Source organism: Momordica charantia (assembly GCF_013281855.1).
Source record: "Momordica charantia cultivar OHB3-1 chromosome 11 unlocalized genomic scaffold, Mcharantia_2.0 BLBB01000011.1, whole genome shotgun sequence".
NCBI lineage: Eukaryota > Viridiplantae > Streptophyta > Magnoliopsida > Cucurbitales > Cucurbitaceae > Momordica > Momordica charantia.
The window spans coordinates 10589420-10661508 of record NW_028275159.1 but is presented as its reverse complement, the minus strand read 5'-3'; the positions used below and the strand labels follow the sequence as shown (position 1 = coordinate 10661508).

Below are 72089 nucleotides of genomic sequence, written 5' to 3'. Positions count from 1 at the left end.
AACTGCTTCTACTCACTTGGTAAAATAATCTATGGCTACCAAAATAAATCGGTGTCCATTTGATGCTTTAGGTTCGATAGGACCTATTACATCCTTGTCCCACATAGAAAAGGGCCAAGGGGCTGTCAAAGTATATGCAAATGAGAAGTAGGAGCATATACCTTGTCCGAATAAATTTGACATTTTTGTGACATTTCTTTGCATATTTGATAACAATCTGTCTCCATAGTCAACCAGTAATAGCCGACTCTTAAAATTTGTCTAACCATCATATGTCAATTTGCATGAGTTCCACATACTTCTTCATGGATTTCCTCCATAATCTTGTTGACCTCTCTTCCTTCGACGTATCTTAAGAAAACCATGTCGTAGTTTCTCTAGTACAATATTTCTCCATTTAAGAAAAACTTCATTACCAGCTTGTAGAGGGTGTGCTTATCATTTGTTGAAGCACTGAGTGGATATTCTTTGCTCTTGACGTACTGCTTGATGTCATGAAACCAACAGTTGTCTTCAGGTTGTTCCTCAATGAATTTTACCTTCAACATATTATATTTTACATATTTTAATTTTAATAAATAAAATAGGTTCATAATATAAAATAATATATTTATTAAAACTTTTTATTTTTTTTAATATAACTTTACAAGTTTGAAATTCAAAATTTGAGAAGACCCATAAAAAGGTTGTTTTCAAAATAGTTTTTAGAAATCAAAACTATGCTAAATTGAATAAAAACAAAATCCAAATTGCCAACCAAACAAATCTCAAAAAAAAAAAAAAAACACAAATCTAATTAGGGCAACCGATGCAAGTTCTCTCTCTCACTTCCCCGACATCCCTTTCTCTCCCACTCTCAATCTCCTAAACCCACTTTTCTCTCCGATCTCTTCCAAGCAGTGGCGATAGCTCCTCCGGCTCCCTCTGCAGCAGCCTGACCCACCAAGGCGGCGGGTCCTCCACGATATGGCCGATGACAGTTTCGGCGGCGCCTCACTTCTATCAGGTCCCGACGGCCAGAAGCGCCGAGTGACCTACTTCTACGAGCCCATAATCGGCGATTACTACTACGGCCAAGGCCATCCGATGAAGCCCCACCGTATCCGCATGGCCCACAATCTCATCGTTCATTACGGCCTCCATCGCCGGATGGAGATCAACCGGCCCTACCCTGCCGCTACGGAGGATATCCGGAGATTCCACTCCGATGACTACGTCGATTTCCTCGCCTCCGTATCCCCCGAAACGCTCTCCGATCACTCCTTCTCTCGCCATCTCAAGCGCTTTAATGTTGGCGAGGACTGCCCTGTTTTTGATGGCTTATTCGGCTTCTGCCAGGCGTCTGCTGGAGGCTCCATTGGTGCTGCCGTCAAGCTCAATCGCGGCGATGCTGATATTGCTATTAATTGGGCTGGTGGTCTTCATCATGCTAAGAAGTCTGAGGCCTCTGGTTTCTGTTATGTCAATGATATTGTCTTGGGTATTCTTGAGCTGCTGAAGTATCACAGGGTAATGTTCTTACAGATTGAAGAATAATTGTGTTTTATTCTTATGTTTTGGTTTTGACCCACTGTGCTGCTGGATATTTTGTTCTTTGATCTATTAAATATTCTTGTTTATTTTTGAAATTGTTTTGTTTTTGTTTTGTTGAACTTCGAGTATCATTGATTATTTAGCAATTTGGATCTTAACGTGAATAGCCTGGCTGAAAATTTCTGCTTGAAGCAGAGGTGTTCTCTGGATTACACATTCATAATATCTTTATTCTTTGATTATTTTTGTGCTGTTATTAGGACTATTTTTCCTCCTTCATAATCAAAGCCACCTTTCTTAAGCCGGAAGGGGCGTCCTAGTTGGGGTTTAGGCTCTTTTGGTCATACTGACTTAGAGGTCTCAAGTTCGAACTTCTAGTGAGCTCCATACCAAAAACCCTTAAAGCAGGTTTGAGCTTTGGGGGGCACGGGTACCCTTGGGTATAGGGGAGCAAAAGCTCCGACTCCCGGTTATCCAAAATTTCTAAATCTTTCTTGTTTTCCCCTGCCTTTAGATTAGTTTCTTGAATTTCTTTTATCATTTTGGGTTCTCTGAATTTCGATTTTCCCCTATTAAAGCTTTAGCAATGCTCTACGTTCTAAGCTGCTAATTATCATTGTGCAGCGTGTATTATACATTGACATTGACGTCCATCATGGTGATGGGGTGGAAGAGGCATTTTACACCACTGACAGAGTAATGACGGTCTCCTTTCATAAATTTGGGGATTTCTTTCCAGGGACTGGGCACATTAAGGATGTTGGAGTAGGGACTGGTAAAAATTATGCCCTTAATGTCCCCTTAAATGATGGAATGGATGATGACAGTTTTCGTGGTCTGTTTAGGCCTCTCATTCAAAAAGTTATGGAGGTGTATCAGCCAGAAGCGGTAGTACTCCAATGTGGAGCCGATTCCTTATCTGGGGATAGGTTGGGATGCTTCAACTTATCTGTAAAGGGCCATGCGGATTGCCTTCGTTTCTTGAGATCGTTTAACGTTCCTTTAATGGTATTGGGTGGAGGAGGATATACAATCCGCAATGTCGCCCGCTGTTGGTGTTATGAGGTGTCCATCTCTCTTTCTTTGTGTCCATGTGCCTTTAATTTATCTCCTTCTAGAATTAATTTATGATACGTTCTCTTAACAGACAGCAGTTGCTGTGGGAGTTGAACCGGACAACAAATTGCCTTACAATGAGTATTTCGAGTATTTCGGACCTGATTATACACTTCACATAGAACCATCCAACATGGAGAATCTTAACTCACCTAAAGATATGGAAAAGATAAGGTAACTTGTGATTGTGTGTTGCTCATTTCATGACGTACTTCGTTTGATTGAACACTGTGAACTTAGTTTCTTTTGCGGTTTGGCTTCTTCAGTGTCATTCTTCTTTCATTCTGGTAACAGAAAGAGTGTGAATAATGGAAAACTCATATCTATGGAATAGATAATTTCTTGCTCATTCTTCAAATGCTAAATACTTGTTGGGTTTGTAAGAACTTTTATGCTTTTATGTCATCTGACTGAAAAATCTAATATAGACAAGTTGCCTCCTCTATCTCTTCTAGGAACACCCTGGTGGAGCAACTCTCTAGACTCCCACATGCACCAAGTGTTCCTTTCCAGATGACTCCCTCATCAGAAGTTCCAGAAGAGGTTACGAAGCACCTGCACAATAATTTTACTAAATCGCATAATTTTCTGTTTCTCTGTGGTGTTTTCTTGTTCTGAGATGGTAATGCTTTGGTTGTAAGGTGGAAGAGGACATTGAACGGAGACCGAAACGCCGCATTTGGAATGGTGAAGATTATGATTCTGATTCCGAAGAAAATAGAAAGCGACCTAACATCAGTGATGGATCTGGTGTAAACGATCTAACGAGGTAAAGGCTTAAGCTCTTGTACTTTTTTCTTGACATCCCAAGCAAGATTCTTGATGGGACTAGTGCATATCTCGATTCTGGATATTAAACTTCAAAGGTATTGTGATATCTTGAGCATCTCACCGAGGCATCTACTCAAAAGAACTTGGTGCATTATAATAACGGAATGTCAGTACATGTGATGCAGGGACGTAGTAGACGGTATGGATGAAGATAAAAACATGGACCATCAACCTTGTTGACACATCAAAACTGTGCGTCGAGTACACAGCGTTGAAGTCTAACCAATTTCGATGAGGCAAGACACCTTAGATCAAGCCTTAGTTTTCGAAGACTGGGTTTCATCTTTTGAGTATGCATTGGAGCATACTGATCGATCTTCTGTAACAAGGCTATTTTATCAACATGAAAAGGTAAACAATTATACACAAAGGAATACACTGATCAGGAATCGACTTCATTTACGTTAGCGACCTGTGCATCGATATTTCAATGGAGCCCCATAGATTCGTTTAACATACTTTTCTTAAAAGTATGCGAAAATCACATCACGTTACATTTTTAACTACCACCCTTAAATGTGTGGTTGCTAAGTTTGATGCAACAAAGTAGTAAGAGTCCAATAAGTTTTCCCTTTTCTTTCTACCTTTTTCAAGAAATATTTTGAACATTGTAAGCTCACACAGTAGAAGTATGGCCATTTGCTGGTCCTTGCAAAGCCAATGGATTGCATTTGTTGCTCAAGAAACTCGTGATTCTGTCCTCAATTTGCATCTCATTTTCCCAACAATCGTCTTTAGAAAAAGAAGCTGAGTTAAATTGTGAAACCCAACCCACTTGATTGTTTATGATCCAACTTTTCATGTCCTCGCGTCAGAGCTTTCCAAGAGTTGTTTAACTCCTTTTACAAACAAAGGAACTGTATATTTTGTTCACCAAAACCCCTCTTGCTTGTGACCGTTTTTGCGAAATTAGAATTGTTTGGCTGTATTCTTAGCCAAAATTGTTAACTCGTGAATCGTAATTAAAATTTAATGTATCGTATATCGTAGCTTTGCGATTTCTTTCTCCAGCAACCAAATGTAATCTCTCTCTCCCCAGCCATTTATTTAACTGATTAGGTTGGTATTGGTTACCTTACAAATTTACATAGATGTGTAATGAAGGTCCAAGAAAAGATCTAGCATGGAAGTATGCTCGATTGGCAAATCTACACTTATTTGTAGTTTTTGTTCAAAAGTGACAAAAGGATGAGTATATAGGGTGAAACAACATCTTGTTCGTGGATATAGAAATGCAATTGCATGCGAAAAGTGTTCGGATCGTGTGAAGGAAGAAGTTAAAAGAACATAAGTCTAAGAAAAAGGTGATAAAAGAAAAAAGAACTCTTATACTCGAGATTGATGGTGAAGATTTTGGTATGGAGGATGAAGATGAGGATATTTGGTTATAAGTGATTCAAGTATGAGATTTTCTTCAAACTCAAAAGACCAAGTTTATAATCAATTAAATCCTGGACTGAAGGTCCAATGGATGCATATTTTACTCATAATCCACAAACATTTATTTATAATCGGAAGAATGAGAAAGAAAAACAAATAACAATTATGAATGAAGCCTACCAAAAGGAAATGAAGGAGCCCACACTACAAAGAATTGTCCGATGGATTTATTGATACTGAAATATCTCTAAATGTTTGTAATTATGAAAGTTTTGTTCCTATGGTTGAAGCAATAGGATATTCGCGCCTGGTTTGAAACCACAATCTTATCATTAGCTAAGAGTGTCATTGTTGAAAAAGTAATTAGCGCCAACACACGAATGAACAATCATAAGGAAGAGTGGGCCAAAGTTGGGTGCACTATCATGATTGATGGATAGACAGGTAGAAGAGATAGGATATTAATTAACCTCTTAGTTAATAGCAAAAGACGCCATGTTTATTGAGTCTATTGATGTTTCTTCTTATGTGAAGAGTGGAAAGAAAATGTTTGAACTGCTCGATGATTTTGTAGAGTACATTGGAGAAGTCAATGTTGCACATGTTGTCACTGATAGTACCTCAGCAAATGTAGTGTTGGGTAAGAATGAAAATTCTTTGATTCTCTTCAAATTAGTCTTATCTTAAATACCTCTAAATGTTTGTAATTATGAAAGTTTTGTTCCTCGGGTTGAAGCAATAGGATAATTCGCGCCTGGTTTGAAACCACAATCTTATCATTAGCTAAGAGTGTCATTGTTGAAAAAGTAGTTAGCACCAACACAAGAATAAACAATCATAAGGAAGAGTGGGCCAAAGTTAGGTGCACTATCATGATTGATAGATAGACTGATAGAAGAGATAAGATATTAATTAACTTCTTAGTTAATAGCAAAAGACTCTACGTTTATTGAGTCTATTGATGTTTCTTCTCATGTGAAGAGTAGAAAGAAAATGTTTGAACTGCTCGATGATTTTTTGGATTACATTGGAAAAGTCAATGTTGCACATGTTGTCACTTATAGTACCCAAACAAATGTAGTGTTGGGTAAGAATGAAAATTCTTTGATTCTCTTCAAATTAGTCTTATCTTAAAACTTTCAGGTTGCCTAATATGTTATCTCCTTATTTTATTTTATTTTGTTACGGGAGAAGTTAGTTAGACAAGTTAAGACTTACTTTGCCACAATTTGCATAACATTATCAAGAATATAAACGTCAAAAGAATAACTTGAGGAAGATTTTTACTTCATATATTAATGGAAGAATAGCAAATGGAGCAATGAGCAATAAGACAAGTGAGTTCTTCAAACAATATTGATGATGACTTTTTGGAATACAGTTGTGTTTGCTCTTAAATTCTCGGGCTCTTTAGTTTAAGTTCTCAAGTTGGTAGATGATGAGAGGAAGCCTCCTATGTGATATATTTATGAGGTCATAGTAGAGCAAAAGAGGCCGTACCTAAATCTTTTAATGAAAATGAAGAAAAATATAATGATACCTTTTAAATAATTTATTAGAGATGAAATCTTCCGTTGTATCCTCCTTTGCATGCAGCAAGATATTATTTAAAAACCATAACTATTTTATTTAAATCTTAACATTATGGTAGATTATGAAATTGTTAATGGGATGTATCCATATGTAACAAGAATCGTTTCTTCTCCAGAAATACAAGATAAGATACTTCAAGAACTTACCAAGTACAAGAACGCCGAAAGAATATTCAGACAACCCATGACTGTTAGACAAAAAAATAAAAGATCTCAGAGTAAGATTTAATAATATTAAGTGAGTTATTTTGTTTGGTTGGAAGTGATTAACATAGTTTAGTTCAATTCAATAGTATAATATTGGTGGAATGATTTTGGAGTTTCAACTCCAAACTTGTGAAAGTTTGCTGTAGCCTGTAAGAGTTTTAGGTCTTACTTGTAGTGTCTCGGGATCTGAACGAAATTGGAGTGTTTTTTAATAAGATAATTCTTTATGACACTTAAAAATAAGTTTTTAACTTCTTGGTTTAAATTGTTGTAGAACTTTTTCTTTTATATTTTGCAGCTTCATAGAAAAAAAAAGAATAGGCTTGCACAACATCGTCTTAATGACTTAGTCTTCATAAAGTATAATAGAGAATTGAAACATCGATATAATATGCGAAACACAGTCGATCACATCTCTTTAAAGGATCTCGATGATAGTAATGATTGGGTGATTGAGAAAATGGATAATGATTCAGAAGAAGACAATGATCTTGTGTTTGAGATGATTCTTTAACATGGGGTGGTGTTTCGAGAGATGCTGAAATGGAAGAACCTACCTATTATTCTACAGCAAGTACGTCAAGATCTAGGGCTAGAGCTTCATGCTCATCGTCATCCACACTGTCCACACCCAGCAATTGATTGATGATGAAGATGATACCAAGAAAGAAGACGCAGATGCTTGCAAGTCGAATGATAGGAGAGAATAAACCTAATGAAAACTTACAAGTGACGACGAGATTGGTCTTTAGATTTTTATTTGAAATTATCATACTATGTTAAGATTATTTTCATGTTTTTTTTGGAGCATTGACTCTTTCTATTTAAGGAAAAACTTCTTATTCTAGCCTTTGTTGATATCACCTATCACATTAAATTACATTTCGCTCCTCTTCCTCAATCTCAAAAAATCATTTTTCACTTCCCGGTTTCTTTTTTCAATTTTTTTTTCTATTCTCTAAAAAAAACTTAGTTTAAGATGGATTTTGCCTAAATGTAATTTTGACTCTATTGAACACGTAGTTAGTGCAAAAGCGAGCATGTACTCAACATGTAAAGATATGGATTCAACATATTTAGTTCTTAACAGAGTAAATAATTGTGTTCAGCATACTACGTTGGATTTTTAATATGGGAAGAAAAGTGGAAAACCGTCGAGTATACAAATTTAAGATCTGAAAATTAAATTCATGATTAAGAATTTGAAACTTATTTTATGTTTTGTAACAAATTCTTTATTTAATTTATAAGTCGTTTTTGTTTCAATTTTGTGTTATGTAACTTTATTTTGTTAAAGTTACGTATTATGAAAGTTGAAGTTATATTTCAAATGAAGATTTTTTCTTCATTTTGTTAAGCTGAAGTTAATTAACGTGTGAGGAGTTTCATGTTCGTACAATTATATATAGTTGTTGTTTTGTTCCTTTAATATATCCAAGCATACTACAATTGGGTATTCTCCTACTCCACAAAATTATCTCTCTCTTTTGTCTTGTTGTTCTTGGTTGTGTTGAGAGCAAAAATTCTAAAAGTTCTTCCAGATCCGAGTAGTTTGTTGTTCTATCGAAGTTAGGTAAAACTGAAAATTAAACTATAATAAATTTTTATATGATATTAGTTTGTTTAATATAAATACTAAAAATTCTTGTAAAATTAATACTAACAATTACGGTTTTATATATACTTAATTTGATATTAGTTTGTCTAAAATAAAATATGATTAAATTATCCATGCAGACATAGAAACATATAATAAACTTGAAATAGGTTGAAAATCCACAGTAGTAAGTAGGGGTGCAAGCGGGTCGGTTCGGCTCGGTTTTAGAGCTAAATCAAAACCGAATCGATAATAAATAATATATTATTTAGGAACCGAACCGAACCAACAAATGAATAAAAACCGAACTTAACCGAACTGCCAAATCGTCGGTTGTCGATTCGGTTTGGCGGTTTAATCGATTAGCATGAAGTTAAGTCGCCGTCTAAGTTTATCGATGGAGAAGTTCACAGCGGCTGCAGATTGGTGTTAGGGTTTGTGGTGTTTTGTGGGTAGCAAATCTAACGTGACCACATATCTACCGCCATTTGAAGGTTGAATCACTGCAAGTCATCGTCCCCTGACACCATGTGGCATGCCGTCTTGTTCTAATGTGTGAGTGCATCGTTGGTGCAAGATGAAGGTTTAGAGAACAAGAGAGAGGAGAATAAAACTGAGAAGGAGCGATGGTGATGAGAGAGAGATCAGGAGTGATGCTGGCCGCAACAATAAGGGAAGAGAAAAAGAAGGTATCGAGAGTTGAGAGGATTTGAGAGAAAGGGTTGAAGGAAAAAAATGAACCAAATTGGAAAAGTTAGAAAATATAAATGAAAAAAAACACAAAATAAAAGTGTGAAAACTTTGATCCACACGTAACCTTGGAGAGTGGCTTACCTCGAATATTGGTAACATGGTTTGTGATAAAAAAGATCCAATATTGAAAATGGGGATTTACAAAACAATAAAATTAAATAAAATAATACTAGTCTACTCTTTAAGGTGGGTTACAACTAGGTGTATTGAAAATGGGCTTTGAGATATGCAAACATTAGTGAAAAAAATTTTAAATATAAAATAATATAGGGGCAAGTGCAGGAATGACCAAATTTAATAACTCGTTTAAAAAATGTCCAAACCTATCTGATATTGCAATAATGACTAAATGAATTTTTTTTTAAATACTGAAAAAATGTTTAGACAAATATACCATTGTAACAGATTAGGTATATATGCATAATTTTAGGGATTTAAGATTTTTACGAATAACAAAAACATGAGGGAATCAACGATATCTAATAAAAAATAAATCAGATTAAAATAATTATCTTAATTCTAATTTAAAATTACTAATAAAGTAAATTTAAAAAGAATTGATAAGATTGTGTTGGATAAATCTTGAAATTTACCCATCTTTAATATAAGATTTACAAAATAAGAGAGTAAATATTATTAGGGGGAATAAGCTTATTTGTTTTAAAAAAATCAAGAGAGTAAATATTATTAAAATTAATAAGATTGGGTTGGGGTAGATTTTGAAATTTACCCATATTTAATATAAGATTTACAAAATAAGAGAGTAAATATTATTAGGGAGGAGTATTTTAATTGGTTTTTTAAAAAATTAGGGTTTTCAAAAAAATCACATGAGAGAACTCAAAAAGAAAAAAAAAACACCTTTCCTAATTGTTTTCACGCCCAGAAGACAGCCACAGCCGCAGAACAGTCTTGGCGAAATCCTTAAGCCCACGACGCCGCAGAAGATAGTCACCGACGACACCGAGAATTTCCATCACGTTGTCGCTCCCCCCCCCCCCCCCCCCCCCCGTTTTTATCTCGCCGCTGCTCCCATCCAACCGCAGAAGATAGCAACCGACGACGCCGATAATTTCCATCACGCTGCTGCTCCCATCCCCCGTCATTTCCATCCCGCCACAGCTCCCATCCAGCGGCCGCTCCCATCACGTCGTCGCCAATACTGTTCCTCTAGTGTGTGAGGAAGGTAAAATCTTTGTTCTTATTTTGCCTATAAAGCTTACTTTAAAAAGATATATTTTGTCTTCCTAAATTTCAGGTGTATTTTTTAAATATATAAATGTGGGGCCTACACATGAGCGTGTTGTTAATAACCAAAATTGAGAATTATATGTGTTTAATTCCAACAAACTTTCTATATAGTTAAAGTTAAAGGTGGAATAACTCGACGATCTGAGTGAACGATTAAATGTTGGTGGAATAGCAGGGCGTCGAAGAAAAACCTCCACAATCACCTTAGACAGTGAAGAAGAGGTATAAATACAACAGTTTATATATGAGTTATTTGTTTTTTTAAAAATCATTTCATAGATGTCTTTATTTTTATATATACAATTGAATCATCAAGGACTCAAGTAGAGACTCCAATAAATAAGGGAAAGAAAGGTAAGAAATTGAATGCGACCAGCAAAAAGAGAGATGTAGGAAACTTGGATAAGAACTGAAGAGATGTTGCTGTTGAATAGTAATATTTTAAAATTAGATTCACTAAGTTAATTCTAATTTTATGTTTAAGGGAAAGGGAAAAGGTATCAAGATAGTTGAAGAAGAACAGGTTGGTAATGAGGTAGTTATTGGGATGTACATGTACTTACCATAGCTGTACAGAAGTCAATAGATATATTGACGTTTTAATTTGGTTTATGAATTGATATATACATCTATTTACTTTCATATTTTGCTAATTGCTGAATTATTAGTACATACATACATAGACGTTTTAATTTATTGGGATATACATTTACTAGTTTATTTATTTATGATACTTTAGTTGTACAAGATGTATACACTTACGTACTTGGTTGTTTCTTGAATTGATATATACATCTATCAACTTTCATGTTTTGTTAATTGTTGAATTATTAGTACATACATATATGGACGTTTTAATTTTGATGATTGAGTTGCGATATGTACGTAACGTACGTGTATTGTATTCTAATATTGGTTTATCATCAATTGGTATATACATTTACTGATCTTATAATTTTGATAATTTTTCTAATATAAGGATGATACAAAAACTGATGAAGAAAATGAAAGGATGAATAATGAATGTACCGATGAAGATAAGGTAAATAACTTAACTTCTAAAAATGTTTCAGAGACAGAATCTGATGAGGATGCGCGTCCAAAGAAGGCTACAAATTTAAGAAGAAAGGTAGAACATAAAAAGGTAAAGAATCCCTTGTTAAAGAAATTGTTGTATCTATTTTTTCCATTCCACGTACTACCATATAAAATTGTGATTACTACATTCACCATTGTTACAAAGAAATAAGGAGCTAAAAGAAGAAGATATAGTAGAATGCCAGAAGGATGAGATGAAGACCGTGGAACACTGTAATACGTTTAAATTAAGTGAAATTACTAATAAAAGAATTAAAATAACGAAGATAAAATCCCTTAAAGGTAGGAAACAAGTTTTGAATTGAATAGCAAGTTTGTTGGATTGTTAAATAGGTTTAAAACGTAGGAAGGATATTATGGGAAAAACACTTAAAAATGTAAAAGGGGGCCAAATTTAGCCATTTACTTAAATTTCCCAATAATATATATTAAATATTTCAGTTCGGTTTGACTTTCAAATCGGTTTTTGATATTCTAATAGAAACTGAACCGACTATTCGTTTTTAAAAATGAAGCCAACCGAACCGAATCGATCCGCCAGATAGCTTAAAATCGTAAAATTTGGTTTTCTTGCACACCCGTAGTAATAAGTGCTCCAGGTGCATCTAAGTAAGAATTACTGATTATGTTCCTTAATTAACTACCATCTTGAAATGTTAAGTTGATTATGAATATTTCTATTAATAATTAAGCCTTAATGTGATTTTCTCACCCGGAACTAAAGGGTCAAGCCCTATTTCTAGATCTATTCTCAAAAAAGAAAAGCCCTATTTCTAGATTCCTTATAGAATTCTTTATTTTTAAAGTTTTCTATTCTTTCATATTTTAAATATAAAATCATTTTTCACTCTTAATTTGAAGATTTTAATTTAAAAACTCAATCAAAATGAAGAATGGAAATGCAAAAATTACCTGTAAAAGCAAACTTGTCGAAAAACAGGTTAAGTTTTCATCATAGGGCCAGGATAAGAGTATTAATCAACTTACAATGGAATTTGTAAAAGCAAACTTGTTGAAAACTAATCTGGAATTCATTTTCTTAAAACAAATGGAATTTAATAGTAGCTAATTAACAAGGACTATTTGGAATCCACTTAAATTTTATCCTCGCTCTTTGCTCTTTAGAGTTAAATTTAGGAGAGTTATCACTCGTTCAAACTTTAAGCTCACAATAATGTGTTGCTCACAAAGATCCTTATATGAGAAGAAGAATATGAACGGAGATAAAAAGAATACTTGTTGCCTTTTGTATTAATGAAAAAGTAAAGTTGTAGAATTAAAGAAGAGGAAGAACTTGTTGGAGTTAAGCCAACCATTTAAATACTCCATATTTCAACAGTAAATCTATTATTAAACTTCCCTAATCTACTATTTAACTCTCCTAATTTATTATTCAACCCCTTACTTTATTTTATTTTAGCTATTTATCTTTTTTCAAATGAATCTTACATCAAATCATATATCTTTTCTCTTGTCTCTTCCCACCCTGGCCATATAATCTCAAATTTGGTATGCCCTGCAATTTTTTTGGTGTGTTCTCTACCACTTCTCTCTCTTATGTATATTTTTTTGGACTATCCTTCCTTACTCTCATATCTTCTTTTTTTTTTTTTCTAATTTCCAATGATTCAACTTTTTTTTTATTACAATTTAATTGTTTTTGTTTTACCTACCTCCATATTCACAATTTTAAATATTGAAGTTTTCTAAATTGTAATGCAAATATATTTTCTAATTCATAGATATATATAATTTTTAGTTTTTATAGATTATATGAATTATAATTCAATTTCATGTTTACGTAGGGTTTTTTTTTTTTTTAAGATATGTATATGTAGTTATGTTTTGTTATTAAAAAAATTTAAAATGCCAAACTTAAATAATTAAATTTAAACCATTTATAATATCAAATTAATTAAGTAATTAGCTTACTTTTTTAGTAAAAATTATTATTATTATTATTATTATTATTATTATTATTATTATTATTATTATTATTCTCTCTTGTACATGTTTAAATAATTAGAGTCTGTAACAATATATATTTTAAATGAGTAACCTTAAAATAAAAATAATTGTTTATTTTGAATTTGTACAAATAAGGATACTTAATTACAAGAAAACAAGTATTAAAACAAAATAATATATATATATTTTTAAATTAGTCATATTCAGTAACAAAATAAATTGTACTGGATTTTGAACTCAACAAATAAAATCTATATTAAAAAATGTTTAAGTTTTATAGAAATATGATATATATTTATTTTGAATTTAGTTAATTAAAAAAAATCTAAATATGTATTGTTTTATTTTTAATACAATGAATTTAAAAGAGTTAGAAAATGTATTTTATTTTCAAGATAACCAAATTAATAACAAAATGTCATCTAAGCATTTGTTAGTGGACCTCATTGAAGGAAAAATCTTGCTTTCATGTTGAGATGACACGCAGTTACATCATAATTCGTCAAAGCTCAACAAAAATGTGTGTTTCATTATGTTTGGGGATGAAAAATCCTATTGTCACGTGGAGGACGGAGATTCGTCGCTGACAGAAGATTCAAAGGAACAATCTTGTGGAGCTCAATCTCGGAACCTTCCGAGATGGAAGTCTTGTCATTTCTTATTAAGGAGTTAACCTGTCATTTCCAGGAAAGTGTCCGAGTTCGATCAGCTCCCGACACGTTCGAACTCTGATCCGACCGAGGTAACTGCCTGTCGCAACCCTTGTCGGAACCTAAACCTATAAATAGAGGGCCTCATTTCACCATCAGGTATCGAATTTCTCCTCGAACTTAATATTGAATCCGAACTGCTTACCGACTCAAGCGTCGAAGATTTTGCCTTCTTGTGCAGGTCTTCCCTTAGCGTTTCGAGTCGGAGCAAGGACCGGGTTCGAGCTAGATTGACGTAGTGCGATTTCTTGCGATTTTCCTAGGTTGTAGGTGCTCTAAGAGCAGTCCTCAGTTTTCATTAAAAACCATAAAGTTTGTTAAGTATTTGAGTCAAATGGCTAATATATACTAATATATACTAATATATATGAATATAAACTATGATTAAACAATTATGCATGATTTGGACCTAAAATACAACCTTTAAATGCAATTTTAACTTGAATAAAGCTTGACCTAACTTGAATCGACCATTTTTTACCCTTCTTTCCAAGGATAATTAATAACCATCATGGTTTTGATTTTAGTTTTACCGAAAAAGCCTCACTCCGATTGAGATAATTTTTCTAATCTATATACCATGGATCACTCTCTTCTCTAACTAATGTGGACTTTGTTTGTATAGCTTGCAACCCCCAACAAGTTAAAAATATTTATTCAAATCAATATATTGAAATTAATTATATATATAACTTGTTAGAGACGATTTCTCATCCGACACATGTCGTCATTCTATAGATCATAAATAATGAGTCATTACATTAACTCACTTAGAAGAACAAACTGACAGCTCGGCCTAAAGGTTGAGCCAAACTATTTGAGATTCGTTCAGAAGGTCTTCCTAAAGGTCGAGTTGACCTACACTTCATACTTGATGAACCTTCTCAAAGGATGAGTCAAACCTTGAGAGCATCTGCAAACATAAACTTCAAATTGAATCTAAGACAACACCACATGATTCTCGGAGCTGTCAGAGAGTCGTTATAGCACTCTTGGAGGCCATGTTGGAAGGTCACCTCTATAGATAGACCGCGCCTTACTTTATAGGTACATGAAACTATTCTCTCTCGAGTAATAGATCGTAAGTACTAACTTAAGCATCAGAGCTTCACTCCTCGATCATAAAAGTTCGAGCTTTGCAGTCATTTGTCATTTTCTTTATCAAACATTTGGCACGGTCTGTAAATCGACAATTCTTTAAGTCATTTCCCTACTTAAGTTATGACTCGAGCATGCTCCCAACAATCACGCACCCCAACTCATTAGGGAGAGAATACTATTTGTCCCTCATACTCCCAAATAGCTAGTACCTCGACGGTCATCCTGCTACTGCAAATGGTCAGAATACCGCTAAAGACTACTTTTCCATTGGTTCAAGATCAAGCCAATACAAATCCTTTTCGGTTTCAAGATTAAATCATTCTTACAATCTTAAGGTGCACCCAAATCTTAATACAAAATCTCAAATAAATTGATAAAAGAAAGTTATAAAATTAAAGCAACTAAAAAGAACTCTCACAAAATTAGATTTACAAGTTTAAAAACAATTTAATAACCCTCAACGAATTTTACTTGGAGAATTGTGAGCTTTGGAGAGATTTGTCAATAGAATTTTGTGAGAAGATTTTTTCAACAATGGAGATGGGTGAATTGGAGGAATGGTGGCTGAAAAAAATGGAAGAGACTTTGAGGTTGTTTTAGATTAGGATTAAATATGGGTCATTGGATGTAAGAAATTTAATCTAATGGTAGAAATTTCGTGGAGAGAAATTTAATCTAATCGTAGAAATTTAGTGGGGAGATAACGACTTAAAAATTGGTTTAGAAAATGAATAATTAAAAGGAAAATTGTGGTGGGTAGCAAAAATGTATTTCAAAATATGTCACCTGTTTTTTTTTTATTTTCAAATATATCACAAATTTTCACTTATATCAGATATTTGTATCAGTAGTATATTAGATGTACATCACATACATATTGCAGTATATCAGACACTCATATGAATAGTATATGAGATAGATGTATATAGTTTGGATAAGGTTGTCATTTTAAAATTGGACCTTCATTTTTTTAAATGCTATATTAAAAAAAAAGTAAATGTTGTTGTTATTGTGTTAGTAAATACTTTTGTCATATTTACAACTGTCCATATTTAAAAGCTATAACGTCTGAAATACAAAAGCCCACGTCAATTAAATACGTGTCTACCATGTCATCTAATTATGTGACCGTAATGCTACTTCAAATGGCAAGACATTAAAGCTGAGTGTTGATATGTGCTATGTAAGATGTCATGTCATCAATTATTTGACCATTAAATATAAAATATTATCTGCAATGTCATCATGACACTCATATATTATTCTCGAAGTGGTTGATTGATCTACATCAGTGCTACCCACCGTTAGATTTGCTTTCTAATCATCTTCTTTTGGCCATAATTTCTTGGCTTGACATCTCATTTTGATTCAAAATGGGTTGAAGTTGTATTTCAAAGATCTACATACTTTAAAATATTAAAACTATAGGTAAACAACGTCTCAAAACATTTAATATGCTTGACGCATACAAATAATAATATCAAAACAATTCATTCAATCACTAATTAATACTTCAATCGCGAACATGAATTTAGCTTATCATTAATTGGCACCTCTCTCCTATCAAGGACCATGAGTTCTGATGTACTAAAAAAATTAATAGATAAATAAAATTAAATACTTCAATCTATACCCATCATTAATAATAAGTATATTACACTATATATTTTTATTAAAAAAGTTCTCGTACTTTTGTTTATTTTAGTCCATTTACTTTCAAAATGTTTATTATGGTTCTTATACTTTTAAAATTAGATGATTTTGATCCTTTCAATTTTTATCTCATTTCTTTCCATTATAATTGTAACATGACACTTCTTCCCTCCTTAAATTTCTTGAAATGTAGCAACACATTTGTATTAAATGGTACCCACTGTGTATAAAATTTCGCAAACAAAGATCAAATTAGTCATTCACATAAGATCAAACCGATCATTTGAAAAACTAAAATAAATAAAAGTTGAAAATATACTGATTAATATAGACAAAAATAAAAAATATAAAGATCAAAATAGTATTTAAATCCGACTCTTATCCTACTAGCAGGGGAGTGTTCCCAACTTCAATTCTTCTGTTTACAAGACAAATTAATAAATCTTATCCAACCTAAAACCTATTAGATTTGGCTCAAACTGTGCATCTCAATTATTTGAAAGATGAGATATCAAAATCAATATTCAAATTTCAAACCAATAAATGTATTTTGACAGGTCCCACAAAATTAGTGGTCTACTGATCGGCTGCCCAAACTGCCCGGGAATCTCTATAAATTAAAACCCCAGAGCACCGACAACAGACATTGACTGACCTGTTCATAAATTTAATTATTTTATTTTAAATAATAAATAAAATTGCAAAACCACTAACTGTGGGCCCCCCGACCGCCCACTCACCAATAATGTTCGGACGGTTCGTCAAAAATTCATTTATTTATTTATTATTATTATTTTTACCCTCGACACACTCCAAAATAAACATAATAATATTAATACATTAAATTCCTTTCCTAATTTTTTTTTAGTATAAATTTTGGTTGGGAAATAATTCATGATTCGGCATCTTTAAGAGTCAGAAGTTGAACCAATGCACTCACTTGAAGAAGTCTTCTAAGTTAGAAGAGGTCATTCCTATTCAACAGGTTGGGAAAGAGTCGGACAAAAACTCTAGTCTTCGACTTCCAACTATATTTATTTCTTTTTGTTAACGACATGCCAAAGCTAGAAGTGAGTGTTATGAGCAAATTAAAACAAAGACTAAGAACGATCAAGCTTGAATATTAAGCAGTCACTCGAGAATTAGTGGTCGAGACCTAGGAAGCATATTTAGCTCATGGATCGACTTGGTTGAGCACAAAAGTCGACCAGCTTGTAGTAGGTTAGCTTGACCAACAAGGTTGTCTAGCTAAATGCTGGTCGGCTTGGCCAACAAGCTAAGGCCGACTAGCTCAGCCAACCCTAAAGCTAACCAGCTTAGTGCTAAAATCCAAACAGACCGCTCGGTCAACCACATGGTTGATCGGCTGGTCGGTTGGTCAACTCGGCCAAGTGTGGTTGGCCGATTCGACCAATTTTGCTTGGACAATGTTGATGCGTGGATTTCAGTCCTCCGGTTCTCCTCCTCGCACCCACCAAATTTGTTGATCCGGGACTAGTACCTGCAAAACCAAATCGAGCTAAACCGGTGTGACTCTAGTCACACGGGCTCCGATGCTTAAGTTAGTAAGAGAACAAGGTAAATGTAGTCACTTCTTCGCCTCCACCTACCTCTAAGGTCGGATCGCTACTTATAGCGTGGAGTTGTTCCAGAACTTTCCATAGCTAACCCTAATTCACCGTTGCAGGGCCTGGGTGGAATCGTCGATCGAAGATGGGGGATCGCTGGCTGGGCCGTGGGCCGAGCCCCGGGTCTGGACCGAGGCCCGGGTCGGGACCGAGCCCCGGGTCGGGACCGAGCCCTCTCGGCCCGGTTAGTTCTCCGCCAGTCGCTTTCCTCGCTCTTTGCCCCGGCAATAGGTCGTTCTTTGGGCTGGCCCGTTACGTCACGGGCCGGTCTCCCCCAATCAATGATCTCAGACTTCAACTCCTTGTCCCGTTTCGGGTCGTTTTTGTTCTCCATAACAATGGCCCCCACTCTCAAAACAGAAGACGAATAATTGTGTAAAGATCTTTGTTTTGAGAGTACTTGTCGCTTGTCGTTATCACAAGACCGTTGTATATAAATGGCTAAAAATGAGAAGGTTGCTAACGCACAGGGCTTCTACCAAAAGCTTTTGATCTAATTCTGGATTTTAGTGCTTGGTTCTTGCCACTGGTTTTGTGCCTTGAACTTGTCGATGCTATTCATGAATTGGAAGTTTTTTCCAATTTTCGTTGACCATAATCAAGTCTCCTGAGCCTGGTTTTATTCTCATCTGAGTTTAAACCATTTACTTTTGGCCTTGGGATCTAACTTTAACAGAACTAATGTCGATACCTTTGGGTTTCTAACCTATTTGGCTTCTGCCCATGTTTTATACCTCAGGGTTTACTCTCGGGTTTCTAACCCACTTGGCTTTTGCCAATGGCTTTTATACCCTGAGTTTAGTCGACACTCTTAGGTTTCTAACATATTTGGCTTCTGCCGGTTTTTTACCCCAAGTTAAATCAACACCCTTGGGTTTTTAACCTATTTTGGCTTTTGCCATATGATTTTCTACCCGTGGGTTTCGTTGATCGGTTAGGCTTGCCTGTTTTCTGTTTTAACCTTGCTGGGCCTGTACGCATGCCTTTTTCAGCACCTCGGGATTCTTTTCCCTGGTTTCACTGATTGACTTTTAGCTTATCGGCCTGCTTCTAGGTCCGTCCCAATTTTGAGTCTCTTGATTGGTCGTAGATATGTAGATATTCAAGTCGTAGATATGTAGGTATTCATATTTTTGCCGATTAAGGCTGCAAACATCCGATTCAACATTCGTCGGTAGGTTGCACCTGCATTCTTCAATCCGAACGGCATCACGGTGTAACAATACAAGCCTCGACTCGTGACAAAAGAGGTTTTCTCCTGATCCGGTACATGCATCTTGATTTGATTATATCCAGAGTAGGCATCCATGAAACTCAATCTTTCATGTCCCACAGTGGCATCAACCAGTTGATCTATTCGAGGCAAAGGAAAAGAATCATTTGGACAGACTTATTTAGGTCCGTGAAGTTGATGCACATTCTCCATTTGTCTTTTGGCTTCCTTACCAGCACTACGCTGGATATCCACCGGGGATAATGTACTTCCCGAATGAAACCTGTTTTCAGTAGCTCATTCACCTGTTTAGCTACAATCTCGTTCCTTTCTTGGTTGAACGCGCGACGCTTCTGTTTCACTGGCTTACAGCTCTCGTCGACGTTGAGTCGATGTACCATAACTCCTCGATCGATTCCCGGCATGTTCTCTAGTGGCCATGCGAACACACCGGCGTTGCTTCTGAGGAAGTTTATAAGGCTTTCTCTTTCCTCAATCCCCAACTTGGTTCCGATGTTGACCCGTCGTTCTTCGGTTATTAGAGGGACATATTCTACCTCCTCAGCCGGTTTTCCCCTGTCAAGGTTGGGCGAATTAAGTCGATGACCAGGGCTCGGCCTTGCCTCTCCCGAGAAGTTTGTCGCTTTATTTAGGCCCGTCGTTGGTTTTTAACTCGTTGGTCATAGCCGAAGGTTTTACACCCGCTGTTGTTTTTGGCCTTTTACTCCATCTCATGTTTTAACCGTGCTAGGTCAATCGACCCGCTTCTGGTTTGGCCGTGTTGAGATTGTTTAATTGTTCTTTCCAAACGCGTCGATTAAAGTAGATCCATGCCTCGTCGCACGTGCTTATTGACCAAAATAAGCTATCTCATAAAACCGCCGATTAATGTAGATTGTGCCCGTTTGCACTTGGTCGACGTCGAACAGTGGTCGGACCCGAGCAGTGGTCGGTCCCGAGCCCTACCCGGCCTGCTCGGCTATAGCTGGTTTTATTGTCGCCGTGTAGAGTTGGATTTACCAAGCTTACGTCGTTGAGTAGCCGTGGTCGGTACCTATTGCCCCCTACTCTCAAGTGTATTGTTGATATCTTTTGAGAGTACGCTTGTAGACGAGGAAAAATGTTTTATCAAAGTCGTCGGTATCTCGTTTTGGATTTAAGAGATATAGTTGACAGAGAACCAAACAAGTGGACACTTTATTGAATAAAAGAAATAATAATTAGAAATCTTGCTAAAAGTAGAGAAACAAAAACAACCACATTTGAAGGAAGAAAGGAAAGGTCAACAGCCCCCCTTAGTAGAAGTCCTGTCGTTGCCCTTCATTGGGTATAGTAGCATTCCCGCAACACTCGTTGTTCCCCTTTAATCTCTCCCTCTTTTGGTCGGTTCGCTTTCTGTCTGGCTCTCTTTTTGAGTAAAAGAACTTACCAGCGCTCATGTACCTCTGAGCTCGGCTGAGCGCCTTCGAGAAGGTACTCGGTGTTTTCTTTCCGAACGAAAATGATAAATGCTCATCCCTGACGCCGGACATGAAGGCCAGCAGAGATACAGCGTCTGTAAGGCCTTCTACCTGCAGCTTCTCCTCGTTGAACCGAGCTACATAGTCGTGTAGACTCTCTGCCGTCCTCTGTTTAATAGTTAAAAGATAAGCCACAGGTCGGCTCCGACACCGTCCCCCTACAAATTGGGTCACGAATGCTTTGGCCAAGCTCTTGAAACTCGAGATTGACCCTCATTTTAATTGTCGAAACCATATTCTGGCCGACCCGTTTAAAGTAGTCGAGAATACCCGGCACCTGATCGCTTCCGACACTCCGTAGATATCCATCCATTCCCGATAAGCATCTAGATGGTATACTGGGTCGGTCGTCCCGTCGAATTGTTTCACCGTGGGTAGCTTGAATTTTGGAGGGACCTTCTCTCTCATGATCTCCTCCGTGAATGGTGAGTCGGCTTGATCCAGTAGTTCTTCGAGGTCGAATCCCTTCTTTTTTTGGTTATGTCGCTTCTCCAAGGACTCTGGTCGATCTGCCGGTTTGCCTTTGTCGAGACTTGTCGGCTCAGAGTTTCTGTCATCATGGTCGCTCTTGCCCACATTTGGTGTCGGGGGTTTATGTTGCTTTTTCATCTTTTGGGAGTCAAAAATCCGGGTTCGTTGCCTGGTATTTCCACCTATCCGCAACTTACTTCCTGCACTGTTCGTTGACTCCTTAGTCTCGCTTTGCGCTGGGCCCTTCCCCTTTCTCGGGTTTCTGACAAGGGGCACTTCGTCGGACTCTTGTCGCTCGAATTGTCGAAGGACTTGGGTCATGAGTTGAAGCATGCCCTCTACCTTGTCTTCCAAGACCGCGAACTGCTTTTGGAGCGGATCAGGGGTCGTTAGTGCATGCGCCTCGGGCAACCCTTCCTGACGTTCTAGGCTTGGCTGGCTGGTCCCATCCTCGGGTCCTCCAACCTGGGGGTCGTCCAAGTTAAGCCTCCTCTTGGCAGAGCAGTTATCATCAGAGCGTCGTTGACTCTTTTCTGGTGTCATGTTGCTCAACTGGATGCTTTAAATCGTCCCCACAGACGACGCCAATTGTTGATGCGTGGATTTCGGTCCTCCGGTTCTCCTCCTCGCACCCACCAAACTTGTTGATCCGGGACTAATACCTGCAAAACCAAATCGAGCTAAACCGGTGTGACTCTAGTCACACGGGCTCTGATGCTTAAGTTAGTAAGAGAACAAGGTAAATGTAGTCACTTCTTCGCCTCCACCTACCTCTAAGGTCGGATCGCTACTTATAGCGTGGAGTTGTTCCAGAACTTTCCATAGCTAACCCTAATTCACCGTTGCAGGGCCTGGGTGGAATCGTCGATCGAAGATGGGGGATCGTTGGCTGGGCCATGGGCCGAGCCCCGGGTCTGGACCGAGGCCCGGGTCGGGGCCGAGCACTAGGTCGGGACCGAGCACCGGGTCGGGATCGAGCACCGGGTCGGGATCGAGCCCCGGGTCGGGACTGAGCCCTCTCGGCCCGGTTAGTTCTCCGCCAGTCGCTTTCCTCGCTCTTTGCCCCGGCAATAGGTCGTTCTTTGGGCTGGCCCGTTACGTCACGGGCCGGTCTCCCCCAATCAATGATCTCAGACTTCAACTCCTTGTCCCGTTTCGGGTCGTTTTTGTTCTCCATAACAGACAACTTGTCGTTCGACTGACTATGAGTCGACATGATTTGCCTAAAGTCGAAACAGACCGTTTTCTCGGATTGTTTAATCTTGATAGCATCCATACACACTATAGAATGGGTCCTCATAATAGAAAATATCAAGAATCTAAGGAATTTGAGTTGTCCTTATCTGAAGAATTCAAGAGGATGAAGTTATCTTGTTGATCTTAGGTTTCTCCTTCTACTTAGAAGAAGATATCCGAGTGATTTTAGGCTTTTCGCTATACAAATCGAGGGGAAATAATGTATGATAAAAGGTCTCTAATGTTTTTGAATCCCACGTCCTTTTTAAAATAATGTTGATGTAACTGAAAATAAATGAGAGTAGTATTTGTAATATCTTGTACTATCATAGTATTAGAAATTTTCTCCATCTACCCATTAGCAAAATTTGGTTCATTCAACCATGTATCAACAAAATTAATTTTTTTGGAGTGATATGTCCACATGTACAAATATATTAATAAAATAATAATATTTAATTGCACACACCAATCTTCTATTAACAAATCATATTTAGTGCCTTGTTTTACTAGAATAAATTAATTGAGAGTTTTTACAAAATTAATAAGGAATAAAAAGTTATTTAAGAAATTAGGGGTCATATAATATATTTAACTTTTAGTTTTAAAAAATTAGACCATTTATTTTTGTCGTCCAACTAATTGACATTTTTTTAATACGAGCACCGAAGGTACCCTCATTAGTTAACATTAAATTCTAAACTTTATGTTTTTGGAATGGTTTTTGTTCATGGCCACCTTCTATATTTGGCGGCTTTCTAAAAGTATCAATCAGTAGACATCTTTTTAAAAAATCATGGGTAAATTGCAAAAATCACCCTAAACTATAATAGTTGTTGACCACGAACTTTTAATTGCAAAAATTAAATCCTCCAACTTAAATAATGGTTCAAATTAAGCCTCTTTGTTAGTTAAGTTAACCTTCCGTTAAGTTCTCCTTTAAAAAACAAATTGATATTTTAAAAAATAAAATAAAGCCATTCATTAAGTTGATCACGCTAACAAACAAAGTTTTTCCCTAGAGACAGGGAGAAAACAAAGAGTTTTCAAGATTTCTAGAAAAAGGTTAAGGAAAAATCGATTCTAAACAAGATCACTACTTGGATTCCAGTTTCGATGATAACATATGCTCAACTTGAGAGTGTTTAATGGTAAGTAATACAGAATCGAGTATCATCTTCTTACATTTTCTCATTTTCATAATTTTGGATGTAGAGTTTTGAACGTGGCTGAGTTTTGATCTTTTCCTTCTCAATTTATTGTTAAGTCACTTGATATTATAGCAAAAATGGAGATGGAATGTTGCTGAAATTTTGTTAGGTGTTCACTTATGGAGGTTCATATGTAGAAGTAGATGAAACCACTATTTTTTTTTAGTATAGAGGAAACCTGACATAACAATAATTAAATTAATGTTTATTTATTATATGTTAGGTCCTCCATTATATATATATTTTATGATTTTGGTTACTTAGATGATTTTTTTAGCATGTTGGTTACATTAACAATATGTAATATATGCAGATGAGAGAATACGTTTTCACGATGTCTTTACATCATAGAGGTCGATTTATTTACAATGACAGAACATCATATATAGGAGGGTCGATACATAAATTTGAAAATTGTAGTTCTGATATGATGTCCGTCCTTGAAATTGAAGAAAGATTGAGAGAGGTAAATGCATTAGATTGGAATAAAATATACTTTTTAATTTCATATATGAATTTTGATGGAGGATTAAGACTTTAGTGGTCTGATAATAATATTTTGGACATGTTAAATTGTGTTGCTCCTAATAAAATACTACATATATATGTAGAGCACCCTAGCAATATTTTTGATGAAGGAGAAAGCTTTATGGATGTTGAAGTGATTACAAAAACACCTATTGACATAATAGTTTAGAATTAGACGATATTTGTGGTAGTAGCGATGGAGGAATGCACATAGAAGAACTACAAACCTTGATTATGATGGAGAGGATGATGACGAATTGTTTAATGAAAAGTGTGATGGTGTGGGGTTAAACTTAAGGGATGGTGGTGTAGGTTTATATTTAGAGGATGAAGAATTGTGTAATTCTGAATGTGGTTTTTCTTTAGTCACCTAAACTTATCCATTCAATCTGATGATGTTGTCATCGAGGGATCACAAAAGTATGTTGAGTTTCATCCTTCTATGTTGAAGGATAACATATAATTTACATTAGGGATGAAATTTGGAACATTAACTGAATTGAGAGATGCAATAAGAGAATATTCTGTACGATCTGGACATGGATTGATTTACCAGAAAAATGAACCTTAAAGGGTTACAGTGAGATGTCAAGATGCATGTAATTGGAGGTTGCATGCCTCCAATAGACAAGATGAATGTACGTACCAAATTAAGACAACCAATAAGCATGCAACGGCTAGTTGGCTTGCTGAGCAGTTTTGACAGATTTAAGACTCAACTGGATGTGGATTGGAGAGCAATTGTAGATCTTGTGAGGAAGGACTTTAATATTAACATCTCAAGGCATCAAGCATATAGAGCAAGGAAGATTGCAATGCGTAAGCTTGAAGGTAGAATTGAGATGCAATATGCCAAGATATGGGATTACAGTGAGGAATTGAGGAGATATAGTTCTGGTAGTTCTTGTTTACTAAGTATAGATATACCTCAAATTCATATGCAACCTATCTTTAGAAGCATGTAAATTTGTCTCACAACATTTAAAAATGAGTTTTTACAAGGCTATAGACCAATAATTGGGTTAGATGGGTGTCATTTGAAGATTACAACTCATGGGTAATTGTTGACTATTGTGAGAATAGATGGGAATGAAGAGATTTTTCCATTAGCTTTGGCTGCGGTAGATGTAGAGTCGAAGGAAAAATTGATGGGTGTTTATGACTGATCAACAAAATGTAAGATTTATTTATATTAAATGTGATTTTATTGTTGATTTTTTTTGCTAATGTATGGTAATATTTTTAATCTTTTCTATTTTAGGGTTTAATTTCCGTCATTGAGAAAGTGGCTCCTAACGCTGAACATAGGATTTGTGTACGCCATTTGTATGGTAATTTCAAGAAACATTTCAAAGGTAAGTAATTTATATAAATACATTTCAATCTGTTTAATTTATATTTAATGGTTGGAGCTTCTACATATATTGTTGTGGGCAGTGTGATATAGCTCAATAATTTTTAAGAATGACCTTTATACATGAGGAGATATGTATAGACAATTTGTGCACCTTGTGATCTTATTTTGATTGTTATTAGGGTTGTAAAAGAGTTTATTCAGCCAAAATTCATGAGACTACTTGTTTAAGAAAAACTTAAAAGTTAAACTAATGTTTAAACCAACCTTTTGGTGAACTACCTCACTCATAGTGGTCAAAACTAATTGGATCAATATCAAGTCACGTTTATTGGTCAAATCGATTGAGTCAACTTTGTAATTTGTTTTGAGGTGAGATAGACTTTTAACCATGCTTATTTCCAACCAATTTATTTATTTATAGTCTAGCTAGCTGATACTAGCAGATGATTGAATGAATGTGTTATTTTCTACTCGATGGAACTTGGAAATTAAAATTTTAATATTGATTTGTTGAGGAAATGCAAGATCACTGAGCATGGGAGTTGAATATGATAGAATTGTTGTATATAATAGAATCACCTTTATTAATAAATTGTTGTATATTGATCTCATAATTAACGCAGTTCCTACGAAACTTTGGACAAGACGTGCATTTAAATCACACTCAAAATATGACATGCTGCTTAATTACATAAGTGAGTCATTTAATTCCTACATAATTAGAGGCTAGGAGCAAGCAAATTCTTACTATGTTCGAAGTGATTAGGAAAACCTTATGTCTCAGGTTCATAAAAAGCTAGAGGTCTTAGAAAAATGAGAGGGAAAGCTTACACCAAAAATTCAAGCTAAGTTAGAAAGGGCCAAACAACTTTCTAACAATGGGTCTCCTAAGCTTTCAGGTGGTGAAAGATTTGAGGTAGAAGATGAGAGGAAACAGTTCATAGTAGACTTTATTCAATATGCACACATGTACTTGCTATACATAGGATTTGACGGGAATACCGTACCCTCCCTCCATTAAATTTATTTGGTTCATGAGGAAAGACCCCGAAGATTATGTGTATAGGTATTTTCATAAACAAACTTTTGATATTACCTACTCTCACTATATTCAATCAATTAATGGAGTAGATCTTTGGCATAATACTTGTTATGGAGAACGAAAATGACCCGAAACGAGACAAGGAGTTGAAGTCTGATTGGGGAAGACCGGCCCGGGACATAACGGGCCGGCCAAAAGAGTGACCTAACGCTGGGGCAGAGAATGAGGAAAGCGACCAGAGGGAAGCCCACTGAGCCACGAAGGGCTCGGCCCCGACCTGGTGCTCGGCCCCGACCCGGTGCTCGGCCCCGACCCGGTGCTCGACCCCGACCCGGTGCTCGGCGTCGACCCGGTGCTCGGCCCCGACCCGGGGCTTGGTCCCGAGCCGTGCTCGGCCCACGGCCCAGCCAGTGATCCCCCGTCTTCGATCGACGATGTCGCCCAGGCCCTGCAACGGTGCATTAGGGTTAGCTACGGAAGATTCTGGAACAACTTCACGCTATAAGTATTGATCCAGCCTTAGAGGTATAGGGGGAAGAGAGTTGACTACATTTACGTTATTCTCTTGCTAACTTAAGCATCGGAGCCCGTGTGACTAGAGTCGCATCGGTTTAGCTCGATTTGATTTTGCAGGTACTAGTCCCGGATCAACAAGTTTGGTGGATGCGAGGTAGTGAACCGGAGGACCGAAATCCACGCATCAACAATTGGCGCCGTCTGTGGGGACGATACAGCAAAACGAGTTTCGTCGAAGCAAAATCCCGATCTGAGGTGAAATTTCGATCCAAGGCGTGTAGGGTGCAGTGGCCGACCATTCAGGCGTGGTAGGACGAAGCCCTGATCATCGACTTGGTCCGAAAGCGACATGAATCCTGATGAGAGCCATCGGTGCTTCGAAGAGGAGAGCCTGAAAGAAGCGGCTGATCACTTAGATGAGGCAAGACCGAGCCCTGATCGTCAACTTAATCCGACCACCCTTGACGGGGGAGAACCAGTGTCAGGTCCGAATAAAGCGACAGACCTCTCGGGAAAGGCGAGGCCGAGCCCTGGTTGTCGACTTAATCCCACCACCCTTGATAAGGGAGAACCAGTGGCGGGCCTGATTAAAGCGACAGATCTTTCGGGAGAGGCAAGGCCGAGCCCTGGTCATCGACTTAATTCGACCACCTTTGATAGGGGAGAACCGGCTGAAGAGGTAGAATCTGTCCCTCTGACAGCCGAAGATCGACGGGTCAACATCGGAACCAAGTTGGGGAGTGAGGAAAGAGAAAGCCTTAAAAACTTCCTCAGAAGCAACGCTGATGTGTTCGCATGGTCACCGGAGGACATGCCGGGAATCGACCGAGGAGTTATGGTACATCGACTCAACGTCGACGAGAGCTGTAAGCCAGTGAAACAGAAGCGTCGCGCGTTCAACCAAGAAAGGAACGACATTGTAGCTGAACAGGTGGATGAGCTACTGAAAACAGGCTTCATTCGGGAAGTACATTATCCCCAGTGGATATCCAACGTGGTGCTGGTAAAGAAGCCAAACGATAAATGGAGAATGTGCATCGACTTCACGGATCTAAATAAGGCCTGTCCAAAGGATTCTTTTCCTTTGCCTCGAATAGATCAACTGGTTGATGCCACTGCAGGACATGAAAGCTTGAGTTTCATGGATGCCCACTCTGGATATAATCAAATCAAGATGCATGTACCGGATCACGAGAAAACTTCTTTTGTCACGAGTCGAGGCTTGTATTGCTACACCGTGATGCCGTTTGGATTAAAGAATGCAGGTGCAACCTACCAACGAATGGTGAATCGGATGTTTGCAGCCTTAATCGGCAAAAATATGGAAGTCTACGTAGACGACATGCTGGTAAAGAGTCGAAAGAACGAGCGACACGAGGAGGATTTGGCAGAAGCGTTCGACATCTTGCGAAAGTACAAGATGAAGTTGAATCCCACCAAATGCACGTTTGGAGTGACTTCAGGCAAGTTCCTGGGATTTTTAGTGCACCAAAGGAGAATCGAAGCCAATCCAGATAAGATCAAAGCTGTTCTGGAGATGGATCCACCTAAAACTCTAAAGCAGCTGCAGGGACTCAATAGAAGGATAGCAACACTCAACATATTCGTTAGCCGTTCCACTGACAAGTGCCTACCATTCTTCAAAATCTTAAGGAAGAAAGGACAATTTGAATGAACGGAAGAGTACGAGGCTGCCTTTAAGGAGCTGAAACAGTACCTAGGGGCAGCTCCACTCCTCGCAAAGCCGATCGTGGGTGATGAGCTCTACTTATACTTAGCTGTATCCAGCACTGTGGTGAGTTCCGCGTTAATAAAGGAAGAAGATGGACGACAATCCCCAATTTACTACACAAGCAAAGCAATGGTAGATGCAGAACTTAGATACCCACCAATGGAGAAGCTGGCATTGGCACTGGTCACTTCAGCTCGGAGACTACGCCCGTATTTCCAAGCTCACAAAATAATGGTCCTCACCAACTTTCCCTTACGACAGATCTTACAAAAGCCAGACACTTCTGGACGACTGGTAAAGTGGGCTGTAGAGCTCAGCGAGTACAATATTCACTATAAGCCAAGAACTGCCATGAAAGGGCAGGTTGTGGCAGACTTCATAGCGGAATTAACACCAACAGAGCCTCAAGTATATAGTATCGACCCACAAGTGGTTGAGGAAGAACAACTCTGGACACTCTACGTAGATGGGTCCTCAAATTTTCGGGGATGCAGGGCAAGACTCCTACTAATCTCTCCAGATAAAGAAAGATTCGAATATGCGCTGCGATTCAACTTTCATGCATCTAACAACGAAGCCGAGTACGAAGCTCTACTAGCAGGACTAAAAGTGGCCAGGTACGTTGGGGTCAGGAACATACTAATACTTAGTGATTCACAGCTGATTATGGGTCAGGTGAAAGAGGAGTTCCAGACTAGAGAACCGCGAATGGCGAAATACCTTTCACAGGTAAGAAACGAGCTCGACCAGTTCTCAAAATATGAGATTCGACAAATTCCACGTGTTCAAAACGTCAACGCCGATGCGTTAGCTCGACTAGCTGCGGCTTATGAAACCGACTTAGGTAGAACTGTACCGGTCGAGATTCTACCCGAGCCAAGCATAGAAGCTCAGGAAGCCATGGATATCGACAATCAAGGGCAACCAGAAGAAAACTGGAAGAGCCATTTGATCAAATATTTGAAAGATGGGATCCTGCCTACTGAAAAGATAGAGGCCCAGCAGCTACAACGACGAGCGGTCAGATATGTGCTTAAAGACGACAATCTGTACAAAAGAGGCTACTCGTTGCCGCTTTTAAAATGTCTAACGTCCGATGAAGCCGACTACGTCATGAGAGAGATACATGAGGGTGTTTGTGGGAGCCATTCTGGAGCACGATCCCTAAGTCACAAAATAATTCGACAAGGGTACTACTGGCCGACCATGCTGAATGACACGAAGCAATTCACCAAAAAATGCGACCAATGCCAACGGTTTGCAACCGTACCTAGACAACCGCCAGAGCCTCTGACAAGCATAATGAGTCCTTGGCCCTTTCCTCAGTGGGGAATAGACCTTATAGGGCCTCTCCCACTAGGAAAGGGCCAAACCAAATTTGCAGTAGTGGTAGTCGACTATTTTACTAAGTGGGCCGAAGCCAAAGCCCTAGCGACAATTACAGAGAAAAAGGTCACCGACTTCATCTGGAAGAACATAATTTGCCGCTTCGGAATACCCTACGCCATTATCAGTGACAATGGGAAGCAGTTCGACAATGCTGCCTTTCGAGAATTTTGCAGGGAGTTGGGCATTAAGGACATCTGTTCCTCGCCAGCACATCCGCAGGCTAATGGGCAGGTTGAAGCAGTCAACAAAATCATCAAAAGAACTCTGAAGACCAGATTAGAAAAGCTCAAAGGGTTGTGGGCAGAGGAACTTCCCAACGCATTATGGGCATACAGAACGACACCTTGTACTTCGACAGGAGAAACGCCATTTTCATTATCATTTGGCTCTGAGGCGGTAGTGCCAGTCGAGATCGGACTCCCCTCCCCAAGGGTAGAGCAGTTCACTCTACTTGACAACAACGAATCCGTAAAGCTCAACCTCGACCTATTAGAAGAACATCGAGAAACAGCACGACTACGAACGGCTGAATACAAAAATCGAATAGCTCGATACTACAACTCGAAGGTCAAGCAACGTGACTTTAGAGAAGGTGATCTGGTGTTAAGAAAGGTTATGCCCAATACAAAAGATTCAACTAGCGGTGCGCTTGGGCCAACATGGGAGGGCCCATACAAAGTCACTAAAGTGGTGCGAATAGGCACTTATGCTTTAGAAGACCAGCGGGGGAAGGCCTTACTACACCCGTGGCACGCCCAACACCTCAAAAGATACTACCACTAGTTCGACATATTTCTGGACATTTTTATGTTTCTCCATTATTTGGACCAACTAAGCTTATTGTAACCAAATCTTCGACAGGACGATTTTCCTACTAATAAAGTATTCGACGTTCGACGTGATACTTGAGTTCTTATGTTCATTCTGAAATAAATTTCTCAAGCAGGGGGCATCATATAAATATCTACATATCTACGACCTGAACATCTACATATATACGACCAATCAAGGAACTCAAAATTGGGACGGACCTAGAAGCAGGCCGATAAGCTGAAAGCCAATCAGTGAAACCAGGGAAAAGAATCCCGAGGTGCTGAGAAAGGCATGCGTACGGGCCCAGCAAGGTTAAAACAGAAAACAGGCAAGCCTAACCGATCAACGAAACCCACGGGTAGAAAATCATATGGCAAAAGCCAAAATAGGTTAAAAACCCGAGGGTGTTGATTTAACTGGGGGTAAAAAACCGACAGAAGCCAAATATGTTAGAAACCTAAGGGTACCGACTAAACTCAGGGTATAAAGGCCATTGGCAAAAGCCAAGTGGGTTAGAAACCCGAGAGTAAACCCTGAGGTATAAAACATGGGCAAAAGCCAAATAGGTTAGAAACCCAAAGGTATCGACATTAGTTCTGTTAAAGTTAGATCCCAAGGCCAAAATGGTTTAAACTCAGATGAGAATAAAACCAGGCTCAGGAGACTTGATTATAGTCAACGAAAATTGGAAAAACTTCCAATTCATGAATAGTATCAACAAGTTCAAGGTACAAAACCAGTGGCAGGAACCAAGCATTAAGATCCAAAATTGGATCAAAAGCTTTTGGTAGAAGCCCTGTGCGTTAGCAACCTTCCCATTTTTAGCCACTGATATACAATGATCTCGTGGTAACGACAAAGCGACAAGTACTCTCAAAACAAAGATCATTACACAATTATTCGTCTTCTGTTTTGAGAGTGGGGGCCATTGTTATGGAGAACGAAAATGACCCGAAACGAGACAAGGAGTTGAAGTCTGATTGGGGAAGACCGGCCCGGGACATAACGGGCCGGCCAAAAGAGTGACCTAACACCGGGGCAGAGAACGAGGAAAGCGACCAGAGGGAAGCCCACTGAGCCACGAAGGGCTCGGCCCCGACCCGGTGCTCGGCCCCGACCCGGGGCTCGGTCCCGAGCCGTGCTCGGCCCACGGCCCAGCCAGTGATCCCCCGTCTTCGATCGACGATGTCGCCCAGGCCCTGCAACGGTGAATTAGGGTTAGCTACGGAAGATTCTGGAACAACTTCACGCTATAAGTATTGATCCAGCCTTAGAGGTATAGGGGGAAGAGAGTTGACTACATTTACGTTATTCTCTTGCTAACTTAAGCATCGGAGCCCGTGTGACTAGAGTCACACCGGTTTAGCTCGATTTGATTTTGCAGGTACTAGTCCCGGATCAACAAGTTTGGTGGATGCGAGGTAGTGAATCGGAGGACCGAAATCCACGCATCAACAATACTAAAATGGAACCTATCATTCCCCTGTATATTAAAAAATTGCCTGAAAGACCAAAGAAACAGCGAAAGTGAGATTCTGATGAACCATCTAAATCTACTAAAAGTAGTAAGATGTACAATGTTACGAAGTGGAGTAGGTGTGGAAAAAATGAGCATAATATTAGATATTGCAAAGGCCAAGGCAAAGGAAAATCATCAACTTCTAAACTTTTATGATTTTGTTATTTAACCTATTATTTTGTTCCCAGTAGTTTTTTTTTTCCGTTCTTCCTTATGTTTCAAATTAGGAGAAAATCTTCTATGATGAGGTTTGTGAGTAAACATGGAAACATGAACTAAATTTAGTATAGGTAAGAATTGTGCTATTTTTTATGTAACAACAATGTATTGTTGATACTACTTTTTATCCAATAGTGCTATTTCTTATGCGTTTTATGCTTATACCAAATCTTTTTTTTTCTTTTTTTTAGGGATTGAATGATCCTGCTGTTTTTATGGATGTTGATGCTTATAAAGATGTTTCGATAATCGTGCTACTTTTTTATGGGTGTTGATGTGTTAGGAAATTGAAGACCCTCAATAATTTCCCCTTCCACACAAATATCCAAACACAACCAAAATATATGAAATTAAGAAGAAAAACTGTAAAAGCACAAGAATAACGACACAACAAATTATACTGGTTCACCACTAAGGGCTATGTCCAGTCTTTTTCACTCAGATGTGGGTAATTCACTAATAATTGTTTAAGGATTATAATACAAAACTCTCCCAAAAAAATATCCCATAGAGGTCCCAACAAAAGTCCTCTAGCTTCTAAGTATTATAGCACACTATACTTAGGTACAGGAATGAAAAACACTCACTAAAACCCATTGATACAAAATTCTTTTCAACACTGCCCACAACCACTTAAGTCCCTTTTATTTGGATTCTGTACAAATGAAACCTTAACATAAAGGCTGTATTTATAAGAGGGAAAATATCCTAATTCTTATAGGAAAACAATATTGTAATTCTTATAAGACAACAATATCCTACTCCCGGTAGGAATTGATAATAGTGTTGAAAAAATTTTTTCTTCATAAGACACGTGTTTCTTGTTTTGGCTCCATAATCCCAACATGATGCTGGTACCAATTTTCTCTTGGATGACATTGTAGGAGTCTTTTGGAAATGCATTGTTCTTTTTGTGTAAATGCTCCTTCAGATTTTTTTGTAAATGTTTATTGAAATTTTATGTACATGCTTGCAAAGAGATCACTTTCTATGTGCATATTAAAGAGTACAGAAAGGGATATACGAGCTAATGATAATTTGTAATGAGCATATGTTATTGGAACGATATTATCAAAATAGTATTGTGATTACTTTTAAAAGATTCTATTGTAAATTATTTTAATCTTGACGTAAGACTTACTGGAATTACTCAAAAAATCATGTATATATATTAGATTTCTACGTGCCAACTTTAACATGGATTGCAAATTAAAATTTTCCATTTTAATAACTTGTACGTGACATATCTTTCGATCTTATGTTACGAACATACTGCCATTTTTCTTGATATTTTAAATTGTTGTAACTCCAATCATAAATCTCAATTTATGGAACCAAGTAAAAATTAACAATCACCATTTTTTCAATTTGCATCAGTGTCATTTTTCAATTCCCATACTATCTCAAATATCAAACAATGTTTTATAATACATATATAGCTATTAAAGGGGTGCAAAGTACTGCAAATCACCCGTTTTATAAGTTTTAAATCTTCAAATATTTCTATATCATTTGATTTACGACATTACAAGCACCAATCATTGACTTCAAATTACGATCCTCTAAAAATGATGTGATGTGAAAATTTTTAGTTTGGATTAGATGATGATACAAAATGTATCAAGAACTTTACCATCATCCAAGACTTGCCCAAGTACTCTTACCTACACAAGAAAGAAAGAAACAACGAGAAACAAAAACGAATTATTTAGTAGAAAACATTCCCAACTTTTACAAGACTAGAGAACACAAGCTGGGCCAAAACAAAACCATAGATCCCCACATATATTGCTTCAAATTGATATAGGTTAAAAAAATGATGCTGAAGTCGTGAGAAAAAATAAAATATAGTGCACACAACTGTCAATGACCATTTAACTTGTTTTCAAGATTCAACTACTCTACAATAATCTGCATTAAGTTCACTAAATAAGATACATGTTGCATTTGCACTGACTAGTGAAAAAGATTAAGAAGAAATTGAAAGACAAAGTGACCTAATTACTAGGAATTCAAAATTCAGCAACTGACGAATAGGTTGAGTACTCTATAAAGGTATTGGAAATAAAATAATAAAACAAGACTAAAATTCAACCGAAAAATTTCAAGATCATCTAAAGCACTCAATTCTGCATGAGAAGTTTCTCGATCAATCGATTAGTAAAATTATAGTTCATTCCTTTGTAAGAGGAATTCATCAGAGAGAATTTTTTTAAAATACAGGTTTCACATTTTTCTCAAACAAAATTAATTCAACTTGAACAACAAGAATCGTCCATACGATCGACAAAAACTAATTTTGTGAGGTTTCTTCTATACTTAAAAAAATAGTAGTTTAATTTACTTCCACATATGAACCTCCATAAGTGAACACACAAAAAAAAATTCAGCAACCTTCCATCTCCATTTTTGTTATAATATCAAATGACTTAACAATAAAATTGAGAAGGAAAATATCAAAACTTGGCCGCGTTTGAAAATGTAAGAAGATGATACTCGATTTTGTATTACTTACCATTGAACACTCCCAAACCGAGCATATATATATATATATATATTATGATCGAAACTGGAATCCAAGTAGTGATCTTGTCTAGAAATCTTAAAAACTCTTCGTTTTCTCCCTCTCTCTAGGAAAGAACTTTGTTTGTTAGGCATGATTCTGTAACTTAACGAAGCACTTTATTTTATTTTTATTTTTATTTTTAAACAATCAATTTGTTTTTTAAAGGAGAACTTAATGGAAGTTGAACTTAACTAATAGAGAGGTTTAATTTGAACTATTATTTAAGTTGGAGGGTTTAATTTTTCCAATAAAAAGTTTGTGGTTGTATTTGCTACAACTACCATAATTTAGGGATGGTTTTTACAATTTACCCAAAAATTATTGTCAATAGCAAGTCAAAAAAGAATAATATTTAGGTGTATTGATGATTTAGGCTGTAGGTCTGACTCATCACCATTTAAAAATTGACAATTAATAAGGATGAATACATACAAAAAAGAGATAAAAAGAAACTTTTCTTCTTTGTTCTTTTTTTTTCCAAATATAAATTAGTTATCAATTTTTTAAACCTGATCATGATCCGCATCAAATTTAAGTATTATGGATCGTTAAAAAAAAAAATAATAAAAGGCTGCCATCACGTGGAACACCATGCATTATTGTTTTTTTGTTTGGTTATGAGGCCATTTTCCCTCAATTATTTACTGCCACGGTGTCTCTTCTCACATCCTTATTATTTATATGCTAACGGAGGAAATTTTAGTGTAAGTGACCCAAGAAGTGAGTTTTTTGTTTTCTTTTTGTCAAATAGTTGTTATTTTAAAGAGAAGTGACCAGTTCCTTTATAATAGAATGAAGATTTGGTACTAGATGGGGACTAAAGCTTTTGTAATCCAACAGAAGAATGAAGCTTGTGTAATCCTCAACCTTCGCCATGAAGCTTGGCGCTTATCCTTCACCTCTTTGTGCTTGGTTCGAGCAATCTTGAGAGTATCTCCTACAACTGAAGAAGCCTCAAGCTCTTGCTTCGACCAAGAATTACGCCCTTCAATGTCCACTTTAATCTGGATAGTAGTATGACATATGGTAGTGTGGACGTAAAGGAAAAGCTCGAGTTAGTCACCTGAAGAAAGGAAATGAAAACAATGTTGGATATGTAAAGTGTGCAAACAAAGTCTCACATTACTTAGGGAAAAGAGTGATCGATGATATATAGATGAAGACAATTATCTCTATTGGATGAGACCTTTTGGGTGAAATCAAAAGCAAAGCCGTGAGGGCTATTCCCAAAATAGACAATATCATATCATTGTGGTGATACTTGAAATACTTGAGGTACCGTTGTTCTTAACCAGATTGATGGGAAAAAAATATAGATCATATCCTGATCCTTATAGGATAACAATTCCTACTCCTTGTAAATTTGGAGAGACTGCAAGGTCCAAACTCCCGATCTTCATAGGTTGGGTGGAGCTAGAACCCCCTTCAATTTTTGAAGAAGAGGCCGATCTTGAACTCCTAATATAACGTTGGAGACAAATTTCAGAATCATAATTGCAAAAGATTAAGTGAGTTCAAACTAAGTGAAAATCAACAAATCAAAACTCACCGAGTTTGGTCGAAGGAGCCGGACTTGGGGATTTTGGAGTATTCTCAGGCATATCGAGCAATCGCACTCGAATAGAAGGTCGTTCATACCAAGAGTGTTCACATGTCGACCTCTATGACAAACAAGTTCTCATACGCATAAAACCACTCGCTTTTCCACTTCTTGATAAAAGAAGGCACCTGACAATTTTTCCAACACCCTGCCTAGATAGAGGTAGAAGCAATTGACCTTCCTAGAGAGCTTTTTGACCTCGGGTGAAGCCAAGAGTTGTTCTACGGTAAGAAGCTCGGAATGCTCATCATTTTTTAATTCCAACCACCATATGGCGCCATGACGACACAAGACTAACAACATGCCCCGCCCGTCGGGAGCGAGCTGCACAGGTGCCAGACTTCTAAATTCGAACTCGAATCTTTAAGTATAGGGTGACACATCCCTCTAGGAGATCCTCAACCATTTCCCCCTTCTATAGGAAGCCTCATGCCTATATATGTTGGAACGTCATATTGTTCCCCAATAAATTTAAGGTATCCCTTTGACAACTTAGAAGGATAACCTCCTCTCTGACCGTGATCTTCGATGGACCACGCTGGTTTTAACTCTGCAGACTCAACACTCCCATAGTGAGAAGACCTCTATGAGCTACATTTTATGAGATTTATATTGGAATTATTTGTTAGTTTGTGTTTCTTTATGATTTACGCACATAAGACTTTTATAGGAATGAATAATTGGGAAAGAAACGAAGCATAAATGGATTAAATTGAGAGAAAATCATAACACAACGAGTAAGAAAGGACATCCCAATAAGTATTCAAGCTAAAATTCCAGAGGGAACAATATTGGGGTGCCTGTAGTAGAAGGAAACAGAAACACCACATATAGATTTTATCATTAATCTTTTAAAATTTTTAATTTTATCGTTAATGTATTAACAATTTTCAATTAAGTCTCTTTGTAAATAAAATTATAAAAAAATAAGCTTATGCAACCTGAAATTATTGTTTAATTAATATACTTGTACACATTATCACTTGAATACTAATCGAGACATGTGAAACTCATCATGTGCCTGAAAAATTTTCTATTATTTTCATAGCTATTCCTTCCCTTCATGCCATAAAATTTTCTTTTACAAAATTTTTTTAACATTTTTGAACCCCACGTCATTTTTAAATAATGTTGATGCAACTGACAATAAATGAGTGTAGAACATGCACTATCGTGTAGAGTAGAAATTTTCTCCAATCTACCCATTAGCAAAATTTGATTCAACTATCAATAAAATTAATTTCTTTGAAGTGACATGTCCAAGTGTTCATATATATTAATAAATAATATATAATTTAATTACACAGCTTTTTGTTAACAACTTTAATATTTTATTTATAACTTTTTTAGTACAACATGTAGATTGGAGATTCAAACTCATAATCTTTTAATTCGAGATAGGTACTTAAGTCAATGATCAATGTTTACGCCAATTGATCAATGTTTACGTTGGTAATTTAACCTATTCTTTTTACTAAAATAAATTAATTTAAAATTTTACAAGATTAATAAGGAATAAAAAATAATTTAAGAAATTAGGATCACATGATAAGTTTAATAAAAAAATTAGGCCATTTTTTTTTTATGTCCTACCACTTGACATTTTTTAATTAAGAGCACTAAAGGTACTCTCAATAATTCGCTTAAAAAAATAGTACCCTCAATAATTAACATAAATTCTGTTTGCGAAAATAATAATAATAATTAACATAAATTCTAAACCATATGTTTGATACTATTTTTTGTTTTTGTTGTTTTTTTTAGTACACCATGTGGAGGTGGGGATCGAACTTACAACCGGCAAACTCTGTTCGTTTTGGCTTGTTAAGTTATAGGCGTATTTCTTATTGACCATGTACAATTAATAATGATGAATACATAAAGAGAGATAAGAGAGATTTTTCCATGGGGAAGATGTCTATTGAACGATCTGTTGGGTTGTGACAAAATATTAGAATTGAAGTTTGTCGTAAAGATACAAAAAGAGAGTGTGCTCACTTAGAAGTTGTCCCACATAAAAATGATACCAAAAAAAAAATGTTCCAACTACTATAAAAGGAACTTATGGACTTGAGTTTTAATCATCAAGTATGGTATACAAACTCTAGTTAATCGAACGATTTCATGTGTTTCTTTATTTTACTGGTTCCTTTAAATTTCTCGATTATTTTATGCTTATTTATGCGGTAGAAGTAGGAGATTATTCCATCGCAATCAACACTGAGTATTATGGTTGGTAAAGAAAAAGACTGTTGTCATGTGGACCACCATGCATTATTGCTCTTTTGGTTTGATTTATGTGGCCATTTTCTCTCAATTATTTGCTGGCATTGTGTCTCTTCTTCATATCCCTATTATTTATATGCTAAATGAGGAAATATTCTTGTGAGTACTTTCATAGATTTGGTGAATCTTTGGCTTCAGAAGCTTTTTGTAAAATTCCAAGAGAAGGAAAATGGAAAAAGTGACATTGAAGCTGAAGGCCATTGAAGCTACTCCAGAGAACTTTGCAGAATATGGCCAAGTGATTGAGCCTGTAAATTTTAACCAAAAATTTGGACCACAAGACGCTAAATTGGACTTCGACAACGAAATTCCGAGGTAAAAGCTTCTAATCCCTTCACTCTCGATCGATTTATTTTCACATGAACAAAAGCGAGCGAAGAAGGAAGGAGCTGGAGGGCTTTTCCCTCCTTGTAGTCTAATATCCAAAAAAATTACATAGAAAAATCAAGATATTAAAGTTTTCCGTTATATATACAAAAAAAAAAAAAGAAACAAAGGGTTAGAAGGTAAGATTTTGCCCAACCTACTCAGTATTCTACTTCCTAAATTGAATCAACCCAATTCAAAAAACGCGTAGTCTAACAAGATCGATCTCGACAAACAGGTTTTATCTTATAAACGTCGAGGATGCACCTCTTAAATTCGGGAAGCTTGCGCATCATGCGGGAACGACACAGTGCCTCGGGTCATCGGATAGCAAAGTGTGGTATCTTGCAGTTGCAAAACCATCTGTTGTTAAAAGTGAGATTGGAGTTAACCATGAGAAAGCCGTGAGATCTGCCTGTGGTCATTACTATGTGGCTCCTGCAGTTGAAGAAGTTCGCGCCTTCAAGATTACAGGTCCAAAGTTTGTTATGATGCATAGAGGGACTTGGCACGTAGGCCCTCTCACAAGGGAGGACAAAAGGGTGTTCTACAACTTGGAAAGAAGCCATACTAATGTGAGTTATATTTCTCCGTCTTTGTCGAAACTAAGATTTTAAATGTCGATGTCAAATTCATCCCTAATATCAATGTTGAATCCATGAAGGCAAACCTATAGAAATATCGTGGAAAATCATATGTTGACGTAAATTTAATATCCTGATCAAAACACGGCAAAATAATATCAGAATTCTTTTTCACACTCAAAAAAGATAATATATGTCTTAGTATCTAGCTAATATTTATTTATATTTTTTTAAATTGAATTCTTATAGTTTAATTTAAAATTTTTCAATCTAGTCTTTTACATTGTAATATTTTTAGTTTTTTTAAAACAAATTATATTTTAGTTATATATATATATATTTGTTGTTGAATGTTGAAATTGATTAAATGTTAAATTGATTAAATTTAGTGAATAGAAAACTATTAAAGGAGGAATTAATCTTAAAAAAAGGGAAAAGTAAGAAAACTTTTGTCAACTTCTCAAAAATTGATAGGAACTATCATCTTTTCTCTCTAATTGTTACGTTAAGTATTATATCACGTAAATTTATCCTAAATCATTTTAAATATTTACAAATAGAAAAGACATAATTGAAAAATATTAAATCCAAAGAGAATATAATATAAATGGGAGAATCAACCAAACATTAAATGCTAAAACATATATTTAGCTAACAAGTTAGAACATCAAGATGGTTGAGTGAATTTGTTAAAGAATGTGAAAAAGAATGACCTAAATATATTGCAATTTATAAATTTAAGTTTTTAAATTTAGTTGGTAATTTAATATGGTATCAGAGTAATTGATTTTGAAATAGACTTCTATGGTATATTTTATATAATACTTCATTTATTTGACCCCGAATTAATTTCAAGTCTGGAAAAATATTAAGAATATAAATATGAGATTAAGTATGGATATGATAACAAATTAGCACAAACTTTGGGGTCTTATTCATATTCTTAATAGAAAATTCCTAGTGGCATTGAAGTCTGATCCCATCTACCTATCATACTTGTCCTACAACCCCATCAATCTCGTTTTCCTTGTTTTCTATTCCGTAGATCTCACACTTTTTCATCAATCTTATTCTCGTTGTTCTTTATTATGTAGATCCTGTATGTTTTCAATCATTATTTCACGACTTTTACTCTTTCATTCATCTACGAAACCATAAATTTTTAATTATTTATTTTACAATTTTATTCTTTCTTTGTTTATTCTTAGTACTAATATTTTTTCTTCTAATAAAAAATTATACATTTTTATTAATTGATGTGATTTTAATATAAAATTTTAATTTATCAATTATTTAATTTTACTGTATTATTATTAACTAGTATCAATAAAATGGTTAAAATAGAATTCATTATTATTGAATAATAGAAATATATCTTATTAACATTTTACATTAATGATATAATAAAAATTATATTAATCTATTTTAGTTGATGTAATTTTATTTTAATTATTTATTTTTTGTTAATATTAAATAAATTTTTATAATAAAAATATTTACTATCAACGAAATATTAATCAAATAAATTAAAATTTATTACTATTTTAATTAAAAAAATATTAGCACACTTTTTAGTTATATGAATTATGATTCCAAACCGTTTAAGTAAATAACAATAAGTTTCTGATTTCAAATCCATAAAATTTTTAATAAAACACATAAAAAAAATAATATTTCCATTTTCATTTGGATTGACTACATTGCAGGTCGTTGATCACACCGGTTACAACTTTGGAAAGGAATTAGGGACATTCTTTGAAATCGAAGACTAGATCCTTGTGCTTCAACTCAACCAAGTTTGTGTCTTATGATTGTACTAGGAAAAAAAAAGTTTGTCTTATGGAGCATCCTTTAATTGTTTCTATAATTTTGTATTATGAAAAGTCTCCACACAACATTGTTTGCGATTGTAAGGTGTTGAATGTTTTGGCTTGGGTATTATTATAGGTTCCATTTCAATAATTATGTTTGAATTTTAATAAAAGTTTGTTCCTATGAGTTTGGTTATAGACATTGTTGAAAGGGCTTCTCTTCAGTCTTAAAGTAGTCTTAATAGAGATGATGATAGATGATGTTCACCAAGTAATGATTCGAAATTGGATCTTGATCTATTTGATATTTTTTGGGAAAAGCTTTCTCTGAAGAAAAAGACCACCTATTTAGTGGAGAGATAGCGGAGGCCAACTAGCAATTCTAGAAAATTGTTGGCATTGATGGAGTCAAATCAATGGATGAATAGAAATAAGGAATGAAGAGATGTTGTAGAAGCCAGCTGACCCGAAGGGCCAAAGTTGAAATGTTGTCATAAATAGGCAGAAAAGAAAAGGCACGCGCGTTTAGTGTTTTGACGTTGGGGGTGTTTGTAGCGTTGAGACGCGGATATTATAATTAAGTGGTGGCTAAAACAGTGTTGATGCACAAATTCAGAGGGCTGTGAGGCAGTTTTTGGTAGAGTAGTGATGAATTCGAGATCTCGGGTTATAGTGCATTGTCGACCACCAGTTCTCGTGAGTATTTGGTCAGGTTTTCATTATTGTATTCCTAAGATTCTATTGTTGTAGTTCCTAATAGCTATGTGGCTTTTTTTGAAGCCTCTAGATGTGAGAGATATGCCCATTGTATCAAATCCCATTATTGTAGAACCCGCGTGTAGCGGAAGACTGGACATAGCCATAGTTGATGAATCAATATAAATTCTTGTGTAATTTTTGTACTTTCCCTATATTCTCTCATTATTGTGGTTGGATTTAGTTTTAACTAAAGAACTGTGGAAGGGGAAAAGGGTAAGTAATTTTCCCAACAAGTGGTATGAGAGCTGTAAGGTTTAGTATCATGGGATCCATTGGAAAGTCCAACTTCGAGGGGATTTTTAGATTTGACGGGGAGAATTTTGAGTATTGGAGGATATGGGTGAAAGATCTTCTCAGGTATAAGAAGATGCACAAAATTCTGAAAGAACGACAGACTAGGATGCTAGACAAGGAATTGGCAGAGATCGATTAACGATCGTAGTAATCATCAGGTCGTGTTTGTCAATGAACGTGGCAAGTCCCGTGGTGCATGAGATGACGGTGATATGACGGATGAATGCGCTAACAGACAGATATGAAAAACTATCTACAATAGCAAGACATATCTCATCTTGAGATACTTCAACATTAATATGGAGGAAGACCCTTTGGTGAACTCTCACATACACGAGGTGACTAAACTGATGAATCAGTTAAATTCGATGAAGATCACTTTTTAAAGGAAGTGAAGGTTATAAAGTTGTTGTATTATTTGCCAGAGAGTTGGAAAAAGACACAGACTGTGTCGAATTCGTACGAGAATGGAAGTCTAAAATTTTCAGAAATCTGCAATGCTGTAATTGTTGAGGAGATTCAAAGGAAAGGAAGTGGAAAGAATTATGCATCCACTTATGATATGGAGAACTCTATGAAGTCAGATTTGACAGTTCAGAGCAAAGACAAAGAGGTGATGAATTATGGAAAACAACAGAAACATGATCAGAAAAGTGAGAGTGGTGATATTGAATATTTTTACTGCCATAAGAAGAGTCACTTGAAGAGACACGGTAGGAAATGATCAAGGTAAGGAAATCTCTATAAATGTTTTGTCAAATGGTATGTTGTTGGCATGCGTCACACAATATTTTTTGTTTTTCCTGACGCTAAAAAGCGTCGGGAAAAGTTGCTGCTGATGAAACAAAAATCGTCAACAAAAGCGTCAGCGTAAGTCTGTCGCGATAGGTTTTGCCAACGCTTTTGAAAAAGCGTCGGGAAAAGCAGGCTATGCCAACACTTTTGAAAGCGTCAACAAAAATAGGATATGCTGACGCTTTTTAAGCGTCGGTAAATCTCAACCTTTCTCGTCGCTTTTGCCAATGCTAAAATCATCGGCATAGATGACATTTATTTATTTATTTTGTTTATATAGTTCAATATTTGAACCTAATATTATCAATAGTATCATTTAACACGTAAACAATACTATAAAAGTTAATTTATTAAACTACAAATATCTTTACACAATAAATTTGTTGTCTGTTCTTCGTTACAGTTTAGAAAGTATCAAAGTATATATAAAACAAAATAACTAATCCTAAAATTCTTTGATCTTCTTCCATGTTGGCATTTTTGCAAAATGACCATTCAAGATTAAGAACTACATACCTGAATAATTAGAATGTGTTTAATATAAACAAACAAAAGAATTGCAAAAAGACGAAATAGATTTTCAAAAAAAAAATATTCGTGAAGTAATAAACGACATATTTAAGACTTTATCCCACTCATGAAACCTGGAAAGTATAAAAAAGAAAGTGGCTAAGTGAGGTATGGTGGCCAAAATGTACTTCTAAATGCTCCTAAGCAAACTTAATCCACTATATATAATCCATGTACCACAACCCCGTAGCTACGTAACTGTCATAAAAGCTCCCACACTCCCATTTGGATCAAACAAGTAGCTTCAAATGACCAATAACCGTCTAGCCCACCCTCGAAAGTCACAAAGTATCCAAAATTGGACTAAAAAGTGCCTAAGGGTGTTTTTTAAGGCAAAAATGAAATTGAATGTGCATTACGTAAGTATCTTAAAAGCTCTTACATGCCATTTGGGTCCATAAACTAGCTTCAAATGATCGTAAAGCATATAGTCCACCCCGAAAACCACAAAGTAGCTAAAATGGGTCTAAAAAGTGCCCAATGAAATTAAATGCGTCCTATGTGAGCCTAATGCACTTAAACCATCGTGAAGCTATGTAAGTGTCTTAAAAGCTCTACATGCTATTTGTGTCCATAAACTAGCTTCAAATGACTCTAAATCATCTAGCCCATTTCCTCAAAAACCACAAAGTAACCAAAATGGGTCTAAATGTGTCTGTGTTTTTTTTAAGACAAAAGGACCTTTAGATTAATGGGGCAATTGAATCAATCTTCAAGTAAACAATCTTTTAGTATCTCCTATCTTAATCAAGTAAATGAAAAGTGGAACTTGAAAATAAGACAACAATTATATATTCTTCTTCCTCTATTAAATTACTCACTCACGAAGATTAATAAGTGATATGTTTTAGCATTCATTCAACACACATACCCAACTACCATTATTCATATTCACAAATTTTTCTTCCCCTCTTCTTGTCTAATTCCATTCAACTAAATTGAACAACTCCAATACACAATTAAGGGAGACCATGGAGGGAAAAACTTACTTGTGCACGGATTCCTTAAACTTCTCCTCCTCAAGGAACAGTATGAGAAACACGAACACCAGTTCTCTACTTAAAGATAGACAATTATTCCAACTAATAATCTCAAAACCAAAACCCCGCCGTCCAGAAACCGAACCACAATCCAACCTCGAAGCTCGAAGCTGAGAGTTCAAATTCCCACCAACACGCTTGAATCCGCTCCAATATCAAACACAAAACTATCAAATCTATGCTCAGACTTGCCGGAGAACCTCAAACAAGAACAACCTTCATCATGTAAAATATAATTATAGAACTAATTGTTGAAGCTGGAGGTTATTGTAAGATTAAATTAAATTAAATTATAGGAGCAAGCTTGGACAACAAATTAAGTCAATAAGAACTTGTAAATGTATAAGAAAAATATGGACTCTTCGTTGATGGGTTCAGATGGGGTATGAAAATCACTTTTGTTCTTTTATTCGAAGAGTAGATGTGTAAGTCAAAATGTAAAACTCCTAAAAAGAAGAATTTATCATAAACCTTGGAGTAGAGAAACGATCGAGAGAAGCCGATGGCAGGAGAGAAGCGGCAGCGGCGGGAGGTGAGCGGTGACGGTGGGAGGCGAGCGACGACGACTGGACGCGGGGGTAGGCGAAGGACAACGAGACAGGTTTTTTTTAAGATATTTTCAGACGCTCTACAAAACACCGGGAAAACTTCCAAAAAGCATTAAGAAACGGTAACTTTTCCCGACGCATAAAACAAACGTCGACATTCATCGCCATTTAAGTGTCGGGAAAATTTCTATGTTTTTCTTTGTTCGTAGGCTTTATCAAAAGTGTCCCCCAAAGTCATCAATGTCGACGTTTGTTCTAGCGAAGGCTGGAAAAATTAAATAAATCCTAATTCATGATTATTCTAAAATAAAAGCCATAAAATTCCACAACAATCAAGACCAAGGATCTAAGCATGGAAGAAAACTAAAATCTATAAAGGGATTAGAATTACCTGAAATCATTAGATACATTGATCATGATCTGCAAGAAGTTGTGGTTTGTGGTCTTCCTCAACTATGCAACTCAAACCAAATATGGGCAATACTCTCTGTTTGATGGGGAACAGGAGGCTCAAGAAACATAGTGTATTGAAGACCATAACCATATATTTATAGGTTAATCGTAGGGTTTCCCATAATCCCCTAAAATTTGGTAAATTTCTAGTCAGCAAGCCACACCACTCAATGGGAAGTCATGGGTACATAATCAAGATCACTCATATGCCCATTAAATAGCCCAAATATAATTGCTCTTTAATTTGTTACCGAATTAATTTTTAAATTAATTCCAACAATCTCCCACTTAGGTAACAACTTTCTTTACTTACAATTATATTAATTTATTCTTTAGTGCACAACTCAATGCTATTAAAATAAACTTCCCTTTAATAACAATCTGGTCCATCTAGCATATCGATAAAGAACCAAAGCGGCTGTTATCAGATGTATAATCGCGACTCAACCTTCAATGATCATCACACCAAATATACTCAATGACATGGATCAAGTGTGGAAGAGCAGCATGGGAATTACATGTAATATGATCTAAACATGTCTATTCCCAACTGGTCCAACTTTATTCCTTAAAAAGATCAAAATTTACGCTTTATAGCTTTATGTTATACTACATTTAGAAATAGAATCATTCAGAGTAACAAAATAAATCATCTTCTTTATTCTGCACAAAAGGAAAACCACATGTCTAATTTAAGAAAATACAAACTCCCACTCAAAGTAACTCTTTACCGCGAGATAGTAGTATCCTTTAACATATTAGTGAATATACACTAGTAGAAATTTGGGCTTCGGTTACAGTTAATTGTCACGAAACGATTTTGAATGTTTTTTTTTTGTCACGAAACCTATTTTGTTGACATTTATGAATCATATAAACCTATTTTGAAATGTTTTTAAAAATTGCTATGCATAGTTGTACCCAGTACCTGTCAATTTTGACATATTTTACATAGTTTGTAGAGCAGAAATTGTAGAGCAGAAACAACATAGTTTCATCGACGGCAGTAGAGGCAAGTTGGGCGTAAATTGTAGAGCAGAAACAGACCAAACTAAGAAGAAAAAGATTTGAGACAATACCTAGGAAGGAAGAAGCAAGCGAAGGAAAGAGCGTGAGAAATGGGCAGTACGATAGAGCGATAGCGGTGGACAGTGGAAGACGGACGAAAGCGCGACGGTAGCGGACAGTTCCGAAAGCAGCGAACGACAGACGATTCGACTTGGCGGCTTCGAAAGAGAAGGAGACGAGGAGGGAGAAGAAAAGGGGATTAGGGATTTCAAATCCCTTTCCCGATTGTTCATTTAAAAAAAATGGTAAAAGTTTTTAGTTTTGTAATTATAATTATTTAAAAAGACAAAATTTTTAAAAACTTTTTAATTTAAAAACAAAAGTATAGTTTTATAAATAGGCTAGATTCACTTTTCCCCGTCTATTTAGAATAATATTTTAAAAAATAAAACAATATTGCCAGACAATTATTGGGAAAGTCAATTTTTTCTGACTCTTTCTCAAAAGAGTCGGGAGTTGTAATTTTTAATAAAAATATTACTGGTGCTATTTTAAAATAGTCGGGAATATTAATATGTCCCGACTATTTCGAAAATTTTCAGGAATTGTAATATTTTTAAAAAAATTAAAAACAATAGCGCACAAGAATTTATTAAAATATTGATGTAAAGTCCACTATTCGACTTTTTTCTAAAAATAGTCGGGAGTGGTAATTTAAAAAAATCAAGAACAAATTTTGTCCGACTATATAATAAAATAGTCGGGAATATATAAACCTCTCCCGTGTTGGGTACTCTGTCCTAAAACTCGTAGTTTGTAAACAGTGAACATTAATGTAAGGTTATTCAGACAAATGTTGTTAAATGAAAGTGAATTTGTTTTTTAATAAATCCAATAAACTACGAACTCTTGGCTATTATAATGAGTACTTGGACTTTATGTGGAGACATAAACTGGATCAAGTTCAAGTAAATAGCCTAAACAGTCTATAGTACATGGATCAAGTTGGGTACCTTTTCCTGGAGACACCATTGAATACGGTCTGCTTTATGATTGTTACAAATGTTGTAAGGTGTCATAAACGAAGTGATCCTGATTCGTTCGTGTAGAAACATGTGAGCGGGGGTGTTCTACACAATGAGATTAGGTAAGACTGACCCTGAAATAATCACTGTTACGTATTAACACCGTTTACGTATAACACTGATTAATTTCATTTATCGATGACCTAAATAACTTGATCTAAATCATGAGCCATCTATGAACTCCTATTTATTCAGGATTCTCCCTTGATCTGCATAGGTAAGAGTAAGTTCATCAGCGCTGCTCAATATGCCTCCCATTTCAGGGATAAGATTGGGTAGATAGCTGGGGATATAGAATTAGCAAGACGAAATTTACTCCTACCCGATTTAGGGATAGTAGAGAGGTTGTTCCCTAAAGGGCTGATCCCGGGTCTTGATCAAGGCGCCCCATCCTCTCACTGGCCCAAGAGGAATTGGATTTAGTGATTTGATCCTAAATCAATTGTTCATTAGAGGGATAGTGGTACTTAAGGAGAAAAGATGTAACTCAGGGGTAAAACGTTTTTTTTTACCTAGCTGAGGTTACGAACGACCTGTGAAGGATCAACTTACCGATGACAGTTATATCGAATGGACACAAATATATCTACAGTGAAGGGAGTGCATCTACAGGCTATAGTGGACAATCTTGTTAGTTAACAAATGTTGATTAACTAAGTTAAAGAATTTGACCGGTTAGTCTCGAATCGTTGGAGCCCATGATCTGTAGGTCCAACGGGTCTCCATGCTAGCTCATAAAGGATAAAATTGATGAACTAGGTGAAGCAAGAATTTGAAGTGTTCAAATTCGGTTTTTAAGGGAATATTGTATTTTATATGAGATATAATATATAATCTAATTGACATTTAATTATTATGGAGAATATGACTTATTTAAATTAGTTTTAAATAAGTTCAAAGCATGAAAAAGAGTTGTAATTTGATTAAAGTGATTAATAAAGCTTAGGTGTCAAAGACCAATTAATATGAGATATTGATTTGGCTTGGTTTTTGTTTTAATAGAAAATTGATATTTCAATTTTTATTTTTATAAAAATTAGTTTTATCAAAGTTTTATTTAAAAAATCAAGTTAGTGGGAAAATCTAACTTCAAAGTTGGATTTTCCCACTAACTAGTGGTTTTTGAAGTGTTTCTTCAAGGCAATGACACCTATCTTTTACATGCTAGTGGAGTTTGAAGTGGAAGGCATGCAAGGCTTGTCTTTGCATGCATTTGGTCTTTATATAGGTGATGAAGATCACTTGGATAAGGCTAATGCTTACTTGCATAAGTGCAGAATTTTTCCACTTAAATTTCTATTGTCTTCTCCTAGCCATTAGTGTTTTCCCTTTGTTTTCACTCAAAATTCGGTCCCACAACCGTGTTCATCAAGCCGAGGATAGCACGGATTTGTCGTTGGTGGTCCCATTGAATTAGGAGAAGAAGTTATAATGGAGGAGGTCTTCAAAGGTATAAAGTTAATCTTTTTTCTCTTTACCTTTTCCATCATTTTTCCAAGCATGCTTATTTTGGTTAAATTGCTTCATTAAGTGTATTATGATCCTTAGCTTCCGCTGTGCATACCTAAGAGTTCCATCATCCCGACTATTTCAAAAACCTTCGGGAGTAAATTTTGTCTGACTATTAGGCAAAGGATTAGTAAGAGTAACTTCACCCAGCGTTGAGAATAAAAGCGTCGAAAATGTATTCCTTTCCTGATTATTTTAGTCAATAGTCTGCAAAGTCCCGATTATTATTCATTAGTTGGGAAAAAGATGTTTGCCCCGTCGAGAATAAAAACGTCGGAAAAAAACTCATAATTCTTGCAATGTCGGCTATACTATATATTCTTAAAAATTTAGGGAAGAATTTAATAAAATAAAACAAAATTTCAAAACTAAGATTTAATTAAAAAATTTCTATCTAACATTCAAAATTTATGTTATAAAAAATTTAAAGGTTCATGGACCAACTAGTTCCAATTTAAACCCAAATTAATTCCTAAGCATTAGATTAAGTTGACTACCTTTCATTCCAATAAAAAAAAAAAGAAAAAGAAAAATGAGGGTTTAATTTAAATATGAATATTTTATTTACGGAATGCTTAGTGAAACTAGAAATAACATATTATTATTATTTTATGTTTATCATCGTATTTTCATTTTCATGATGAATTAAATTTATACAAGGAAATGTGGATACGACATAAATATATATTACTTATTTTAAATGAAAATTATAGTTCTATTAATTTTTTATTGTAAAAAGTACTTTTTTGTAAAAATATAATAATAGAAGGTTGAAAAAATAATGGAAATCTACGGACTCAAACTCGAGACCGAAGAGGAAGAGCACAATTACGAAGTGTAAGCATACCACTATACGAAATACCATTTTCTACTTATTTCATGAAGTATTTTGGGAAACTATTAATCATAAATCTATACTCGATACGACCGGAGAATCCAGAAATAATTAATATCATTCATAAAGCTGCAGTTTTTCTGACTGAAATGAAAAGTGCTTAAAATCATTTGTGACACTTTTTGTATGTCATAGATTCTCAAGATGGTCAACGTAATTGTCATGGAATACTTGAATTTTTTTTTCTTGACAATTATAAAATGTCATAAAGCACGAAAGTTTTCGTAAATTGCCGTTTTTTCCGGCCAAAATCGCGCCGCCACCTTTTCGTGACAGTTTTTAACTGTCATAAAACTTACAAAATCCGAAAAGTTGCGTTTTTCCCGCCAAAAACGCACCCCAATTATTTATGACAGTTTTTTTTTTCATCCAAACTTTTTTACTATTCACAACTGTCATGGAAGACCATATTTCTACTAGTGATAGCCTCAAAGGTGGATCTAGATGACAACTCAAATTATCAAAATCAAATAGTTTTATGATCTCTAATTAATATGATTTTGATGAGTGGGCATGTAACCTTTTTGTTAAACACCTAATAACTCTTTAGATCCAATTAAGAGTTATCAAAAATTGTCTTTCATTCTTGATATGAATACATCCTAGACCTTATCTTCTCAATCCACCATATTTCATAACGATTTCATTCACTACGAATTAATATATGATGACTTTTAAGATATCCAGGAATAAAGACCTCTCTTATATCAAATATTGGTGCCCTTAACGAGAGTAAATTTAATTTCTTATAACTTTATGCAATATTGTTAAACATTTAAAGAAGTTATATTGAATAGACTATAAATTAATGTTCTAAAATACTAAAACTCTCAATAACACCTAATTTGACAGTTTCAGTTATGTCCCCTTGATCGTTCCTAATACAGACTTGAATGTCTGTTTAATCTTGAGAACCAACAAGCAACGAATAGAAATATCAAAGTCTATTCAACACATAATGTAAGTTTTCATATGCAAGTCTAACTTGTTAAATACCCTAAGTGAGAAGCCAAATTTTCTTTATACCTCATGTAGCAATGTATTTGGAACATTTTTTTTTTCCTTATATGTTCAAATTTCCTAAAAATATTAAGAGAAGTCCTAAGCTTGATTCTTTTGTGGTTTAGGCGAACATATGTTCCAAATAAACCTTAGTACCAACTTTAATTTCTTTCTTTAAGGAAATAAACAATTAATGAGTACAATTTTATCTTTTCTTACTTAACTCATTTTCCTTGAAACATCAGTTAGAAATTAGGTTATTAAGTGTTCAATATCTACCATTATAAGTATCATAACCCACTACATACCTACTGTATAACATCTCAAATGGTATCAAATGCACAAGTAAATCCTCGAATATTTTAAATATTATGCATTGGATCATTTAGTGTACTCACTAGTGTTTCTTTATTCTTTATTAAGAAATAGTCAACAAAAATTTAAAGTCTATTCCTTTTGTACTTTTCAAAACAATCCTTAAGAAACTTTCCTAATTATTTCCTCAATATTAAACATTATCCTCTTGAATGTTGCAAAACACCGTCATAATACTTATGTAATTAAGGTTACTCCTATTTTTCAAGATCCCAATTAAATCTTAGAGGGATATTGATTTGCAAAAGTTGAAGTGTTTCCTTTCTTTATCAAAAATTCATGCAAACTTGAATAAAAATTATTCTTAAATACACAGTAAGGCAATTAAATAATATTTAACAATAACTAATTCAATAACAAAATATGCTCGAAATTAACCTTAAGTATTTATAAAAATACTTTATAATTAAACTCAATGAGGATAACAAGATACCTAACACAACATTGATAGTCTTCCTTTGGACCGACAATATCAACTTGCAAGTGGTACTCTCAATGTGGTGATCAAACATTGATAATCAATCCTGTCAAGTGAAAGCCTTCCTTTGGGCCGGCAATCACTCACATGGCATAACTTTATATTATCCATGTTATCCATGTTTATCACCATCTAACTATATGTGGACCTGTTATTTGGCCAAACTAAAGTCTTCCTTTAGGCCGATTACATAAATACACAAATCCACAGACATCTGATAATTTTGAAAGATATAAATATCAGAAATCAGAGGTTACTTTGGTAGCATGATTCATCAAATTAACACCAACCAAAAGGATCAGACAATTATGCAACATATATAACTTTAATTATTATTAATTTTATTTTTATGAAAATAAAACTACCAAAATTATTTTCAAAATTAATAATAATATCTTTATATGCATAATTTAATAATTGGGATAAGTCTTCAAAACAATTTATTAAATCCAGAGATAAAAAATAAAAACTGGATTTTCCCAAAAAGAATATTATTGATATTATAACTCATCAACAATTCAACATAGGCTAATTGCAGCACAATAATCTAATATCAATAATTAATTCGATAATTGTAAGTGTATTTGTTATTTGGCCAAATTGTGACCTTCCTTTTGGCCGATCACAATTCACATAAACAACAATACTCAAATCTCACAAAATTATTATTTAATTGTTTCCATATGAAAATAAAATACCTAAGTTATTTTCAACAACTAACAATAATATTTTAAATCAACACATTCATAGAAATTTAAAAATTGTGCAAAGTATTGATTAAATTGTTAATTTATTCACCATAATCAACAATATTTAATTAGCATAACATAAAAGGAAAATTAAATCGATCTCCATATTTAAATTCACTAAGAATATTCAAAACATAATATAAATTGATAACTAAATAAATAATTATTAAAAATTAAATAAATAACCAGAAATTAGGGCATTATCTCCCTGCACCCGCCGTTATCTTCAAATGACACCTTATTGGAGTGCCACAATTTCTTTAATTTTTCTTTTAATGAAAACTAAAGATTCACCATCACAACTAATTTGTTAATAAAAATAATTAAACTTTATCAAATTAGTCAGGCATAAATTCGAACAATTTTCAATCAATTAAGAATTTTAATCATGTGAAAATTGTTCAAACATCTTATCAATCCAAATAATTTTAATAACTTGTTGTTTAAAGCCAAATCGAGCATAGCTCAAGTGGTTAAGGTAAAAGGTCATGAGTTCGAACCTCCAGCCGCATGCTATATCAAAAGAAAAAAACTTATTGTTTAAATAAAACATAATCCCGAAAAGATACCACCGGAGATGAAAAAAAATTAATTAACATCGTTGAAATTCGCCGTCTGCTTTCTAAAGTTTCAATAGACTTTTTTTTAGTTATTATTTGCAGCGTGTGAAAAAATAATGATATTTAGTTTTAACCGTTCATTAGGCCACCTTTAAAAATGGACAATCGATAAAGATGAATAAAAGAGATAAGACAGATTTTTTTTCAGTAGGAGAATATCTAGCGATGGATGAACACTGAAGTGTTATGGATCGTAAAAAGAAAAAAAGAAAAAGAAAAAGCTGCCATCATGTGAGCAACCATGTATTATTGCTCTTTTGGTTTGGTTATGTGGCCATTTTCCCTCAATTATTTGCTGCCACTCTATCTCTTCTTCATATCCTTATTATTTATATGCTCACTGAGGAAAATTTATTGTAAGTGAACCTTTCATAGAGTTGGTGATAGTCTTTGGCTTGAAGAAGTGAGTTTTTTGTTTACTTTTCTTTGTCATGTAGTTGTTATTGTTAAGGAAATTGACCACTTTCATTATTAAGCTTTTGTAAAATTCCAAGAGAAGGAAAATGGAAAAAGTGACATTGAAGCTGAAGGCCATTGAAGCTACTCCAGAGAACTTTGCAGAATATGGCCAAGTGATTGAGCCTGTGAATTCCAACAAAAAATTCCAACCACAAGACGCTAAATTGGACTTCAACAACGAAATCCCGAGATAAAAACTTCTTCACTCTCGATCGATCTATTTTCACATGAACAAAAGCGAGCCAAGAAGGAAGGAGCTGGAGGGCTTTTCCTTCCTTGTAGTCTAATATTAAAAAACGTTACGTAGAAAAATCAAGATATTAAAGTTTTCCATTATATACAAAAGAAAAAATGTTAGAAGGTATGATTTTGCCCCTACCTACTCAGTATTCTACTCTCGAAATTGAATCGACCCAATTCAAAAAAACGCATAGTCTAACGAGATCGATCTCGACGAACAGGTTTTCTCTTATAAACGTCGAGGGATCACCTCTTAAATTCGGGGAGCTTACGCATCATGCGGGGATGACACAATGCCTCGGGTCATCGGATAGCAAAGTATGGTATCTTGGAGTTGCAAAACCCTCTGTTGTCAAAAGTGAGAATGGAGTTAGCCATGAGAAAGCTGTGAGATCTGCCTGTGGTCATTACTTTGTGGCTCCTGCAGTTGAAGAAGTTTGTGCCTTCAAAATTACAGGTCCAAAGTTTGTTATGATGCATAAAGGGACTTGGCACATGGGCCCTCTCATAAGGGAGGACAAAAGGGCATTCTACAACTTGGAAAGAAGTCCTACCAATAATGTAAGTTATATTTTTCGGTTTTTATCCAAACCAAGATTTTAAATGTCGATGTCAATTCATCTCTTATGTCGATATCGAATCTATAGAAATATCGTGGAAGATCATATGTTAACATCAATTTAATATCGTGATCAAAACCAAAACAATATAATATATGCTTAGGCGGTACACTAAGCATTATGTAATGCAAGTTTATCATGAACCATTTCTAACATTCACAAATAGAAAAGGTATAATTGAAAACTAGTAAAATATAAGAGAATAAATTGAAAATCTAGAGACTAAAACTGTTGGGTTTGTAAGGTGATTTCAAACAAAGTCCCACATTGGCTAGGGGAAGGAATAATCATGGGTATATAAGGGAGGACAATTATCTTCATTGGTATGGGGCCTTTTGGATGAAATCAAAAGCAAAGCGTGGTTGATACTACCGATTACAACTTTGAAAAGGAATTAGAGACTTCCTTTGAAATCGAAGACTAGATCCATGTGCTTCTACTCAACCAAGTTTGTGTCTTATGGAGCACACTTTAATTATTTCTATAATTGTGTCTTACAAAAAGTTTCCACAACATTGTTTGCGATTGTAATGTGTTGAATGTTTTGGCTTGGGTATTATTATAGGTGCCATGTCATTAATTATGTTTGAATTTTAATAAAAATTTGTTGCTATGAGTTTGGTTCTAGACATTGTTGAAAGGGCTTTCTCTTTAAGTCGTAGAGTAGTAAAAAAATAATACTAATGATAATCTTATTGGCGGATCATGTTCATCGAGAAATGACCCAATATTGGATCTTGGTCTATTTTAAATCTTTTTTTATTTTATGTCAATCATTATTAAGGGTTGGAATAGCTCCCTTAAAGAAGAAAGACGACCTATTTACTTAGGAGGCAGTGAAGACCAACTAACAATTCGAGAAAATAAGTTTGCTTATTGATCCAAGAAATCTTTTATCACTGGGTTATTGCCAAAAAATTTACTAAAATGAAAACAAAAACATTGAGTTCTAAAAAGGTGGTTTCCATATTCTCTCTTCTATCAATTTTTTGTTTTTTTTTCTTCTTTTAGGTTGTGTATAGAGTGTATCAATTTTCCTCCTTTTGAGGAGGATTGAGCTTCAAAAACAAGATCGAGGAATTGGCTCAAAACAACTTTTCAGAACCAATGAAAAGTCAGGATAGGGTTCTGCAAAAACATCCTTATTTTAGTCCTGTTTTTTTAGTACAGCAACACAAGTGGGGATGTATATTTCAACCCACAAATTTTTACCAACTGAGCAATACTCGAGTTTGCTCTTATTTTAGTCTAGTTAATTGTCGTTTGCAGGTAGATTTTAGAGCATGAAAATGAGTAAAAGTATTTGTTTTTTTTTTCTCATTCCTCTTCCGTGGGTAAATGAAAATGATAAAAATTTTAGTGAAGAAACTTTTTTTTTTAATAATGATAGATCGAAATCTTATTATTTTATGATAGAAAACAAAAAACTAGGGACAATGGAGTGTTTAAAGGAAGGGTTCTCAGCATTTTTGGGCTTCCTAAACCTAAATCCATAGAGTTGAACGGTAAATATTTGTTCAATTCCATGGGCTTATTATTATTATTTTTTTAAAAAAAATAATTTTTACCTGAAGTAGTAAGATGAATTACATCAAACTACACTTTAAATTTAGATAAACGTTGGCATCTTTAGTTTAAATTTGAAAGATGGCGCAATCTTTACCTTCTTATAAATTTTTGTTTAAGGAATCTTAAAAAAAAAAAAGTATTATCGTGTTCATTCAATAAATTATAAAACATACGATAGGTATGAAGTTGATTAAAAAAATGATATTATCATTTTTTTTTCTTTTTTTAAGAGAGTCGGTGCCACGAAAGGCTTTTAGTAGATTTCAGTAGATTTTTCGTAACCTGATGCTCATCTTCGAGTTAGCTGTTGATGTTTGTGAATCTCTAGTCGTGGTTTATTTGTCGCTTTCTAGTTCTAGGTGATCCATGAGTTGTTTGTCGTTTTCAAAGCTTTAATAAATAGAGTTTTACTGAGAAGAACATATCTTAGTATCCTTATATTTTCTCCATATTCATAATAGATACGCCAATAAACCCCATGTTTAGCTAAGCTTCACACAAAACTTAACGTAAGCATCTGAACATATGTAGCTAACATCACACCAGTATTTTATTCCACGTTGATAAAATGCTTATTGTGATCTTTGGTAATTATTTTCAACTAAATTTATGCCCAAGTTTCTTAAAAATGAGAAACGAAAAGCAAAAATAGTTAATAAAATGCTTATATTTTTTAAAATCCGAAAACGAGAAACAAAAAATAAAAAATGACAACGTTATCAAATGAGCCCGAGGCTTAAAAAGGTCCAGTACACTTCTCTTTCCCCATTTTGAGGGGTATAATGTGAAGTATAAGTTAGTGATAGCAAAAAACTACTCTAACAAGTAAGTGAATTTGATATATGGTGGGGAATTTAATAAAGTAATTTTCTTACATATTCCTATTGTATTTTTAGCCAAAAGAAAAAAAATACAATAAAAAATTAGAAATGTTTAACAAAAAGTTAGTTTTCCTAAAATTAAATTACCATTTTAGTTTCTATTATAATTTTTGTTGCATAAAAATTTTAACTTGATCCATATAATTTGGTTAAATCTCCCCAAAAATCCATGATTTTAACAAAAGTGGATAGAGTTAACTCCACTGATATATTTTCTCAAATGATAAATTTTCTGAACCACAATTCTTATTTTTTTTTTTAAATATCTATAAGTGCACCAACCAACTTGTACCCACCTCAACTAATTTCTTGAATAGAGCCAAATCGCTTGACTTTACAAAATTTTTTTACCACGATTATAGATAGAATTCAAAGAAAACTCACGCAAGAAAACTTTTAACATTTTAATAAATTTTATGGTGCCTCGAGAGATTTAATCAAACTATCGAGACCACCATATAACTTTTAAAATCATAAGGCCCAATTTGAAACGAAACCAAATTAGACTAAAGTTGTTATTTGACTCTAATAACATAAAGAAAAAGTTCAATTTTTAACATTATTGTTTCTAATTTCTGATTCCTTTGTGGCGTGGTTGGATTAAGTATATACCTTCGACCAAAAAGTTGTTAATTCAATTCAATCGTAGACTCCACATGTTGATTGGTTTTTCACAATTAATAAATGAAATTTTAGTTTCTCATCAATTAAATAAACAATTAAAACCTGAACCTAATCTCCTACACTAAAAAGAACTCCTATTTTAATTATGAGTAAATTCAAAACTTAAAATGTAACAACGCAGCAGTTTTATTTATTAATTGTGTTTATCCAGTAAATTTTACACAATTAATCAGTTAAATCTTTTTGAAAAGATTTACTTAAAAAAAAAAAAAGACACTCCTAAATAAATACTGAAAACAAATTAACTCCTATTTTAATTGAGTAAAAATTAAAGCCAAAGAACACAAAAGTTTTAGTTCAGATACTTATATCTATGCTCTTGATGAACACGGAAATCAGAAACCAGAGGAGAAAAAGCAAATTTCATACACTTAATTAAGTTTATCCAATAAATTTTACACAATTAATCAATTAAATCTTTTACAAAAGATTTGGAGATTCAAACTCCCGTTAGAACTAAAAAAGAAACTCCTAAATAAATACTGAAAACAAATGAACTCTTATTTCAATTAAGATTAAAAATTAAAGCTTAAGAACACAAAAGCTTCAGTTCAGATACTTATATTTATACTCTTGATGAACACAGAAACCAGAAACCAGAGGAGAATAATAAAAATTAAACATGCTTCACAGTAACAATTTGAATCCTACCTCCTATTCGAGCCTTCCAAGCTCCAACAATGGCAGATCAAGAACAAAATTCCCGCAGTGTTTGAGCAAAGCCTGGATAATCCCGTCCCTCCTCTCCTTCCTCATCGCGATCGCCTGCATCTACACAATCCTCTCCCCAAACCTCGACCAAATCCTCCAGATCTACAATCGCACAACCGCCAGCGCCGCGGCGGAGGAAGAGAACTCCGATTCCGATTGCGACGTGTTCCACGGCCGCTGGATCGAAGACGAGTCGTATCCGCTGTACAACTCGACGAACTGCCCGTTCGCGGAGCGCGGATTCAGATGCGCCGGCCGGAAGGACACGGACTACACAAAGTGGCGGTGGAAGCCGAAGCAGTGCGAGATCCCGCGGTTCGACGCCGGGGCGGCGCTGGAGCGGCTGCGGGGGAAGCGAGTGGTGTTCGTGGGGGACTCACTGAGCCGGACTCAGTGGGAATCGTGGATCTGCATGCTGATGAGAGGGGTGGAGGAGAAGGGGAGCGTCTACGAGGTGAACGGGAGCAACATCACGAAGACGATTCGGTATTTGGGGGTCAGGTTTAGGGATCACAACATTAGCGTCGATTTTTACAGGTCCGTGTTTCTGATGAGGAAGAGTTATCAGGTGCCTGCGGGTGCACCCAACAACGTCAGGATGACCGTTAGATTGGATCAGATGGATGATATCAGTGGACGGTGGATCGACGCCGATGTGTTGGTTTTTAACTCCGGTAATTGGTGGACCGAGAACCGCCTTTTTAACGAAATGTAAGTTAATTCATTCTTAACATAAATTAATATTTTTTAATTTATGTTGTGTTTTGAAAGTTGAAAATAATATATACGGTTTTGAAGACTTATTTATTATTAAAAGGAAAAATAACTAGAAAAGTTTTGAACTTGATGTTTTATTTTTAAAACTATTTTTTAAGTCTTGGCCAAATTAAAAAAATATTTATAGGTCTTCGGAAACTATGTATATTTATTTTAAATTTTGATTGAGGTTTCAAAATTATTTTAGTTTTTTAATATGAATTTGATTTTAATTTTAATAAAAGTAATTGTATAAATAAAGCATGAACTATCCTTATTAAGAATATATTTTAAAATTTAGAATTATATAAAGAATAAATAGGTAGAAAAAGAATGATCATCCCACCTTTTCATACGGTAAAGATAAAGATATAGTTTTATAAATGTGAGGTGATAGTTTAAACCGTGATAATCCTTTATTAATTAAAATAATAATTTATTTTTATTTATTTTATTACTATTTTATTGATAGAAAATGTTTTTTTTTATTATAACAATTTATTTAATATTAACAAATAATAAATAATTAAAATAAAATAACGTCAACTAAAAAAAATATCTTTGTCAGAACAACCATCATCAATATAAAATGTTATTAAATTTTATTTTTCTAATGTTTAATAATAATGAATTCTATTTTTTAAAAAATATTGATATTTATTAATAATAACAAAGTAAAATTAAGTAGAAATTTACAATGAAGTCACCCAACTAATAAAAGTTTATAAATTTTAAATTATTAGTAGTATAAATAAAAAAGAAATAATACAAGTACAAAAATAATTAATTAAAAAGTTACGGTCTTATTAATAGATGCGAAAGTATGAATAAAGGGGATAGAATGTATAGAATAAGAAATGAGAATAAGATTGATGATGTTTCACAACATGAATAAGATTATACCATTGTAAGGAGACTGATTACAAACTTTAAAATGAATCTGATCCATTGATTTGATTCGTACGATCTGGTAAATACTATCAAAAGAAAATAAAATTTTTTATTTCATTCTTATTCCTAGGTCTTAACTGTTGGTTTTATAATTATTCTTTTTTAAACTTGTTCTTTTAATTGGTAAGTTATGTTTTTCACATTTCAAAGCGTGCATTGAACATTATGTATTTAAGGGAACGTTTGTTGATGGAAACGTTGAGGTTTCAATTTCATAGAAATATCCATGTAAATATCGATAAAATGTCGATGTTGATAGATATTTCAATAAAAGTCAGATAAACTAAATATCATATAAAATTAATTAAATTAACATATAAAACATTTTCTATTTCTAAATAGCTTAAAAACGAATAATATTAATATTATGTATATATTAGTGACATTTTTGTTAGTATTTTGTCGATTTTTTCTTTATCATTTATGTCGAATCCATAAATATAAAATATTTTCATAGAAATGTCGATGTGTCAAAATATTTAATATCATGTGTACATGACTATGAATTGTTTGTGAATTGACAGGAGATGCTTCTTCCAAATAGGGGATTCGTTGGAGCTTGGAATGTCTGTGATTGATGGTTATAAGATGGCAATCAATACATGGGCTGATTGGGCTGAAGCCAATATCAACCCTAATAGAACTGCAGTTTTCTTTCGCACCATTGAATCCACTCATTGGAGGTACCTCTTTTCCCCATTACAACTCGAAGTGATTTTCGAATCATCAAATTACACGTATAATGATCGGGAATCGTTTTAAAGTGATTCTACACTGTTGTCAAACATCACTATTTTAAAATGGAAGTGATTTTGCAAAACGGTAAAAATGCTTTTGGAATAATGGTCAAAATCTCTCCGAACACGTCTTTAACGTGATAAAAACTCGTTTTTCTTTAGCAACAATTGAGTCCATAGTTAAAAATCTGACCTGAAATACTATTTTGATCAATGTACTTTTAGGTTTGGTTCATTTTTGTTGGTTCTTATACCTTTAACTTTGATTCATTAGTCTCTATCTCTATATTCTTAATAAATTATCGTTTTGATATATTTTTTAGCACAATTTATATACCCAACGAAAAACCTTCACTATAAAACTACAACTACATTTCAAGAAATATATTAAATATAATGTGAGGTCAAAATTGTGATTAAAAAAATGAGATAAAAAATAAAAGGAGTTTGGTCAGTTTCAAAATATTTGTTTTGATCATGTACTTTTTTAAAATGACCATTTTAGTCCCTTAATTTTATTTTTTAATATCATTTTTTCTATCCCAATAATTTCAATACGATATTACACTCAATATATTTCTTGAAATGTAACCGTGATATTTTTATATTAAAAAAAATTTGATCATGTGTAGAATTTGTGGATCAAAACAGTTAAAGTTTTAGAAGTACAATCACTAAAATGAATCAAAGTTGAAAATATATAGAGCAAAATGATCTTAAATTGAAAGAATACGGTAAAGACGATCAAAATAGCATTTTAACCTAAAATTTAATCCCCGTCTAGGCTAGCATATTATTTTAAAACCTTATGCATTGCATGTGTATGTAATGTAATTATTGTTGGCAGGGGTCCAAACCAATGTGATGTGAGTGAGAGGCCATTGTTGGAGACAAAGGGGAGGGACAAGAGTGAGAAATCAGACATAATAATGGAGATTTTGAGGAAGAAGATGAAGAGAGTTCCAGTTACAGTGATGCATCTCACTCCAATGGGATCTTACAGATCCGATGCGCACGTGGGCACGTGGGGGGACAATCCAGCAATCCAAGATTGTGGCCATTGGTGTCTCCCTGGCCTCCCAGATGTTTGGAATGAGCTTGTCTTCTCTTACTTTCTACCTAAAATTCAAATATAATATCCTCTTCATCTCATCCCTACCTACTATTAGAGTAATTAATTTGCTCTTTTTATGTAATCTTTTTTACCCCCTTCTTATTTCTTTTTTTTTTTGGGGGAGAAGATCCCTTTTACCATACTATAAAGTGAGGAAATTCTACATTTAGACTATGCGTAGATCGTGTCGTGTCCAAAATTCGTTCATATAAATATATGTTAAGCGCCTGGCCGTAAAATTAAGTAGGAACAAAAAAAAATCATGAAAAATACTTGAATCTAGCTACAAAATCATGCCTCAATCCAACTAATTATTAAAAGTGCCAAACATAATGGGAAGAACTAAATATAATCTTGTCCTTCCATACAACTATATACATATATGATGGTAGCTATTTACAAATCTTCAAGTTTAAAAAGAAAAAGGAAACTTAACTGACTAACGTCATTATTGGTACGTAGCTCTTATATTTTGTCTAGATCACTTTACTAGTTAAGATTTTTTCTTTTGGTATTATAAGTAGGGTTAAGATTCCAGCTCGTGGTTGTAGAACAAGTGTCAATTACTATTGGACTAAGTTAATAATACGTGTTTAAATTAAGGAAAACATAAAAAAGTGTTTAAATGAATGGGATGGCAGTAAAACTTGTAAGAGACGATAAGCAAAGAGGGCAGTTGGAGTGTTTTGAAATCCAAAAAACCCACCATCCCTTGGAATAACAGTCAAGTCATTTCAAAACTTTCATCCCAATTCTAATTCTCAAGCCCACAAATAAAACTCTATAAATACACATTATTATATATCTACACATCTACACCAAACTTCGACAGCTTAATTCTTTCTTGACACCCAAAAATGGCTGCTCAAAATGGCCACCCAGCAGTAATCGTGATCGTTTTCATTTCTCTGGGCGCATGCTTTTTCTTCTTCGCCCTCGTCCCAGCTGCAATTTGCTGTTTCATCATAAAAAAGAAAAAGAAGAAGTCTTGTGGTCACCAAGAAGTTGCAGAAGTGATCCATGTTGATGGGCACAGGAAGATCCACGAAGCCGCTGCGGGCGGCGGCGGTGGCCATGGGCCGCAGGCGGTGGTGGTGACGATCGAGGATGAAGTCTGTATCGATGAGGTAATGAAGAAGAAAGAGCATGGGGTTGGCCACGGATTATTGCATGGCAAGCATGAAGTAGGAGGGAATTCTAGCTCAATGGAAGTAGCACCTTCTTCTTGATCTTGAGCTATGGTTTCATCTAAATTAATTTTATTGCTAAGAATAATTGAAAATGTTGCTTTTATGTATACGACTTTAATCCAAATTAATTTCTCTGATTGTTTCAAAAACATTGTTGAAATAAAATTATTGGATGGGATGGGAATATTGATAATTGCCTGATGTATTATTATACAAACTCTTTTTTAAGAAAACAATAATTGAAATAAATCTACGTAAGAGTGTACATCGGTCGAGTCGGTCTTTCAACAAAATCTGACGTCAAGCAACACATGATCAAATTTTAAAATGGAAACCGATTGACCGACTCTGTTGGCTTCCCATTGACCAACCAAATAGTCGGTTCGGTCAGTCGATTACCAACGAACCGACTATTTTCTAAACAATTTCGTTCTGCACTGGGCGAGTGTGTGAGCTGGGTTGCAGCGGGAAGGGATGGCCAATGTGATGGTGGGGCGGCTGTGGTTGAGGGCGGCTGAGGAGGACAAAAATGGAGCTTGCTTAAGAGTCTATGTTAAGATAAAAATGGTTATTGTGGTCCCTCCACGGCTTTTATTAAAAAAAGAAAAAGAAAAACTTAGGTCTCGTTTATCTACCTTCTGTTAGTGAGAATGAATCGTAATGAAAATCAATCGGAATGAAATTAATATTGAATGTTGTCGCCTAACCACTTTTTGCTGGTAAAAGGAAAGAAGAGTTAGAACTATAAAGAAGAGAAGGGGAACAGATAACTTTTACTTGTGTCATTAGTTACCAACAAGAGCTAGGACGGTTGGGATTGAGAACGACCAAGGGCGGCGGCAATTGGGGATAGGAGGGAGAAGGAAAAATGAAAACCTAATTTGAAAAGATAAAGAAAAATATGGAAATAAAAGGAAGAAAACAAAAGAAAAAATAAATTAAAAAAAAAACGTCTTATGATAAAAACTAATTAGCTCACGTTAATCGAGGAGACTTTAATTTTCTGTCATGGCTGCATGGAGGAGAGATAAGCAGAAATATTAAGAAGTAATTTAAAGGAAAAAAAAAAAAACTCAAAACACATCTTCCGCTCTGCATGCTGATTGATTTTCAACACTGATTAATTACGAAGCTATCGGTTTACTTATTCTTTTCAGGGGCCGACCAATCCACAAGTCGGTTTTCCATAAACAAAACCGACAATGGATCGAAATGATTTTAAAATGGATCGAACAACGTTAGTTCGGTTTAGGTTAGTCAGTTCGGTTTCTTCGAAACATTTGTACACTCCTATATCTCGGAGATTCTATTTACAAATAAAAGAGATTTGAAGAATAAGTAAATGTCAAGCCTGTACATTTTGGTACATATGTCTAAAAATGATCAATATCATACCATTGAGAAGTGTTGAAAAAGATTGATTGTTCACGGCATTTATCAGCACGAGGTTAATATCTGTATATCCTTATATTTCAATTTTGTTGGGTAAGGACTAGCTATATTAAATAGTTTGATATGAAAATTTGCCAAAAGAATAATATCACGAAAAATGGCTAAAGAGCAGTTTAAAACTGAACTACAAGATTTTATGTGGATAAATTTACCCTAAATTTTAGGAAACAAGATAGTGAAGGAAAATTATAAAGTTAAAAAATTTTAAATAAAATATAGATTTAGAAATTTCAAAATTTGTAAGATAAAATAGGTTGAATACATACTTTGAAATCAATAAATGTTAAAAGATTGAATCAAAATGTAAAATAGACTAACAAAAATGTAAAATCAATTTAGAAAGGTGGAAAATGAATAAAAAATAATATTAAAATTGAAAAGTGCTATTTTAAAAATATGGAGGGAGTAGTTCTATCGCACAATATGAGAATTAATACCCTGTCATAATCCATTATGGAAAAAGACAATCGAAAGATTCCTAAAATCAAAATCCCTTGAATATCCCAAACGACAAACGACATTCAAAGGATAACCTCACTGTCTTCACATAAAAATCAAAGTCCCAATCCCTAAATTCCTTCGAATAATTGCAACAAATTGCAATCCATAAATTCCTTCTGTCATTCTTGGATTTCTAGGGGTCTCCATATCCCAAATTGCAACAAAATCCCTTCGCCAATCCCTACATTCTTCCATTGCACCTCACTTCTTCGAAAAATCAAGTCCTCCTTCCACTACACCTCAATCTCAAACGCCTTAGGCTGAGTGTTGAACGCTGCAAATGCCGAAACTTTCCTTCTTCCGTCAACACTCAAATGCTGCACCTCAAAGCCTTCGGACCTCAATCATCCGTGAAGCGATTTTGAATATTGTTTAAATAAATGAGGTTTAGAAAATAGACGGTTTAAGTGTATGTTTTTTAATCTGTTACCAACCTCCGATATTCAAGGGATTTTGTTGACACAACAGATTCTGTAGGACACCTTGTAGATATGATGGGTTGGGGAAGATTAGATTGAAAAATATAGTTATAAATAATAAAAATATTGTTAAAATCAGATTACTGTGTAGTTTAGATTGCAAAAATTTTCAATAACATCTACATGGAAGAATTTTGGGCAAGACCGAAAGCCTCGACACTTTGGGAAATTAGATTGTGAAACACTTGGATTTCCAAAAAATGTCCACCTTGGGTTTCCATGGCCGCGAGGAATAAGAGAAATAATAGAGGATTACAAGAAAAGAAAAAAAAAAGAGAGAAGGACAGATTATAAAACGGTAGAAACCTTTTTGTATTTATCTACTGCCTATATTGTATAAAGAAGTTATATTTACTGAGGAATATGTTCAGAATATGTTCAACAGTGAGGAGCTCTTTGTTTCCATGATCACTAGGAATATGTTCAGCTTTGTATTTATTTGAAACATTTGCATTGGTTTTATTTACTGAAGATTACAGCCATCGGTTTTATTCATAGGGAAAAAAGTTAGAGTTATGATTCTGGATTATTAAAAAAATGTTGGTCATAATGTGCTTAGATTAGCGCGATTTATTCTATAAGCTAAGTCTTTAGGTGAGAATATATTAAAGGAAAACAAGAAATAATATGTTATAGAAAACAGTTATTTAATATGTTTTCGTGATAAGAAAATATTTTTGCTGAACTTCTATTTTAAAAGATGCCGTATAACATGTTTGTGAACTTCAACCAGACACTTGGATACTAGATCTTTGAGGATAACATATTTTGTCACTTCTACCCTTCTTGGATTTCTAGGATTCTCCATATCCAAGTCTAATCATGTAATGACTCTCTTAATTTGGCTTGCTTGCTTATAACGCAGTGAGCTGTTAATTTGGCTGCTTGTTTATAAATAGTGAGCCTTTTGGTAGTTCTTAACTTTTCAAGTAGATGGACTGTAGTGATACAAACTGACAAAATGGTCATTTACTCTATAGAATCTTATATCTACCCCGCCCTTGTTGTATTGACATCTCCCACTTATTTTGTGAGATAGGATAGGAACTTTCTCACTTCCCTTTCTCAGTAAACATTCTTTTGAAATCTTGATGTATTCATTTACCACATTGTTTCTGTAGAATCTTATATCTACAGAAACAATGTGGTAATTTTTTATTTCTTTTTTCAGATCATTGTAAAAAAAGACCCTAAAAAGACGGTTCCAACCAAATATAGGAATAAATGACAGAAGGAGAACACTACAAGCGTGCTGAAGCAGTGAGACGAGGATGAAATCGAGGTATCTTCTTATTTATACGTCGTATATAATAAAACTTACACTGTACTAAACATACACTACTAGAAAATTGGGTTTTCGTGACGCTCATGAACAGCAAAATACTGTTCAAAATAAAAATATGCGCCACAATAGGCAAAAAGGGTATTTTTGGAGGGAAAAAATAGAGATTTCCGGATATTTGACCTTTCGTGACGTTTTTTAACTGTCACAAAGTGGTGGTCAAAAATTTGGTTTTGCGTGACTATTAAAAAACGTCACGAAACGTTGAGGCGCGTTTTTGGCGGGAAATGACGGAGTGTTCCGAATTTTTGACTTTTTGTGACGTTTTTCTAACCGTCACGAAATGGTCGTCAAAAAGTTGGTTTTTCGTGACATTTAAAAAATGTCACGAAAGGTTGAGGCGCGTTTTTGGCGGGAAATGACGGAGTGTTCCGAATTTTTTACTTTTCATGACGTTTTTCTAACTGTCACGAAATGGTCGTAAAAAAGTTGGTTTTTCGTGACGTTTAAAAAACATAGAGACAAAATAGATAAAAAAAAATTAATTAACTTAAAGATCTTTAAAGCTAATTTGATGGAATATACTATTTTTTAGGGGATTGTTAGAATTTAAGTTAACAACACATAAAAACCTAAAATTTAGGTGGTAGAAATTCTCACTAAGTAAATTTTGAATCCCATTAAAAATAAATATTATTTTTGTATTTCTATTTCATTTTAAAAGAAAAAATATTTAGGAATGGGTCAATTTCCATTATTTTATATTATTTTTTCACCCTAAATGTAACGACCCGCATTCTTGGGTTAGTTTGATTTTAAGATTTAATTTGTGCTTTCGGATTTTCCCCTAAGCTGATAATTTAAATCCTTCGATTTTCTAAATTTAGGGTTCTATTTTTGGGTAAGTTAGGATTTAAATTAGAATTTAAGTTTAATTTTGGTGGACCAAGATAAATTAAGTTAGCGAATTTTCCAAAGAGAATTTTAATCAATTAGGATTTGAATCAAGAGAATTTGAATCAAGAGAATTTTACAAAGAGAATTTCATAGATTTTTTTTTCTTCCATCGAAAAAGATTTAATTAATGCTTATAATTTCAATACAAAAGATTGCAATTTGAAATTACAAATCTTGGAAAAATGAAAATACAAATTTAATTACAAAGTATAGAAAAAGAATAGAGAAAAAGAGTTAAATTAACTTAAAAGATTTTGATAAATACGTGGGGAGATGGTGTTTCAAAAATAATCCCCAAATCCATTTCTCTCTCCCATTCATTCCCACCCCCAAATCGATTTTTCATCGTCATCGCCTAAGCATAGCCGCTCCTCGCCGTTCGTCTGTTCGTAGCCCTGCACTGCCGCCGCCATCCGTCGTCCGCCGTTTGTGGCTGCTGCTCTTCGCCCTCCACCATTCTGCCTCATTCGCGCCCACCCTCCAAATCGACTTTCCTCTCCCTACTATCGTCGTTCCTCGTCCGTTGCTCGCCATCCGCCGTCTGTGGCCGCCGCTCCTTGCCGTCGCTCGTGAGGTAAATATTTTCTTTAAACATTTTTCCTTCTCCTTTTGTACTTGAAACCGGGTTAGTTAATTTCTTATGCTTCTCTCTAGGGTTTGAATGAGAAATAGGAAGGGAAAATTTTATTGGATTTGAAATTACATATACGTGGGGTGGGGGATTCAGAGGAAGTCCAGTTGTTTCACTATTTTGTAGACTCCGACTCTCTCCTTCTATGGCTCACCGGTGGACCCCGTTGCTCTACTCTTTCTAAACTTGCATTTGAAATTGGTAATTATTCATTTCACCATAAATATTTTATTTGATTGTTTGGTACTTTGTCCCATTGCATTTAGTTTGTATTTAGTTTCATCAACAAATTTCTATCTCCATTTGACTCTTCCGTGCTTTGCCCCATTCATTGATTGACAACTTTGATTGCAATGATTTTTGTAGTGAATTTATTTAAAGGTATATATGTTTTAAAAAAGAGTTATACAATGCTGCCCAACTCTTGAGATTTTGACACAACTCTTGAGATTTTGATATACGAGAGTTAAGACTCTAAAGAGGGAGAGACAAAAACTTTTTCTTTTTTTAAACACATTTGAAAATCTCCAAAATGGGCAATCAGTAGGCAAGTTTTGTCCTTAAGAAGATTAGTTTTTAACTTCTTCATGGTATCTCATCCATTGTTAGACTAACTTTTATGGTTGTAAATAATCCTTTGTGTATCTACTTCACAAAATGAAAACAAGTGTACAAGAAGGTAATTGATGTAGACTTTTGATTCATCATGTTAAAGTCTTTCACTCTGAAGATTTAATTGATGACTATAATTTAGTAATTATGAAGCATATTTGCATTGGTTTGAGACCATAAAGTGTAATTTATTGGTGAGCCTATTAGTTGTATGCATATTGTAGGTGTTTCATTGCTAACTTGAAATCTAGAGATACCTATATTTTTAACTATTATACAAATCTTCTTATTTAAACTCTTCCTAGTTCTTCCAGCTTGCTTAATTAATTTTATTTTATTTTCTTTCCTAACTAGGAAGTTGGGTGGTTAATAATAGCTATTAAAGTCATAGTTAATTTTGTGTGAGAAAATTCAAAAAAATTGTGCAGCTTTGGATAATAATGCAATGGTTCTTGAGAATATCTCAAGCCTGGAAATTTTAACCAAGTTCACATGCGCTTCAATTTTTTAAGAAGGTACGAATTCTTTCTATTGACATGGTTTTCATTAAACTGGATTAATCACTATTCCTAATTTTTTTTAATGTTATAGAAAATAACTTGTGACTTGTTTGAGGTTTGTTTTTAAGTTATTTTGATCAATCTTGAGCTGAATCTTCTTCCCTTCGTGGTGCATTCCGGCTTTCATTGTTGCTTGTATTTAAGGTACGTTGTGAACTAATTTGTATTGGTTGTTGATTTGATTAATTGTTGCTGTAAATATGAAATATTCAATGAAACCTAACTTCTTTATGGTTGGTGCGTCGATAAGTGACTTATTAGTTTATTTGTTATATAAGTAAAGTTGTTATGTTAGTGTGTTGGATTTAATTAGTTGTTCTTTTGTTATGAGTATGATGCCTTTTTGGAATTGTAGAAAGTTCTACATTAAATTTCGTTTCAGTATGAGAGATTGATCTTAAAAACTATGCTTGTTTTTTTAGTATGATTTTAGTTTGATTTTTATTATAATTATTGCTATATTTTCTTTTCGGGTTCTTCTAATTTGGCTACCATGAAACTTTTCCAAGTATAATAGAATTCATAAAGCAAGGGACATGAAGCTTTTAGCTAGGTTTATTTTGAGGATTGCTTATTTGTTTCTTGTTTTTATTTATCTTTGCTTGCTTGTTTCGTGTAACTGTTCAATGGTTCTTCAAATTATTTCCATATGTTTTTTAATGATTTCATGTGAAACGTGATTTTTGATCACCTTGTTATATATGTTGGAAGAAGAGGTCTCTTTGTCTTCTTTGCTCTTCCTTATATATTTAATTTCTATTTTTAATTTCTACTTTTACTTGCTTTTTTCCATGTCATTTGTATGTTATACTGGTTGTCTTGCTTTATGTGGCTACTTTAATAATTTTTGATGTTGGTGGGAAGTACTTTTGTGGTTGTTTTACGTGTTAATTGAAAAAAAAATTTGTGTACTTTTTCAGTTTGACTTTCCAAGTCTGGCTAATTGGTACATTTAATTGGATTTAGTTGAAATAAACTTGGTCACCATGTTCATGGCTTACGTGGCAATCAACATTTTCATGGGTTTAAAGGAGGGTACTCATCACTGATTTCCTTTGAAATGAACTTGGTTTTGGTACTTCTGTCAACAGTAGGGCTTGTAGGTTATTTATCATAATATTGTTGG

The 72089-nt window shown here is 34.8% G+C and overlaps 3 protein-coding genes, 1 long non-coding RNA gene and 1 pseudogene across 5 annotated transcripts; 4 read left to right on the top strand and 1 right to left on the bottom strand.

The window, feature by feature from the left end:
* Positions 1–783: 783 nt before the first annotated feature.
* LOC111021709 (histone deacetylase 6) lies at positions 784–3887 on the top strand. Its single transcript, XM_022298746.2, has 6 exons — positions 784–1509; positions 2158–2598; positions 2681–2823; positions 3105–3192; positions 3291–3418; positions 3606–3887. Exons 1-6 carry the CDS (start codon positions 967–969, stop codon positions 3658–3660), a joined length of 1398 nt encoding a protein of 465 aa, XP_022154438.1. The 5' UTR covers positions 784–966; the 3' UTR covers positions 3661–3887.
* Positions 3888–25412: 21525 nt separating this feature from the next.
* LOC148208099 (uncharacterized) lies at positions 25413–26684 on the top strand. Its single transcript, XM_088119691.1, has 4 exons — positions 25413–25512; positions 25681–25751; positions 25859–25952; positions 26578–26684. The coding sequence occupies exons 1-4, from the start codon at positions 25413–25415 to the stop codon at positions 26682–26684; spliced, it is 372 nt and encodes a 123-aa protein (XP_087975817.1).
* A 9528-nt stretch (positions 26685–36212) lies between these two features.
* Positions 36213–38137, bottom strand: LOC148208098 (uncharacterized). Of its 2 annotated transcripts, XR_015788962.1 has the most exons (3): positions 37300–38046; positions 36937–37208; positions 36213–36813 (listed from the first exon to the last, which is right to left on the bottom strand). It is a non-coding gene; the product is annotated as an uncharacterized LOC148208098 (long non-coding RNA). The 2 variants fall into 2 exon arrangements; XR_015788961.1 differs by lacking the exon at positions 36213–36813 and having other exon boundaries at positions 36853–37208; positions 37300–38137.
* A 1587-nt stretch (positions 38138–39724) lies between these two features.
* LOC111021697 (uncharacterized) lies at positions 39725–42593 on the top strand. Its single transcript, XM_022298734.2, has 3 exons — positions 39725–39951; positions 40241–40577; positions 42293–42593. The coding sequence occupies exons 1-3, from the start codon at positions 39806–39808 to the stop codon at positions 42356–42358; spliced, it is 549 nt and encodes a 182-aa protein (XP_022154426.1). The 5' UTR covers positions 39725–39805; the 3' UTR covers positions 42359–42593.
* Positions 42594–59652: 17059 nt separating this feature from the next.
* On the top strand, positions 59653–63330 carry LOC111021714 (protein trichome berefringence-like 7 pseudogene; annotated as a pseudogene).
* Positions 63331–72089: the final 8759 nt, after the last annotated feature.

What these genes read in the sequence shown, in the direction of transcription:
- LOC111021709 (XM_022298746.2), top strand. Translation starts at nt 967, where the DNA reads ATGGCCGATGACAGTTTCGGCGGCGCCTCACTTCTATCAGGTCCCGAC. An exon ending in AGCTGCTGAAGTATCACAGG is followed by an intron (nt 1,510 to 2,157) that starts GTAATGTTCTTA and finishes ATCATTGTGCAG; the next exon opens with CGTGTATTATACATTGACAT. An exon ending in AAAGATATGGAAAAGATAAG is followed by an intron (nt 2,824 to 3,104) that starts GTAACTTGTGAT and finishes TATCTCTTCTAG; the next exon opens with GAACACCCTGGTGGAGCAAC.
- LOC148208099 (XM_088119691.1), top strand. Translation starts at nt 25,413, where the DNA reads ATGCGTAAGCTTGAAGGTAGAATTGAGATGCAATATGCCAAGATATGG. An exon ending in CGAAGGAAAAATTGATGGGT is followed by an intron (nt 25,752 to 25,858) that starts GTTTATGACTGA and finishes TTTCTATTTTAG; the next exon opens with GGTTTAATTTCCGTCATTGA. An exon ending in TTTCAAGAAACATTTCAAAG is followed by an intron (nt 25,953 to 26,577) that starts GTAAGTAATTTA and finishes TAATTAACGCAG; the next exon opens with TTCCTACGAAACTTTGGACA.
- LOC111021697 (XM_022298734.2), top strand. Translation starts at nt 39,806, where the DNA reads ATGGAAAAAGTGACATTGAAGCTGAAGGCCATTGAAGCTACTCCAGAG. An exon ending in TTCGACAACGAAATTCCGAG is followed by an intron (nt 39,952 to 40,240) that starts GTAAAAGCTTCT and finishes CTCGACAAACAG; the next exon opens with GTTTTATCTTATAAACGTCG. An exon ending in TGGAAAGAAGCCATACTAAT is followed by an intron (nt 40,578 to 42,292) that starts GTGAGTTATATT and finishes ACTACATTGCAG; the next exon opens with GTCGTTGATCACACCGGTTA.